General features: G+C 32.9%; 2 protein-coding genes across 2 annotated transcripts in view; one reads left to right on the forward strand and one right to left on the reverse strand.

Annotated features, from left to right (window-relative positions):
• Positions 1 to 21,188: 21,188 nt before the first annotated feature.
• Positions 21,189 to 52,393, forward strand: LOC123705274 (inhibitory POU protein). Its single transcript, XM_045653990.1, has 4 exons — positions 21,189 to 21,443; positions 42,604 to 42,660; positions 46,425 to 46,607; positions 51,615 to 52,393. The coding sequence occupies exons 1-4, from the start codon at positions 21,321 to 21,323 to the stop codon at positions 52,320 to 52,322; spliced, it is 1,071 nt and encodes a 356-aa protein (XP_045509946.1). The 5' UTR covers positions 21,189 to 21,320; the 3' UTR covers positions 52,323 to 52,393.
• Positions 52,394 to 65,330: 12,937 nt separating this feature from the next.
• Positions 65,331 to 72,089, reverse strand: part of LOC123705158 (laminin subunit gamma-1) — a 14,745-nt gene continuing 7,986 nt past the window's right edge. Inside the window, exons 15-29 of the mRNA XM_045653819.1 lie at positions 71,472 to 71,641; positions 70,067 to 70,191; positions 69,651 to 69,806; positions 69,391 to 69,511; positions 69,116 to 69,300; positions 68,914 to 69,031; positions 68,584 to 68,825; positions 68,300 to 68,504; positions 67,897 to 68,134; positions 67,560 to 67,762; positions 67,394 to 67,475; positions 67,207 to 67,295; positions 66,967 to 67,096; positions 66,652 to 66,745; positions 65,331 to 66,502 (exon numbers count right to left, since the gene is read on the reverse strand). Coding sequence (XP_045509775.1) covers positions 66,352 to 66,502; positions 66,652 to 66,745; positions 66,967 to 67,096; positions 67,207 to 67,295; positions 67,394 to 67,475; positions 67,560 to 67,762; positions 67,897 to 68,134; positions 68,300 to 68,504; positions 68,584 to 68,825; positions 68,914 to 69,031; positions 69,116 to 69,300; positions 69,391 to 69,511; positions 69,651 to 69,806; positions 70,067 to 70,191; positions 71,472 to 71,641 — 2,309 coding nt within the window. The 3' untranslated portion in view covers positions 65,331 to 66,351. The remainder of the gene's footprint in view (positions 66,503 to 66,651; positions 66,746 to 66,966; positions 67,097 to 67,206; positions 67,296 to 67,393; positions 67,476 to 67,559; positions 67,763 to 67,896; positions 68,135 to 68,299; positions 68,505 to 68,583; positions 68,826 to 68,913; positions 69,032 to 69,115; positions 69,301 to 69,390; positions 69,512 to 69,650; positions 69,807 to 70,066; positions 70,192 to 71,471; positions 71,642 to 72,089) is intronic.

Consider the following 72,089-nt stretch of genomic DNA (forward strand, 5'->3'; position numbering starts at 1 on the left):
CAATATCTAAAGTGAAATATTAAAATATGAATACCAATTAACTCTTTTACTTTTCAAATTTGTCTTTTTTTTTTTTGGTAAAAATGGGTAACTAATTGCTGATATCTTACTGATATCTATTTCTTCACTTCTTTCACCACTATGGGATTCCACCACATCACCATATACATAGAAACATAGACCGCCTTGGTACAGTGGTTGACGCGTGAGCGCAGAACCGAGGGGTCCTGGGAACAGTCCTGGGTTCCATTCCCGATGAAGACGAAGAAAAAAAATGTTTGTCTGGCAGGACATAGAAAGCTGATCACCTACTTGTGCCTAAAGAAAATTGATCAGTGAAACAGATGTATGCATACAGCATAACATAATGTATCTGCCCTTATTATTTACTCAAGGTTTAGAAATCTTATTTTGTACCACGTACTGATATTGTTTCAAAATCGCAGCGCACGCGAAATACCTACCTAATCACTTTTATTGACAAAAAAATTTTAACTCTTGGGATACATTGCTTTAATTATTATAATATTTTTTCTGAAATTAAAATATAGCATGTGTTATTATAATAATTATTACCTTATTATTACATACTCTTTGATAATATTAGTTTAGATTATAATATCTAATCTTTTATATTTTAATTATTTGAATATCACAACAGCTATCTTATGAAAATTCATTGTTTTATACGTTATATTATAATAATTAATATAATAAGAAAATTACAAATATGTAAACCGTGACTGTTAATCCTTTTTTTCTCCAGCAGCGTTTGAAACCCGGCACATTTACGACAACGTCAACCAATGCACAAACAAGTACCTAGTTATTAATAAAAATTTTAATATATTTAATTAATTATTAATAAAATATAATCGGGCATAATTTTATTATAATAATTAGGTGGTTTATTTTATATTATTTTGAGCATGGCTATAATGATAATTAAGGTGTAGGTATTAATGTATTATAATTTCTAAGTTTTCCTGAAGTTGCTGAATTACATATTAATTAAATGTAAAGTAGAATATCCAAAAAAATGCCTAAATAAAAACGTTTTATTGTTCTTCGCAATACGTGGAGAGAACTTTCCTATTTAAATATTATTATATGAAAACTATAACCACCTATCATATTACCTATAGTCTATACTCTATAGGTACCATTCGTAGTTCCTACTTTCTATTCAATAAAATTGGGCAAAGTTTCCTTTCATACCTGGAGTGAAATTAAAAATTGGCCCTGGCAACATTGTATATTCAGTACGTAGTTTTTTATATACCTACATATATACTTAAAGCAATTTCCCTTTTGCGGCAACAAAACCTTCTTGGAAGCATGTTTACAGGTTTCACTTTTTACTGTTTATATACAAGCTAGAGCAAACATTGTGACACGACACAAAGGAAGTGGTCACACAGGAGTACGGCGATGCTATTCAAACTCGAGGTCGGTCGTGCATGGAAATATGACAATGCTTCAGTAAACGCCGATGTGAACACACCTTTATATACTACTAAAGAGTCCTAAAATGTTCGTTAAGGAATTTGCAATAACTCTATCTGATAAAAAGTGGATACAAGCTGGAATGATCCTTATGTACCTACTATGGATATAAGTTATAACCACAGACTAATAATAATATACTACGATATAATGTGAGAATAGGATGTGTGAGTGGTAAATTTTACTATTGTTTAATATAATTTTATTTTTATTCTCTCATATTTTAAAAATATTGAAAAACAAAAACAGTGCCTACGGCGAACTAATCATGCTTGTCTACATTTTTTATTTGTTTCCCCACGTACCTATAACACGCTTTTCTCTCAATTAACTTCGCATCTGACCCTCCACTTATCCCTAAGAATCAAATCGGTTCAGTGGTTTACGATTGAATACCTACCTTCATAGTTACTGTGTGAATATCCCAAATATTACACCGACTTTATATTATTATAAACAAGTGATAACTGCGTTAAAAACAACCGACTTCAAACTTGCACTTGCAACATTTACATGGGACCAATTCGACACCATCCCGCATCGAAAAAAAAAAGAATCACGTAAATCGGTTCAGAAACCTCGGAGTAGGTAATCGGTGTACATACATAAAATAAACATACCGGCCGAATTGATAACCTCCTCCTTTTTTTGAAGTCGGTTAATTAATTTATATTATATTTATTTATTTGTCAGGAATTATGTTTATTATCTTAATTTAATTTTTATAAGTAACTTAGCGTATTTATTATATTTTTTACAATTTAATGGTTATAATATTTTTTAAATGCAGTTAAATCTAACTTAAGTATAATAAACATCATGCTTTACGAGTTTTTTTATCACTTCACGTCACACGTCTTGTAAGTTTGTTGTATATAAAGTGTTTAAAAAGCTTCGATTGATATTTAACTAGATAACTGGTAAATTAAAGCGAGTCAACAAAAACGTATTAAAAAGTATGACCTACATTATCCAGTTAAACTGGGAATGGTCAAATATTTGGTGAATTGTAACATTTTAGCGCCGCTGCGGACCGTTATTGTTCCCAGCGGGGCGGGCGCGCGAATTTCAGCGCAAAGACTACCCACCTACACCTCCAAAGTTTATTGCGCACAAATTGTATGCATTATTTATTTAATTTAAAAGCGAAGAAGCCCGAACGCGATCATACGGCTCTACGTAGAAATGAGAACGCAAAACAGTGCAGAGTATAAATAAGTCTGATACGCTTCTTATTTTTTTACTTGAAATGCGTAGGTAACTCCCTTGATATGTGAGAAACTTGGAACAAATAACATAACTTATTGTCTTCTATAAAACAACTTTATTGTTCACACAATATTTTATTTTTTTCACCTTGACTATTTTAAGAGTTGGAACAGAGCTATTTTTGCAGATACAAGTATTTCTTATTCAATATAACGAACGTGTTTAATAAAATTTAGAATATATTTTTCGTTGCGTGCGTTGCCAATCCATACTTATTTAATATTATAAATGCGAAATGCAAAAATGCGAAAGCAACTCTGTCTGTCTGTATGTTACTCAATGACGCCTTAACTACTGAACCAATTTGCATGAAATTTGGTATAGAGATATTTTGATACCCGAGAAAGGACATAAGATAGGTTTTGTCCCGGAAATCCCACGGGAACGGGAACTACTTATGCGGGTTTTTCTTTGACATCGCGGGCGATGCTGCGGGTGGAAAGCTAGTAGTTTATATTATTCAATATAACGTTACCTTTAAAAATGGTTTAGGCCATCATTGAGAAGACTCTAGTATAATATTATCATTAACATAATACTATTAAGTAATGCAATGATGAGACGATCATGAGTTTTATCTAATTCGTAAAAAATAATTAGATCAAAATATATGTAGAACAACATGAGATTTCTTTAAAGAATTGATAAAAATCGATCAAGGCGAATGTTTTTAATAGAAAAATTCCATCGCAAGACGGGAATCGAACCCACGTTTTTAGCCTTGCCGGGGCGAAATTCGATTGTTTAGGCGTGACTTGAGGCGGGATTTCTGATGGCCGAGAGGCTGAGCTGTGGCTGGTTAAAAGACGGATTCCAATCCAGCCTCGTGATCCAATTTATTTTATAAAAAAAATAATTATAAAGCATTTGAATGCTATAAAACTAAATATCAAAAAGTCCAACGACATGAACATTGTATCATACATTAATTCTGTGATTAATTCCAAAAATCATAGGCAATATTTTTATATAATAAGTACTAACTAATACAATATATATATCAAAGTATATGAATTATGCTGTGAAAGGTCACGGATCGTTGACAGATTAATATTGGTACAGGTTACAGGTCCCTCTATGTCTATGTCATTTCTTAAAGTTTATATAACTTTAAGAAATGACATAGAGTTAAGCTGAAGCTTCGTCAAATAATATATTATTTATAAGTTCCAAAGATACACGCTAACTTTATTTATCAGAACAATAAATCTTTTCTATCTCAGTATTTATTGGACAAATACATATTTTATTAACATCCTTTGTGTTTCTTTACATAATAATCTTCCAGATGGCGATACTGTCGTTCGCTTTTATCAGAAGATATTCGATAGATACTTTCATATAAATAGATTTTTATAATAATATGATTCTAAGTTTGACTATCGCCACTTATAAAAATTTGATATTGTAAAATTGTATTATTATTTAATTAATCTTTGTTAATGGGTATTGGGTATTTTTTAATAAAGGAAACCCTATGAAAGTATTATGCAAGTAGTCAGAAAAATTTCAGTTGTGTTAGGTATATCACTTTTAAAAAAAGTCGTGTCAGTTACATCACTTAAAATAATAACAAAAAGACTAAGCAAAAAGAGAGCTGAATGTATTGTAATGTTTTTTATTTTGCTGTATTTGTCACAAAATAAATTGTGTCTAAGAGCGGAGCCTGGGCAAGCAGTATTAAACATATTTTTCCAATACACTATAGTCTATTGACTAAACGCGAATAGTCCAAGAGTGTTTAAGTCAAGAGTTAACTTATTTGGAATTCTATAGAGTTACGCACTCCAACCACGTTCACGGGCGGGATAGCCGGATGACAAAATGTCGTATGAAATACAACAGTACAGGCTGTTTTGCATGTTTCATGCACTACGTGATGTATATGTTTAGTGACTGCTGTGGTATGCGAATAGCTGGAATATTAATGGGGAATTCTTGTATTTTATCGTATATTTTGAAGATTGGGAATCGTTACCATATAGTCAAAGTGTTTTCTATTTTATTACAAGATCCTACAAGTTTCAGATGTGTTGGTACCTATTTTTAATTTGAAACGATTTTGGGTGTTTTATTCTTCTTAAATTTTACTCACGGCGCACGCAAACAAATTAATCATATTATTGTGCAGTATGTTGTGATGTAATCCAATGGAAATGGTGGCAATCTAGTAAAGTTTGTAGAGTTTTAAAAAACAACATAAAAGCATTGAAAAACAGACAAAATTGAGCGTATCTTCACGTCAATTATGAAATTATTGTTATGTTAAATGATTTTGCATTAAGCGTGGATTCGTTTCTTGTACTTAGTATAGTTTTAAATATCACCAAATTAACATTAATACCTCCGCCATTTATGATTTCAACAAAATGGAAATTGAAAAAAAAATAGAATGAATAGCGAGGTAAAGGTCTACCATGAAATACATTTGGTTTCTCTACGGCGTAGAGCGTATGAAAGACTGCGTAGACTCTACTACGCCGTCCTTCATGAAATATGGTAAAAGGTCAAATATGTCGAAAGAAATATTTGCTAACATTAGATATTCATAACTACAAAACACCAAAACATGTATAATATTCTTATAGCTAAAGTTCTAAAATTGATATGAGTAATAAACAACATCATTAGGTACCTACTCAGCAAAAAGCTGTTAAACAGTGCCTACTTAAATATTTTTGAACCAATAAACAAAATTATTCAAACCCGCAAATTGCACAATGAAAATAATGTTAGGTCTATTAATTCCCTCGACATCCTATTAACAAGGGGTAGCAGTCGTATTAAAATGATAAATGATTCTAATCATTGTTTCTCCTTGGCCATTTGGCCTCGAGCTACCACTCCCGTCTCGTTACTAGCAGCGTTCGACGAGCATGGGGTCTCATGGTCGAGAACGGAAGATCTATTTAAACTGGTGTTATTTACCCCAAGTTGGTCGCTTCATGCGTTAACTTTAACAAATTACTGTAGCAATGAGAGTTGAGTTACGTAACTCAGTTTTGTCTAGTAAACGTAGAAAAGATGAATCGTTCTTTTGACCCTTTTTGTAAAAGTTATTATACTCATTTATACTTAGTTACTGCGAAAAATTTCCCGTAAGAGAAAATAAGCGGGACCAATTGTTGTGTGTTTATTAACTAAGGAACTGCTGCACTTTATACCTAAGTCTTTTTTAAGAGGTCGAATAATAAATAGCCTCCCGTCGCAGAAGTTTTAAACTGTCGGTGTTGTTTTATTTACAAATGGAAAATCCATACAATTTCAGCTGTCGAATTGGGATTTTAATTCCCCTAAAAGTTGTAATTGTTATATTAAATTCACTTGTTACATAGGTTATACTATGTTCATAGTGTTAGATACATGTTAATATTATCTATTAATTCGTATTCTTAATGCATGGATTATGAGAACTAATCTGATTAGCCCGACTGGTTGAGTGGAATAGACATACCTATATCGATACCTAAAGGTTCCCCTTCCAGCCTAGAATACAATACATATATATGTGGTATAGGTACTTAGGCAGGTTATAATGACAACACTAACATGTATAATAATTAATTATTACGTTATATTAATCCAAAACCTTCTTAGTAGGTTTGATTACAACTTTTGGTTAAAACAAAGACGGTTAATTATACGAGAATGTTTTCAACATCTTAACAAATATCAGCGTAGCCGCTAAACCTGAAATTCTAAAGTTGTTCTCCCGAAAGGGTTGCCATTATTAAAATTAAAATTAGATTACGTTTTTCGGTTAGAGCGTTGTTTAGCGAGGTAATTATCTTTGAGGGAGTGCGGTGGGTGATTAACAGCGTACGGTCTAATTCGATAGCTGTTGTAATATTAACAAGTATCTCGCTGAAGCAGTTTTTGGTACGTTTTTGATTGCAGTTTAGTCGTGATGATAATTACTTTTGGGAAAGGGTTGGAGCTGCCGCCTATACAGGTGGATTGTATAAAATTTTACTTGGTTACATCGATTCGTACATTATTTAATGAAAATACATTAAATAAATTACTTAGAAAAGAATGAAATGAACTGAAATAAATAGTATTTAAAATTGTTATAAATGCATTTGAAATGCAATCATGCGGTTATTATTTAGTACTGAAATCGCATTGATTAGGTACTTCGCAGTTGGGTTATAGTTCACGAAATATAATAATTTAAATAAATTTTTATTAGCATCTAGCGGTCCGCCCAGGCTTCGTCCGTGGTACATATTCACGTTTTCTCTACATTAACTCGAGAACGGCTGAACCGATTTCGATAACTCTTTTTTTATTATATTCCTTGAAGTACGAGGATGGCTCTTATGTAGGGAAAACGTAAATTATGTACCACGGGCGAAGCCGGGGCGGACCGCTAGTAGATTATAACCATCCTCGAACTTCAAGGAATATTATAAAAAAAGAATTAAGGAAATCGGTTAAGCCGTTCTCAAGTTATGCGCTTACCAACACATTTTGGGATTCATTTTTATATTGATTTTCGCTATGTACCTACATTATATTAAATCATTATTTTCATAAAAATGTCAAACTGTTGATAGGCAAATAAATGTGACTCAATATTCTAGTTATCGTACTATTTTCCATCATTAAAACAATCATAAATAAATAGTAGGTACCTTACCGTAGATTTTCTACGAAATTGGACATTAAAGATATAACAAACAAAATAGTAAATATTTAATAGTTACGGTCAATGACCTTTCATTATGTCATTCATACAAAAATGTAATTCACCTTCAATAATATAACACCCTGTAACAAAGGTACATAGTCGTTGTTATTGTGATTATATTCGGGGCTAACTTAACGGGGTACGATGTGACAGCGTTTTGTTCATACATTAATAATAGAATTACTTACAACTTGTATGCCCTCGGTGATAACTTGCGCTAACACACTTTAAGTTGCATAAGAATTTCGTTACACAGTGTTAAGGTTAAATCTCTTGCTTGATTAAGTGAAAATCGACTCATAGTTCATATATTATTAGCTTTAAAAATCCATACTAATATTATAAATGCGAAAGTATCTAACTCTGTCTGTCTGTTACTCAATCACGCTTTAACTACTGAACCAATTTTCATGAAATTTGGTATGGAGATATTTTGATACCCGAGAAAGGACATGGCTACTTTTTATCCCGGGAAAATGACGTAATCTCGGCAATCCCACGGGAACGGGAACTATGCGGGTTTTTTCTTTACTGCGCGGGCGAAGCCGCGGGTTGAAACCTAGTGTTAAATAATTTTATTTTCTGAAAATTTCAGTCGTGAAAACTTTTAATTCTTATTTGGAATGCTATTGGTGCTGTATTGTGCCTAATTGTTTAATACACTTGACAATTATTCGGATGACTTAGAGTCATGTGTAGGTATGCAATTTATAAATTGATGGATTAATAAAAGTTAGAAGACTGAGTCTTTGTACAATTTTCCGGTCAGCAACAGTATTTAATGGGATGAAAGATATGCAACTACATCAATTTCATGATAATTGCAAATATTTATTAATACACCCGCATAATATTTCAAGCAGACAAAATCGCCATGTCACTTTACTTTTTGCCTTAATAGTTATATTGCCAAAATCAAACAACAAAAAAAGAAGAATCGTAGAAATTCAATAGATTCCATTACATTAAAAAATAGGTTACACAAAGTGCACAACATAAACGTCAAGTTGTAAAATTAAATTACCTCTGAACGAGCGGAACGGTCGACCGAGAGCCCTAAGACTCCCCTTACTAGCACCATCTAATCGGCATCCTATGGTCTCTATAAAATCACATTAAGGCCACAGTATACGCCTCGGGGTCGCTACAGATGTATCGCGAACAGTTACTGGATATGGCTCTATTGTTCGCGTACGTGTTAATAATGCTTTTTAAGGATTTTTTGTAAAATAGATTGATATTGATTTGCTAAACTTATAAGTCAAGTAACTCCTTAAAAATACATACAGATTTACTAATATGTAATTAATAATCTAAAAGCACTGTGCCCAAAAAAATAGCACGAGTTAGGCACAATAATCAGCTACACTTAGGTATCTTAACACAAATCGACTTAAATTATTTATGTGTAAAATTAATTCGGTAGTCGATAATTATACATTTGTAATGGACACGAACTTAAATTAAATGTCTTTTATAGTTGTTTTTGTAAGTACAAAATATTTTTACCAAATAAATTTGAAACTCGCGTAGGACTTAAAATCAAACAATATTATAATGCGTAAACACGAAAGTTAAAGTTCTTCCAGACAATTCTACATCATGGTAATCCACTTTCTGCGCACGTTTGTGTAGATTAAAAATGTAATTAATTTTTTATTGCGTACTCTATTGGCTTGTGCAAATGTTGTTTTTATTTTTGCAGACAAACATGCCTGCAGGTTGTTCCCCGGATTATATAGTTTGTATTGTCTTGAGGCTCCCTATCGGTTACTTTGCTGGGGTAAGGTTAAGCCTAACTTTAATATAATACCAGTATTCAGAAATCATACAAGAAAGGAAAACGCAACGATAGGTAAATGTATATCTAAACACTTATTTCATTCTTTATAATCTTTGACAATGTTCATTCCGAATAGTGTATGTCTTGTAAACGATATATCGACAATACCTACTAAAACTTTATTTTTAATTTTCATGCAAAATAAAGATATGATACAAATTAAAAAACGATCGAAGATCATAAATATATGCATCAATTACTGTTAAAGGCGTTTTGATGTAGCAACAATGAAACGTCACCCGTTGCAACAAAAATAATCAGATCAAGGGTACAAGTGGAAATTGAATTAGGGAGGACTTGACCCATTACTAACTATCCCATAATCCCATATAACGAAAAAGCGCCTTTAAGTGCAAAGTATAGAGTACTTATTTCTGTATGTATAATGTTGAAAAAGGGACACATTAAAATAAGTAATATTTTGGGGTTCACAAAGTTCATATTTGAATGGACAGTTTAGCGTAAACTTTGTGAAGGGTGATCGTTGAGATCAATGCTTATTTGTATCTAATAGCAAAAAACCAACAGATGCAGACATTTTAAGGGTATAATAATGTACTTATCTGGACTTATACGGCTTTGCTTTGATCTCGGCACTGCACTCTCGTGCCACCAACATTTTATTGTCAGGTGACAGCTATAGGATAACTTTGAATCCGCGATGGATTGGCTTATGGTGTGGACTGCCCTTTACAGTAATAACTTGTGACGTAATGCTGTTTATGATGATTATTGTTATTGAAGGGTGTGAGCCAATTTGAATGACACTACATATTGTGATTTGAATTTATATGAAACGATTTTTCAATAGATTTGTGTATAGAACTGGCGAACTGATTTCATTCCGTAGTGATTAAAGCATGGATAATGTGTAAGCTAAAATTTTTGATCTCTGCATTGATGAGATCGATTTACAGTTTTTAGAGACAGTTTTTATTAACTGAGCGGATTAGATAGAATGGTTCACGATTAGTCAGTAACAAGGTATCAACCCTAGTAAGTAATTTAATATTAATTCCTACCTATTGTAAGTATCTATGTTTCAGGTAGTAAATACGACGTAAATGTTGCTAATTCTTATATTAATACTGTTTTTGTGCTTAGGATACATTTCATATCATACATATACTAAGTAATTTTTAATGAATGAACCAAGAATGGATGCTTTGTCAAAATCTATTAAATTAACTAGAATCTTAGTTCTTTCCTACCTCAAATACACCTCGTAATTTAATATTACGTAATTTATTATTAATATTAATTCGTAAAGTTATCATCTATTTAATATTATCTTTGCGTTCGTAGTTTATTATTATTCTTAAAGTTATCATCTATTTAATATTATCTTTGCGTTCATTCGGTTTGTGAGTAAGATACATTCTATAAAAAAAATTGCCTCGAGTACAACGTGGACTTTTTGCGCATTCATCTTTTTTTTCTATTTCTCTCTTCCCTCTCCCTTTTCCCTTTAAAGGATTTTCATTTTCCATTAATTCGTACGTAATATAAAGGTACAATTTTAGTGATTTTGTTATCCGAATAATACCCACATAGTGCATGCAAATTAAAATTTTATTTCACAACCAAAACTAGCACAGCAGAAATTAATTATCAGCACTAAAAAATTTACTATTAGTATTTTATATTCCATCATTGTTTGTATTAATGTTAAGAATAAATTAACTCAAAGCTTCCAGACAATAGCAACATATTTCTAACAAACAATTGACATGATCCCTTCAAATTTTCAGTTATGACTATGATCCCATGTGTAACGAGATATTATACAACATAATCGATTATACACCCCAAAATTATTCGCTTCTACTCTTTGATTAGCAGCTTCGTTCGATACAAATTCGCGTGTGCCTAATTGTATCGTGCACTAAGATTCATAATTCTGTGAACTGTAACAAGTTAATAACGTTTTGTGTTGGCCGTTACGTTGTTCCATGAATTTAGAGTTCGACGGTGCGCGTTAGGCGTGTGCGGTGTGTGCAAGCGATTTTAGTGTCTGTGCTTATAGTTCAAGTGTCAAAGTTGAAGTTAACATTTTGGATACATGTTTGAGTATGTGTAATATGGTTTGCAGGCCCATTTGCCGGGTTTGATCCTGGACCCTATCTGAGTGTTTGGGCGGAATGTTGTCGGTGTTCGAATCTAATTTTATTGTTATTTCAATTCCATTTGCTCTACCCCAAGTATCGCGGGGCATTTTTTGCTAATCATTATTTGTATTGTTGACGTTTATTGTTACTTGATTATAATCGATTGTCGCTTACAATTGAATCTGCGAATATAATATGATAAACACCTGCTTAGTTTATTCAATATAAAAGATTCATTATAATATTAGGGGCTAAAAAATAAAACATAGGTATAAGGATTTGTTTAAGCTTTAAAGTTTTATTTTTGTTTTTTGCTAAATACCTACTTATATCTGAATATATTGGCACGTAAAATTTAAAATGATGTAAATCAAATATCGATGTCCATTTTCTTATTTTCGACTGATATTGTTATTATTTTCCTCAATTCCTTATTTTCCTATTTCTTCGTTTTAGTCTTGCAAACATAAAACCTAAACAAGTATACCTACTCGTTCAATTTTGGCGGGAGCCGACCACGTCTCAGGAACATTTGTCAGGAGTCTAAATGGATACTACCATAAATACAACCTAAGAGAGAGAAACTTCTTTAATTTTAAAAAGAGCCGTTTAAAAAATTTACACATGGTACCTACTTTAAGTTAAATCAATAAATTCTAAAATATGCTTGTAAACAATTTTGAAAATAAATATAATTTTATTTTCACACTTTGTGTTTAATCTAAATTAAGAATAATACGTTCATAAACACCAGTTGATAGGTTAACGACGGTGGTCCCATTTGTATTCCACACAAAAATATTTATAGCCAAACTTCCCGGGCCCTCTTTGTAAAAAATAATTTAGCAAGTTACCGAAAAGCGTGGACTGTCAACAATTTTATGTGCTGGTCGAAGTTACCATGCGAAATAGTATCATAAAGTGGCGTAATGGACAAAAGACGCTCTAACGATGCGCCGCTGCGAAACCGGCTTAATCTCGTAAATAAAATATTAAGAAGAAATCACTGGAACAGAGAGGGGAAATGGCTTAAGTTTACGGCATGGAGATCCTACGATATATTAGCTATTTGTTTTCCAATTGTACGGAAAGCGTTTCCCCAGACGCCGCTAGTCCTTGCGATGTTTGCTTTGTTATGCAGAGTATAACATTTAGCAATATTATTGACGTTTTAGCGAGTCTATTTAAATGATATATATCCGTTATTGAGAGATAGAATATTATACATATATCCGTTATTGAGAGGTTCACTAGAAATATTTTTTTAAGGAGGCAACAAACAATTTAAGTATAGGAACTATAACCTATAGTGCCAATAGATTATGAATAAGGAATAAGGTATTGAAGACTGGATATTTGAAATAGAAATGAATTGCAATTGAATTATTAATAAGACTTCTCACAGCGAATATTCATGACAATGAGGCATCATAAAGTCAAACTTTTGTGACTTCGAATGTATATGGTTATTCTCGAAGTTTTTCAGTTCCAAATCTATGCAATTCTTCCAAGGCCTCCCTTAGGTTTTTTCTCATGAATTATTAGCGTACTTTTTCTTTTACAAAGACATAATTAAACCCCACGGATAACAATTCGGTTAAACGGGCTTCTTATCCTATATTCCCTTTGGATTCCGCTCGGCTTGAATTTTAATGCGCAAGAGTGGTTGGTAAGTATTGTGCTATATATTACTTTGATTGCTCGGCGAAGCATTTCTGCCATGTTAATTTGTGCTTATGGCTATCACTTAAGAATTTTTACCTTGTAATTTGATACTTAATAAGTGCAGTTTCTGTAATATGTAATTTAATCAACGATGAGACTATCCTGTAAATTTCCAGGCCCTAGGCCATTACTAGGACTTATTAAGTTATTAGATGAAAATCGGAAACTTAATGAAAAGTCTAATTCTGTATAATCACATCAGTTCAGCTCTATTGACGAATTTTTAAAAGCCACAACGCGGTAAAAAATTATTTGTAATTATGTCAGGAACCTAATCATGTAGGTATTTTTAAATTTAATTTATATGTAATTTGTTTGAATTTAAAGCTACACTTTTAGGTAGGTATATTGGAAAATGCTAAAATAAAGAAACAGTTAACTGTGATCAATTCTGTACACTATATCAACCCACATCCACTAAAGAGTTACTTTTTGTAAAGGGACACTGTACAAGTGTACAGTTATCCCCGAAAATTGCCGCGTGACATACACGTGCCACGAATTTGGGCCTGTCATGGCGGCTAAACTTTGCACGACATTTTGTAAAGTTACTATGTCACTAATTGTGGACAACCCTGAAGAATTTAATATTCGACAAGTTTTCGGTTTCACTTGAAGTTTTGTTACCAAAGGTCGTTTCAAGTTGAAATTGTTTTATAGATACCTAAAAATATCTACGCGTTACCTGCTTTTTATGACAACAAAACTAAATAATCACGCTGCTTGGAATATGCTTAACTGGTATTGAATTAAATACATTACAGAACTAACATAATATAAGATGGTGAATTATCGATAAATGAAATTACCTTTACTTGAGAGACTGACTTTATTTCAGTATACTTAATAGTAGCTAATCTATAGTTCAAAATCCTACAGATATAATATGAACATTCAATGGGTTAAAATATCTTTAGAAATTGAGTACAGAGGATGCATAAACTAATCTATTTGCTATAAGTCTGACACGTGCGACGTGCACGCGCTGTCCCTAGAGACGGGCTGACATTCATTTTACGTTTTATTTGATGTCCTAGACGACCCAACGACCTTAGTTAAACTTGATAAATATAAATTGTAATTTTGTAATCGTAGTTTTTGCTCACTTGGGTAGAATCTACATGTCAATAATCAATCGCACGACTGCTTAGGCACATAGAAATATTCTAAATAATATCTAATTTCATACCGTTTACGTAATTTCATATTTCTTATTATAAATCAATATTTTGCTCAATATTTTTAAATCTTCTCAAATTATTCACTACTTCCTGCATATTTTCTGTTAAAAATGAATTATTTAGTATAGGTAGGTTTTTTTTGCTTCCGTAAAAAAAACTTAATCTAGCTTAAATGGTGTTTCATTAGGCGAGCTATCATAACAATCGATAGTTTTACGCAATTCACAATATGTACCTACATTTATAACGGCAGCTCAGAATACAATTGTAAATGAAACTTATAAGTACGTTAAGAATGTCCCAATCGAGTAGTAAAATAATTTGTTCCCCCGCCACGTGGCCAGCAATCATACAAATTGGGATACGCTCGTTTGAACCTGCTACGTTCTCGTAGGAAATAAACACAATTTGCCGGTTTTAATTCGGTAAGTTATTGGTATTTGTGGCATTTTCATAATTCTTAATGTTGTAATGTTTTGTGATAGTTGAGGAAAATATCTCTGCTTGTTTGGGTCTTAAGTAACTCAGAGTTAAAGTTATAATTTAAAAGTTACACTATCAGTGTGTTTTTTTATTGAATCCTTCGTTACTAATATTATATACTAATACCTTCCTCTTGTATCACTCTAGCCTCTAGAAATCTATCGAGAACACCCCATCAAAGTCTGTAACGTAATTTTAAAGATTGAAGCATATAGGCACACAGACTACGAACAGTGTTGTTGTTACACTAACAAATATATCACCTATTCTAATAAAATGCAAAGAATTGTATAAGTAAAAAATCGTTACACTAACTGTTTGTGTAAGTTTACCGGTAGTTACATAATTGTCACAGTTTTATAAAGGCATTGGATTTCGGAATTGCGGTCGAATATTTTGTCTGTTGGACAGCGGCACGTGCTGGCTACCGTTTAAGATTGTAATCGTGGTTTAAAAAAATATTGTGGCCGTTCCGCTAAACGAATTAATATAATGTGTGACGAGTGAAGTGGACGTATTTTTAATGCATTTTTATTATAAAATATAACCTAAATCTTATTATTAAAGTGAAACTTTTTTATCGGGGTTCGAAAAAAATTTAGTGTAACATTTTTTCGTTATGCGTGATATTTTTCCGTTACGCGCCATCTTTTTCTTATCCCTACCACGCGTTATTCGACGTATTTCTGTAAAGTTGCATGTAGTCGTTGTCATATAGAAGTTTCACTTCTTACGTGTGTATATACACGCACACATTTTTTGAAGTGAAACTTCTTTATCGGGGTTGGACAAAAATTTAGTGTAACATTTTTGCGTTCGCTGTAGGCGTGACATTTTTGCGTTACCGCGCGCCAACTTTTTCTTATCCCTAAGTTTCACTTCTTACGTGTGTACTCTAGTACCTACACGCACACATTTTTATTTTATCTTTTAGCATAGCGTTGTTAAGTATGATAACAATTACAAATTTATAGTATTACAAATTGAGTGAAAAAGTTCAAGTAAGGTGAGGGCACCCAATTCTTAAGTTTTCCTGAAATCACACCTAATCCCGATGTAGGTATGTAGAAAACGGCGTTTTATAAGCAATTTAAACGTTCTTACTATGGGCAAGATAAATTATTCAATGTATTTATGATTTATCTGCTCATGTTTATATGTGCAAAGGAAAGCTTTATTAAAAATAAATTTTAAAATAAGCGTTCGGTTCTACGCAAACGGTTGACTCGAACGCGCGCTTCTACATATTCGTTATTCCGATTTTCACATACAATTCGACCTTATAATTACCTACTACATGACTTGTTGTTTTATCCGAGCTAATTTGATAGGTTTAAATTTAATTAAAACTAAAAACGTATCTGCAAAAAGCTCTGGTCGCGGAAGAATTCTAACAAATACCCGCGGCCCCATCATTGTAACCCACGGCTCCTTCCCCGGGGGCCGTGGGTATCTTTGGAAGATTTCCCCACTATAAAAAAAGGACGTTCCCACCATCTAGATGTACCTAAAAAAATAATAAAAATTAGGTATATCCGTGATGATGTGCTATTGAATATTATAATCAGAATCGCTTGTAAAATGATTTCGAATAGAACACACTATTTCCTAAGTAGGACACATATTAAATTATATTTTAATAAAGCATTTTTAGAGTATCATGACTAATTCTTCTTGTGTTTGATCATTTCAAAATAATACACTATTGAATATGCTTTTAGTCTTAGTTATTTTAAAATATTACCGATGTGATACATTATGTATTGTAATATAAAAACTTACAACAGAACAAAACATACAAAGAGAGTTATAATTGGGATTAGCGCTCGCTTTTAATACAACGTTAATTATGGTTTTAATTGAGGGTTCGCGAATAACATATTTTCCCATTTTCATGAACTGCACTCAACATGTAGCATCAACACAACAGTTCGTTTTACTGTGGCCATTTTAAAACGTATAAATTATAGTAATATATTATGTGAATAATAATGGAATATTGATAAGGCTATGTACGAAAAACAATTGGGAGAGCCGTTACGTTTAAAGTTATAAGCACAAAATTGAACACACTTTAAGATTTTACTATTAATATTCAAAAACAAAGTGAATAACATATTAAAGGTAGGTGCCTAAAATAACAAGGAAGAGGTAAAAATGCTGGGGCAGAGCCCCATAGTGCTCCGCCAAGTGTTCCTATCGAGAGCGTTTCTTTTAATTTCCCTCATGTTTTCTGTCTGTTTAGGACGCTATTCGTAAAGCTTAAAAAAATACAAGAGTGAATTTGATCAAAAATAGAGGTTATTTATTACTAGCTGTGCCGCGCGGTTTCACCTGCTTTGCTCCGCTCCTGTTGGTCTAAGGGTGATGATATATAGCTTTTAAACTTCCTCGATAAATTGGCTATCGAACACCAAAATAATTTGTCAAATCGAACATTACCTAGTTTCTGAGATTAGCGCGTTCAAACAAACAAATTCTTCAGTTTTATAATATTAATATAGATTTAGTTTCCTAGTTAAACACCAGTATCACACTTAAACCTATGTATTAATGTATTTTCTTTTATTATAAGTTATAACTGACATAATATCATTCATTGTATCTTAATTGTACCTATAGTATAGCTTATTTATGTTTGGTATATTATGTACAATAAAGAATAAATAAATAAATATGTGAGAAAATGAAATCTTTTTTTCCAACTGTACTCGTATGCGTACAAAGGCTCGGGCGCTTCCTGTGTGAGGTAGAGGCCGCATCCGCCGGAAGTTCGTCCCCCTCTGTATGTAGAGCCTACTATTGTCTTGTTGCCCTGTATGTGATATAGCCGAATAAATATTTTTTTCAAGTTTACCTTTATAAAAAGGTACAGTTTTTGGAATGATGGTGAAAAGTAAATTTTAGTTTTGTCGTAAGTATACAATCTAAGTATACAGTACCTACTGTATAATGTCTAGTGAATTTTAAAAATGTGTATTATATTGTGTTGTAATTAAATTATTATTTAAAACAGTTTGCTTACGTGTAAGTGGTAACCTCTATTTCAATAAGTTTATGAAAACTTTGAGTATATGAAGCATGCAAGAGATAACTTGCATAATATTTCATTTTAGTTTACGTGTGTTGTTTGTTAGTATGGTTTATTTAAAATTAAGATAGATTTTAACTTTACAATTCCAATGCATATTTCTTAACACCTTTTAGTTATTTAGTTGTTAGTTGGCTGGTACATGATATTAATATAAGTTCCTAATTAAAAAAAAATAACATAACATTACGCGAAGGAAACCTTCGTGCGCAATTCCGACTCACACTTGACGGATAATTTATATTTATAAATTCGAAAAAAGTTTATATGTAAGGTACGAATAAAAAGAGTTATGTAATTTTTTTAAAGATGAACACACTATAAAAAACCTTTTTTATTTATTGTCAGTCATATATATAACTATTACAATATCTGTTAATTCATTAATTTTTGTAGAAAAATCCACAGAATTGCCAGTTAAGCCAGGTGAACATCTTCTTATTGGTTTTATTTGTTTGTTATATGAGAATAATAGAATAATTCTGTATTGGTCAAACAAAAGTTATATTTGTAAAAAAAAAAAAAAAAAATTAGCAACTTCAAATATAACATTACAATATTGCTCTGCCTTCTGAACTAGGTAATTGGGTTGCATCGCTGACAAGATTTTACATATAAAAGTTTTATATAAATAATTAATTAATAGGTTTATCTATTTTTTACTATCTCCAAATAACTGTCAATTTACACAAACTCAAATCAATAAAAAAACCAATAGGTAAACTAAGAAAAAGTTATTAAATTATAAATTTATAAATCCAAAAATACTCAATGTATTTAATTATAGATACATGTGAAAATCAATTACAATACAATTCGACATTGTAAGTATTGTAAGTAGTAGAAGTGAAGCAAGTATTAAGCCGGTAGCGTATCGCTCGCTCGCGTAACTTGATCCGGAGCTGGCGAACTCCCGAAGGAACCACGGCAAGCGATAAAAGCGTCATGCATAATGTACGGCCGTCCGAAATCGAAAAATTAAAGTCCCGCCATCTGCCGGCCGAGGCCGGGTAATTACGTGAAGGGTTGTTCTTGTTTTGACGTATCCGTCGGTTTGCACATTGCCGGGATATGATCTTCGCTAATTGCGCTCATGCTCGACATATATCATCACTGCCCTCTCCGTGGACCTGCGGAAACCCTTTTAAAATCCCGTTTTTGTGCTTCCATTGTTAATTGAGTATATGAATAATAATATTTATATTAATGGACTACTAAAATGGTCTTCAGTTACGTTCTCGTTCGGTGGAAGAGATAATGGAACGGAGTTAATTTGCCGATAACGATTATTCACGTTATTTTAAACGATATCATGCGAGTTTTCCAGTGAACAATGATGCAGAATTATTGCTGTTATGTTTGAGTTGTTGATTTTGAAGCGAAACTTCTTTAGGCGCGTTGAGAGTTAAATTCCAATGTCGCGTCATGGCGATACCGTCACGTCATGTAGTAAGGAGACGATTTTGGTTAATCTTTGAATATTGCCAAAGATTGTTCACTTGTAACACATCTTTAATCTTTTTTTGTATTTAAAAATTTTCAAGCTTTAACTCAATGACAGCTTTACAAGCTAAAACTTTTACTTATAAGTTTCTAGCGCAGTCAAAGAAAAACCCGCATAGTTCCCGTTCCCGTAGGATTTCCGGGATAAAACCTATCCTATGTCCCGGGGTAAAAAGTAGCCTATGTGCTTTCTCGGGTATCAAAATATCTCTATACCAAATTTCATGCAAATTGGTTCTGTAGTTAAGGCGTGATTGAGTAACATATCCTACAGACAGACAAAGTTACTTTCGCATTTATAATATTAAAGTATGGATGTCGTATCTGTTTGTAAACATTAGACAGGAACATTAAACGAAAATATTTTAAATATTTTACCTATATGACAGTGTGTTCAAATTATTTATTCTGTGACCTATATTTGTATTATAAACTATTTTTAACTAATTTAACTGAGTGTTAACAAGATGAAATAACTATTCGAGAGAGGAAATACAATTTAGTTGTTGTTAGAAATAGACTTAAATGGTTTAATCTATACTAATATTATAAAGCTGAAGAGTTTGTTTGAACGCACTAATCTCGGGAACTACTGGTCCGATTTAAAAAATTCTTTCGGTGTTAGATAGCTCATTTATCGAGGAAGGTTATAGGCTATATATCATCACGGTACGACCAACAGGAGTGGAGCCACGGGGGTGAAACCGCGCGGAGCAGCTAGTTAATTATAATAGACGTGTGCTCTTGTACTAATTTAACTAAACTTAAAATCAATTAGCTAGACAGTAGACACCTAGGGGCTAAAATGTAAGAAATTTAATATCCGTTGTTCGTACCTTTAGGTTTTTTTTCGAAAGCAGAATTATCTGGCGCACAGCTCTCATAGCAGAAATAGGGAAACGGTTGACTTTGATATATATGTCTACCATTTCAGTGCAATCTAACTATGGGTATATTTGTCCTGTAGGTAGCTTGGTAACTCTATATAAAATACTGTTTTTAAGTCTAGGGGAAAAGCTTGTTGATGATATGTAGTATGCATTCGGACTTAATGTTACCAATATTGATATGTGTTGACTAATCGACTTATGTTTTCATGAAATGTTCGATACAGTTAATTAGTCAGTTCATGGAGCTTATGTTGAATATTACGAGAACTTACAGTTACATCGAATGCAATTAATATTTTTAGTAACTCAGTTAAATTTATGAAAATAATTAATGTAGTAGGTAGGTATATGGACTTAAAGATATTTTTAACATAATGTTGAATTGTAAAGTTAAGATGCTGTTATTTAATTTTGTAATATTAGGTTAGTGGACCAAAAAAATAATTTAACTATTGTCTTAAAAACTTAAAATATAATATTCTTTATTTTTATATAAATGGAAATATAGGCGATATACCTATAAAGTTTAATAGTCATACTTCTATTTGTCTCTGTAAACCTGAGATGCCTCTGCCAAATGATCACCGGCACGACAATATCCTGTCGACCGCATATGACGGCCGGCGTCCGTCTGATATCTAATAAGCATAATGAAGGGCTGTGCCAATCGCTTCACGGGCGATCCGTCAATCTTTCCGAGTTAGAAGCGTGAAAAGGTAACAGACACGAGAAGTGAATGGACCAATTAAATAATTCAGTTAATCGTGAAGCCGCCGGCGGCGACGTAAACATGCGTGAGAGGGACGACGTGTTGCCGGAGGAGGGCTCGTGGAGGGGCGAGGGCGTGGCCCGTGACGTCATGCGGCACCCGACTCAGTCGGTTATCACCCGGCGAATAGAGCGGTCGTGGCGACGCGTCGCCGTTTTCAACCCCAAAGTACGAGAAAGTCGCCAAAATTTTCGACCGGCAGTATCACTCACCTTCCAAGGTGCTGAAGTTGGAGGACGACCCGTGGGGGTCATGTGCCATGTACTCGCCGGAGAAGATGAAGTCCGGCGGGGGTCTCATGGCGCCCCCGGGCTGCTTCCCGGGTCGGTACAGTCCCACGTACCGCAGCACCGACCCGCGCCGCTGCGTACCCAACCCCTCGGTGAGTCCATTCTGATTCTCTTCCATGACCTTCCCGCGTCGATAGATCGTCCAAGTACATTGACACTTAGGCTCAGCTCCGACAGGAGTCGACATAAACAACTTTTAAACACATTACAAATAAACAAACTAATTCCTTCCTTTTCAGGTTATTCGCTGTGCGTTTATGTCTAATGTATGCTTTTTGCTTATGCGACTTTTGGAGCTCCATTTACCTCGTGCCTTGTGATGCGAATTATTAATTTCTGATTGCATAATTTTCAAAGTTTAATAGCTTAAAGAAAATTAAAAATTATAGTATATACTAACTACTTTAAAAAATGTTGATACTAAATATTAAACTGAAATAGCATTAAAATAAATTTCAAATTTAAATTAGGTACATCAATATTTTTAATAATACATATTAAAATGAATAAAAAATATATTTGTCTAGAACAACTATAAAGTAACGTGCTGGAAAAAAAATGTTTGAAATTATTATTACAGGTTAATTAATTGAATGTTTAATTCATGTGTTTACATAAATAACAGTTCTAAATATTACCATTTACTAACCAGGCTTATCGTTTTGTAAATTTTAAAATTTAAATTGTAAAACTTGGCCGGCCGACGGCGGCGGAAATCCCGTCGGCCGTCGCGCTTATTGGAGTTAAATTACTTTCTTCACCTGTGAAGGAAATAAAATTTTATTTCAGTGATTCCAGACTGTACACGCAGGTGTATAAAATTTTTTGCAGCATTATACAGACTGGATATTGTTGTTGTTGTATACATAAATGTGCATTAAATTATTTTAAATGTAAGTAAATATTGAAACTGGAAATATACTGTAGTTTTAAAAGTGTATTAATAATATACGGGTTTAAATAAATTGTCCCAATAATTTTTTGCAGATTAAATATGTATTCAATTTAAACAAAATATATTGTATTTGAATAAATAGTTTAAACTTAACAACTATATTATATATTAACTAATTTGAGTTATTGTGAATAGATTGCATGTCTACGCTCGTAGACGCGTCTACAAGCGTAGCCATTGGAAGTCTACACATCCGATGCGTAATGCGCGTAGCGGGTCTACAGAATTAATTTAGTTACGGGCAAATATAATTTAATAAAATGTTGTTATTATCGATATAAATATTCGGAAATTAATAATATTTTGTCATTTAAAGAAAAAACACAAATATAAACACAAAACTCACGGATAATTTAAAATAAGAAAATAAATATTCAATACAGTTTTCCAATGCACAAATAGCATTGAAATTTATGCAGTCAGATATTTGTATGGATTTTAATAAATTTCTTTTTTAGGTGATGTTGGAAAACTCGTGATTATGACCCTGGTTCTGCAAGACAACAAATTTATTATTATGTTTATTTAAAGTTATGTATTTCAGATTTTTATTACTAATAACCGTGTCCTTATTTCTACATTTCACCACAATTACACACACACACACACACACACACACACATTATGATAAAATTAAATAATTTCAGCCGTAATTCAAGTGAGAGTACTATAGATTTAAAATAAATGATGTAATTAATTCAAAAATATAATAAAAAAACCTAAACCTAAAAACGCTAAACCGTATTAAATATTTCCTTTATAATTATTATATATATCTTCTAACATTATCTCTTTAAGCTTGCTTTAAGCACGATTTTTCACAACGGTGACAAAGTATATAAAGCAGATGCATTAAATATTAAGTTGAACATGCTTCCTGTTTTGATTGCTACTTAAAATGTTAAAGGACACTAAACATATCTGTATAAAGTCTCATTGTTATATAAAATATTATATTTGTACTTAAATTTTAACGAACTCTTAAATTTTAGTTGAGGAATAAAACTTTAGGTATGAACTTGTTATTCTACGCAACGGATTTTGATGCGGTTTTTTTTAATAGATAGAGTTATTCAAGTGGAAGGTTTTAGTATATAATTTATTAGGGTTTTAGAAAAGCGCACGAAACCGCGGGTGGAAACGTAGTACGGTAATAATTTCGAGAAATATTTATGGGGGTACCTATATAGGTACTTTTTATATTACTGGCCGTCCGTCGAAGCTGATGAGAAAATTGCATCAATCAGGTTTTCTTTCGCAAACTTTCATTATTTCAAAAGTTGTACTTAGAAGTTATAAAAGAAAATAAACGCCAGCATAACTCTCGTTCTAAAAGAATGCGGTTACATTATAAAAAATTACAAATACCTAATTTCAAATTCAAAATATCATTCATTTATTATTTATTTTCCTAATTATGTGGGGTAATACTTAAAACAAGCATGGATGGACTTTTGTAGGTTTTTTTTTATATTAAAGTTGACATAGAATTAATACTAACAATTTGGTTCACAATGGTAGAAGAAAAGGACCATCAACCATCACTAATGAGAAAAAATCTAAATAAAATTGATACAATATTTCTTCTAGATATATTTAGATTGGTTGCTTGATTTTTCGTCTGATTGAAAATAAAATTTTCATCTTTCCATAGCTGTAAAAATGATTTTTTATACCAATATTTAGAACAATAAAGGAGAAATGCGGATTATTTTAATTTGTTATATTTATCAAATTATTTATATATTATATACTTATCGAATTCGTTTTACAAATAATGATTATTATAGTTAGGCACCTACATGAGATAATTCTTAATAAAACTAATAGTTATTCAACTATTCAATTATCTATTTCTTATTTTATAAAACTAGGCAAGTTTTTTCATATTATCGTTTTTTCATACTAATATTTTATTATTCATTGAATTGAATGTTATTCATAAATTTAATACGCAATACATTAAATGTTTAATCTTTGCAAAGGCTCTTGAGATATCACGGGAAATTTATTTTATTGTTTCTTTTACATAGATTATGAAGTTTTTAAATTATCACTGAGACACAAATATTATTGGAATACAAATAAGGGGATTAATCCTATTTGTCATTATCCGAAGTAAACAGTATGCTTTTATATTTGGTATTTAATAAGGATTATCCTTCATTCTTGTTTCTAATCCACTTCATAATCAATTAAATAGTGTTTAAGATAACTTACTCTAAAAAAAGTAATATCCAGTTTGCATTTTAATATTTTCCGTAAGTCAAAGATTATGAGAGTAATTTTTAATCGTAGTATAAATTATATTGGTATATACGAACAAATACAATTGATCGCCTATAACATAAATAAATATTACAATAAAAATAATTTAAATTGTTACGCTAACTTTGCTTTCAATTGTTGTGATTGTTTAAATTATGACTTTGTAAGTTGAAACCAGATTTAAATTATGATGTGTATTTTTGAATGCAGGTTTAGAGGATATGAAACAATTGAATAAACCGTTAAAATAAATAGTGAAAACGAAACGACGATGAATATAAAATTATTTTATGGAATCAATTTTATAAAGTAGGTAAAATATGAATGATAATTGTGAATAAATAGGCGTAATGTAACATTTTTGGATATTTCTCGTTTTATTTTTACAAATTTGTTATGGCCATTTTACTCATTAGGTTAAGTACTTTCGATATCAGTTTAAATTTTTTTGATATCTGCAATAGTTACTGAATAATCGCTTGTGCACACTTAACGATTACACCCTGTATAACAATAAAATTACATAATATGGATAATAATGTTTCAATATACCGCTCTATCTGCGTTTTTCCTCCTTATAGGAAGTTGTTTGACGAAATGTGCTTAAAAAACTGAAAGTGATTACTGGCAATTCTGTTCTCGTTGCAATTTGCATTGAACTGTGTCATCATTTAGTATATCATTACACTATGAATATGTAAATTATTGATTGTTCTTGTTTTAACATAAGATACATACATGTAATTAATAGAACATATTTCTTCAATTCTCGTTTTTCACTTATTTTCAAATACATGAATAATTTATAGATAGTAATAACTAATATTACTTATATTTATTATAATAATTAATCACAAGCATCGAATATTTTACTTGTCTGTCTAAAAAGAGTTTTTTTTAAGATGTTACAAGAACATAGAACATTGGAAGCCCAAAAATAATGATATAATGTCATTGAGATAATATTACTACGTATGTAGGAGACACCACGAACAAAATCTGTGCGCCATTTTTTTGCTCTAAGTTTTAAAAATTATTATTTAGAATTTATATTTTTTTGGTTTTATGGCATTCAAATGCTTTATAAATATAAATTTATAAAGAATAGAAAAAATTCGATCACGAGGCGGGACTCTGAGTTGGTAACGCATCCGCCCCGGAATGGCGCGAAGGATGCGAGTTCGAGTCCCGCCTCGTGATCGAATTTTTTCTATTCTTTATAAATTTATAATTATTATCTAGTTAGGTAGGTACTTACCGATGAAAGTTATTCCTTTGCACTTTTCTGTATTATTTGTGCAATATCGTAAAACACACGAAGGCATATTTGATGAGTTTCACTTTAAAGCAAATAAAAAATGAGCGTCCAGTTAAGCCATATGGCTAATGGTGAGCGGAACATATCACTTATATGTTCCGCTAGTAGGCGGTGTCGTCTCCATATGTATATCTCAATGTATAATGTATATAAAGTTCCTTTACCGTTCTTAATATTTGAAAAAAATGTATCTTTTTCTACATATTTCAGTATCTGAAAATTTTCTGAGCCACAAAGGTTGACTGATTTAGGTAGGCAATGTAATTGTTATATTGGCCTACTAAGTAATTTTGTTTCTTAGTTATTTCATTCGAAAATAAATTAATTACTAATATTTAATACTTTACATTCTAAAATAATTAAAATGTAGAGTTTTTCAAATTTGTTTTTCAATCGTTGTTTATTATTAATACGCCTGTTCAAGAAAAATTCATCTGACAAAGCAGTATATATTAGAAGTAAAAATAAAGAAGTAATTTAGAACTAAACTAAAGTAAATTTGGATATCGAAATTTAGTTTTACATGCATATCACAGATTTGTATTTTTAATCATGTTAAATAACCATTGAAAACGCTCATCAGAAATCAATAGTTTTCTAGACATGCGACGAAAACAAACCACTCTTGTAAAGAAAAACCCCAATTAGACACACGCCTTAAACCTCACGAAATACCAGAAATAGTTTACGTAAAATGACTTGAACACAGAAAATATACTCGAATGTAATTTCATTCCACATAAGTACATATAGAGCGAAGAAAGGAGCTATTATAGGGTATTATGTCGTATAGGTATTGTATGTAGTCTAGAATACGTCGATTAACGTCGCGATCCGCAATTATTACCGAGTCTAATTTCCATTGTCTCTAATACCTATGTAAATGTTCAAGGGTTTGCTTATAAAGACAATTACTGTCACTTTTAGATGGTAAATACGTACATAAAAAATGAAGTTCTGCCTATAATGAAGTATTTTATGTGGAACTAAATCGACTGTTTTGCGAATGAGTAGACATTATACTTTTTATTTGTGTTAGTACAATTTTCTTGAAATGTTTTGACATGACTTTTTAACTCTTGACATTTATCAATACCTATTTTTATGACACCGCGGGCATCCGAGATGGTGGGATGGGATGGTGGGATGGTGGAAATGTATCCGCAAAGTGAAAATTGGCTGCCAATATTTTGGATACCTAATTGGGAAAAATAAAGGAATGATGGTGGGAATAAAAGATTAGGCTGGGATTATTGAGAAAAAGTAGGTATACGTGACCTCCTCCAATCATATTAGTAGAAGAACAAAAATATAGGTAGTAATAGGTATTCGCGTGCAACTATTTAATACCAATCTTCTGTGAGGGTGTTGTACCTTCCCCGGTGCAAGCTGGCCCAATTCGTGCCGAAGCAAGCTTGACTCCCGCATGAAAATCTAAATTCTAGTGCTCCAACAAAAAAGTAAATAATGTGATATTGTAGACTTCAATTTATTTCTCTTTTTCTTATCTCTATATATATTCGTTAAATTGGTTTCTGGCTTCGTTAAGTCATAAATGCATTATTCTTTAATATATAGGTATCATAATAAAACGACAAAGCAATGTAAGCCTGCACGCCTTGTAATCTTCTTCACGCAGTATATATTCTTATTGTAAAACGAATACATTTAATTAAAGTCACAGCTGACTTCTTACAAAACAAGCGAATAATGTTGAAAATGTTCCTTCTTCCACACATTAAAGAATTACGAGTGTATCGTCTCCACGGCTGTTTAATCGTGCTATTTATTATGTCCGTTTAGTTTACAATAAAAGACGCCTTGCAGGCGGCAAGCGCAGGTACAAAAGGCCATTAACCAACAACTGTAAGCGATGTTTAACCGCCTATTGGCGTGACAGAACCGTTTTAATGAACTATGAACGCGAAATTGATTCCCCATTAGTGATCGGACAGCAATATAAATAAAAACAATATTTCTCCAAACCGCCTCTGTTTATATCCCTTCCATTTTAACAAACATAAAATAATGTATAAAAAACAAATACTAATATAAATACACGCCACCGCAGATTTTTTACCACGGAAGGCAAATCAAATAAGTAACGTCATTATCCAAAATTAAGCGGAAATTAACACGTACGCGAACCGTCTGTTTAACAAATAAAACAAAACATGGTTTCGTAGTATAGCTCGAAAGCTATACTCTACATAGCGGCAAATCTCACGTATAGGCGCAAGGTTTTATTGCATTTCTGCTTCGGATCTACACCTATCTCGTTTTAGCACGTAGTGTATTTTGCAATAGGGAGTGAGACAGGTAGAGAGAGCCGGTGCTATCTTATTTTATTCATGGAGGCGAGAAGCACACCGTACAGTGAGACAGACGTATGGAGAATTGTTCGCGAGGAGCAAGGACGGACGATGCCTCTCATGACCGACTGCAAACAAAACATAGACGAGGGTGAGAGGCCACCGACGATTGTTATTCGACTTATATAGCAACGTCTACGTTCATAAAGGAGGAATGATAATAATAATAAAAAAGAAAATGCATCTATTGAATCGTTTGATCATAATATGCAAATCAATCGCGTTAATAAATAATAAAAAATATTCCGCTTTTGAAATGGATATTTATTTCGAATTTTCTCTGAAATAAGTATAAATATAAAAGAATAATAAAAGTCGCTACATAAAGTCATCCTTATACATCGCTTTAATTCGATTTTAAAAACTTTTATATTTTATTTTATTCTTGCGTCAGAAGAAGAGCGGTTTTTGAGCGGTTATCTCAATTTCTATAGCAGCAGCTGTAGTTTATCAACAGTATTATAATGAGGGATTTTGATAAATTAATATTTCTTATTAAAAACTTACACAGTGTTGTTAGTACAAAAAAATCTCTATCTCTTGCATTGCACGTTTTATACGCGGAAAAAATAAATTTACACATATCTACTTATATGGCCTTACAAATAAACGTAGGTAGTATATTGAATATAACTTAAATAATAGCGAAAAACATGACAAATATACGTTCCTATAGCTTATACTAATCCTTAGTAATGTTAAATATTGGCTCTACCAACCTTACTGCAAGTTTAAACTCAGCATAGCATCAATAATATTATGATTTCTTAATTTTAATGTAATGCAATGCAAAAAGAATAATAAATAAAAACTCACAGTTACATAGTAAAAAAATAACAAAGAATATCGAGTAAACGAAAGATTTTCAGGATTTGTGTTAAATCGATAAATCAAATCAAACGTTGACTTGATATGACGGACAGCGGACGTAAATTTATTCTTAGCATGCCCAATCTATTCTATATTGAGAAAAGTTATTCTAATTTTATGTCTACTACGTTCTTTTCTAATGTTTTTGTATGTTGTGTTTATCTGTAAGTTTGCAAATTCTTTATAGAAAATTTAATGAAATGCTCCTATTGCCAGACCCACTACGAATTAAATTGGAATGTAACTATTGTAAGAATAGTCATGTATTCATTATATTATTTATTGAGTAATAAATACTATCAACTGGGCATACCCACTATACAGATAGCTTTCATTAAGTTCATCAAAAATGGTTTGCTCTACCATAGTGCAAAATAAATTTTGTGAAATATTCCTTCCTACTTATAACTGGTATTCCTTATAACTGTAGGGTATTATTTTAATGCCATAAAAATATACTTATACTTACGAAAAACTAGGTGCACTAAAAAGCAGGACATACATTATTAATGCTATTTTAAGAAATTGCACCAAAGTTTAGAATTCAGAAAGGGGCTGACATTCTGTTTGTATACAAGTTGCATACAATCGCTCTTCCCGTGTACGGATTGTCGTGTAAGGAGGACGTTTAGCCCGCATTCTGTATTATGCATACGACTGACCATTGGATGACAGGAACATTCAGACGTCGCAGTGCAAGATCTGTACTTGCATATCTTATTTAGCATCCAATTCTAAAATAACACACAACAAACGTTACGACTTACGATATATGGCCACAAGAAAACATCATACATTATAGAAAAATGCATTTGCGTCACATTTCTTAAAATAAACACACAAAGTACACGTTTCAGTCGGCTCACGATATATTGCGATTAATGGGTCTCATGCTAACTGAGTAATAAGTGTTTCTTATTAAAAAGAAAACAAGGTGACGTGTGAGCGGCTCGCAAACTAACAATTCGGTTAACGTTACACACTCAATTATGAGTTAACTGCACCACGAGTTAACTCGGAATGTGTCGCTAACTACAGGTTAAATATTCAGCGACTAGCCGTATTGTACGGTACCTACTAGACGATAGTATGGAAATACGCTCAGTGTTTGGTTTGCCTTACATATTATTGTGTGGCGCTTATCATTACACTTTCTAGGTTAATGCTTCTATATTATCTTTTTTTTATATTATTAGCTTTATAAAACTAATATTAACTTAATAAAATTCTGTTTTACTTTGGAAGAATGCCATTGTAAAGCGGTAAACACGTCAGATTTTAATAATTTTAGCCATCATTATGAAATGAACGAAGTTATTAATTTTAATAAACACAGTTTATTTCCAGACTATGTCTCTTTAGCAATGTTTTATATCTTACCTGGTAATACCTACTTTAATTATGCCGAGGTTTTGCGCTTCATTTTGAGTAAAAAAAATAATAATAATAAAAAGCTTAAATAAAAATCAGAGGTATATCTAAACGTTTCTATAAACAAAACAAACAAACGAAAATACTTTCATCAAATTCCTAAGTGCAATATATCTATACGTTATGTAGTTGAGTTCTGTCTTCACTCTTACTAAATGTAGGTACAACCCTCTAATAAACCTATAAAATAGTAAACAAAGATTGAACGTTGACTTTCACCCTTTTCTTTTTAATCAACATCAAAGTTAGATCAAATTTGATGTATGAATTGATTATTTAAATAACAATAAGTTGTTAAAGTTTCCGAAACATTCTCATACGTTCAGCGGTGTTCCGTTGTCCAATAGATGGTTCATTAGGCAGTCTCAGTGAAGCAAGCTTGTCGGAGTGGCGGCCGACTGTAGTAACTGGCGGTTTCAGTAAATTATTAATATTACTGGATTTATTCCGTGATTTAAATCCGCGTCTCTATATATATTTTGGTTTATGATTGCATATCCGATTGTGCGATCAAGTTGTTAATTTACCTTTTATTTTAACGAAATACTAATTATTATTTGGATTAAATAATATATCTTTTTTAATATGTCACCTCTGTGAAAAGAATGTACTATTTAAAAGGGGATTAAGGGGATATGTATGACATGAGCTTATTACTTATGATGATATTGTAACGAATCAATTAGTTTTTCTTTATTTTTCTTGTCTACCGAAATTCCGTTGACTTACAACCTTAACTTTACCTTAAAAACTAAACTTAATTATTTTAAAAATTGAAATATTTTTACATTTAAAATATTTAGCTATACTAAAATAAAGCCATTTAACCATACCTCCTACGACCAAATAAATATGTTTTAAAGTGGATAATAAATGTACGTACAAACATAATAGAAACGTTAAAGTGAATGCCAAAAGCTTAAAAGTAAATTTAATGTATCATCAAGATCATGTTATGGTGACTCGTCATTTGAGATGCGCCGAGTGTTGGCGAGCAAACGCTTAAACTTTTCCTCTATAGAGTAGTTCCCAAAACCTGTTAAGCTTCAAGACTCTGGTATTTTAATAACTGAGAGCGCGACGGCGCTGCTTCGTAAACTTGAAATTAACTTGGTGCCCACGGGAGAAATATGCACTATGCTATGAATACGGGTTCTGCTTCTATTGTTACGCGCTATAACAAGGTTCCATGTACCTACCTGCGATAGATACTCGCCTACTCTCTTGGGCTTTACACTGCGCTACGCGGTATATATTATCCCACCAAAAACATTTTCATGTAAAATGTTGCCAAGACGAGCCCATATGACTCGCACTGTCAAAAAGTTATCAGATCTCATGTAGAGCCAAGCTTCTAACACTACACGCCCTAACTCTACAAGGCCTAACTTCACAAACTCTACACCTTAGTCAAAATATGTGGCTTGGCCGTTCGTTACTACAAGAACTATTGTATAACACAAAAGTAATGAACAGTGAATTAATTTTTCACCTTACGCCGATGTGAATGTAACGAACGGCCAAGCCACGTATTTTGACTAAGGTGTAGAGTTTGTGAAGTTAGGCCTTGTAGAGTTAGGGCGTGTAGTGTTAGAAGCTTGGCTCTACATGAGATCTGATAACTTTTTGACAGTGCGAGTCATATGGGCTCGTCTTGGCAACATTTTACATGAAAATGTTTTTGGTGGGATTTCATTTCTTTTTGTAAGTTGTATGTAACAAAATTTTATATGTCGATTAAACTTTTAATTTTTTTTTAATAAACATATATATATCTAGGGGAACCAAGTTTTAGATTATTAGATTAGACCTCTAGCGTCATCAAAATTTAATTTAAAATTACAGGTCTCATACAATCTCCCATCCCCTAGTTTAAGGGGATGGGGGATGAAAGTTACAAGTTTTATAATTTTTTTGTTGTTTGTGTGCTAATACTAGCTTACATACAAAATTTCAGCTTTCTAGGACATTAGGAAATACCATAAGAATTTTGATGATCATCAGTGAGTCAGTGACGAAATTAGCGTTTTTTAGATATAAATAAAATCTGAAGTATAAAAGCTAATGTCATTAAAACTTAATATGTTCAATAAGTCCGCTATTGACAATATATCCCGAAAATTTTGTTGATCTAGCATAATCCAAACCCAAGTTATGAGGGTTCAAAAAAACGTCGAAGCGCTTCGAGAAAAGGTAGGTAGTGCCCGTCGCTTGTTCGCTTGGCTCGTCTTGGCGGGGGCACTACCGTGCCCCCAGATTTGCTGTATACTGTATAGGCTAGAAAATAGTTATAAAATTTAAAATCGTAAATGTTGAATCAATTTAGATAGAGGGCAACATCTTTTTTTTAATAAAAATCTTTTACACTTCACTCTCCGCCGACGAAATCAAATATGATAATAAATATGAAACCGTAGAGAATATTTCAGAACGCGGGAATCACGCCGCTGTGGTTCGGTTGCATATTATCATATCTACATTTTACGGTTAAATTTACGCGTGCTATCATTTTTACGAGTAGCCCGTGGGAGCTCATAATCTGTCAGCCGGCTCGCTTTCAAGAAACGATCGATTCGATTACAGGCCGTTTCATTCTGTTCGATAACTCGTAGGCAGGGAATGTTTGTAAATTATAGCATGGACTTCAGCTCAACCGATAATGATAGGAACACTTTATAGATAAGAAGACGATTTCAAAGTTTTAGTTTTGTAATATTTCCTTCTGATTGAATAGTGAATTATTTAATTTAATTATGTAATTTTACATTTTTATTTTATCGTGACCATTTGAAGCTACAAAGGAGAATGTATTTAAAACAAGTCCAATTAAGATCCGTGTTTTAAGGAATAATTAAAAAAAAATAGGTAGCTTATAAAACACATGAATTGTTATTCATTGTAGGTATTTATATTTTGACAAATCAACAAATGTATTTGAAAATATATTTGTGCAATAAAAAGCAACCCTTTTGAGTTTACTAGGAGTATCGATTCATGCCGTGGTTGTAGTAAATTGGCGGTGTCATTTTGGGTTATTATTGTCGTTGTTTTACTTGTCCCGGTGCCACATGCTGGTTCTCACGGGCGGTCACGTAGTCGTAGCTAGAAAAACGTTTACTAGATACATGTGCATTACTAATTATAATTAATTACTCCTGTTACGAACACGCCGTCATGTGATATCACAACTGTGTTTGCTAGTGTGTGCTTTATTCGTTACAGTTTTATTTGTTTGAACCAATTTCACTGTGATATTTAATAAGTTGTGATATCAATAAATGGAACATAAAAGGCCTTGTTAGCTTTAATTCGAAATATTTTTTCAAATAACATTCAATAATACGCTATGAGCGTGAACGAGGAACGTAGTGAATAATATAATACATAAAAATGTACCTAATTATTGTTTATAGTATTTTTAATTTTGTTTGTATTTATGTTAAAGCTTTATGGAAACGTTCTGGTATAGGAGGTAGCAACGTTGACAAGGGAGAATTTTAGTATAGCGTTGGTTCTTTGATATACTGTTCCTTTTTCTATTTCGGTTAGAGTCCGGGCTGTCTGGCTGGCCGCAGTGGTTGCGTTTATTAGTGCGCATCTTATCTGTACAGGAAAATATCCTTAATTTAAAGTATTTTTACTGCAAGACGTTTTTTTCCTTTTTAAATAGGTGCCATACGCAATTTTTTATTTCAAAATAATTAAAATGTCATTGAAAAAAGTGAAATTCCATCAAGATGAGTCCCCGTAAAGGATAAGTTATCACTGTGTTACATAAACTATATAATATAATATTCATTTTACCATTTACAATTTTTTTGCAACAATCTACCATGGTGCCTTCTTTTCCCAACTAACCTCAAATAGGACGTTAAAGTAAACTTTATAAAAACCAAATAATATCATCAAATTCATATTTATACCCAAAAGTGTAATAAATATGAAGCCATCTATTGAAAATATTAGTTTACTAATTATTCAATATAAGTATTAAAAAAGGATAATATAATATAAGTAATAAAGTTTTTACTTACCTTTTAAGCGGACTCATGTTTTCACTTATTTTGATGGCTTTTTTTTAAAAAAAAAAAAAAAAAAACAAAAAAGTCCACGTATTTTAGAAAGGTAATAAACTCACGCTTCACTGTACTACTTGGTTGAAGATAACTTCTTGGAAGATTACTAATACTACACTACTACCTACATGTATTTCTCGTACCTACTTTCAACTTATAATATATTTAGAGTACAAATATATTATCTGCGACAAGATAGAAAATGTTTAAAATAGACACAAAGTTTTAAGCTGCATCGATTATAGCAGCGCTGAGTAAAATAGAACCTTTATATCTCCACCCTCTGGCTATGTACTTTCAGGGGTTACAGGCTTTTCCTTATGTCGATCGTCAACCCTTCAATACAGAGATCATACAAAAAGAAACCTTATGAACAACGTCTTAAGACTTCCTTTGTAAATATAACAGCATTTATGTAATGTTTGTTTTCTAAAATCCGAAGATTATATCGTCGATTACTTAAAATTAGAACAATCATAAATGTTAAAACAAACTTGTTAAAATGAAGCTAGTATAATAGGTTATTTGTAATAAAATCAGAAACCTGAAAATTATCAAAGTGAATTTCAATATTAGTCCTTCGATTTGCTGGTATTAAGCGGCCTGTAATCTAGTATACTTAATTACTGTGTAATTGAAACGCTGCTCGTATAATAACAGTAATGACATGATACGTAGAGCTATCATTGCATTCAGTTTGTATGCATTCGTTCAAATCACGGCGCGTCGGTTAGTGAACCGTGCTATTTAATTATTCTTAAAGATTGAACCCTCATTGAACCTATATGGGACTTTTACTCGTAGGTATAAGTCGATACCATGTCGATACAAACTTCGACGTGTATTCACTGATATTGTTATAAACATAAGAGGTACATTATCATTTTAAAGGCAGTTGGTCTCCTATCACCGATTATATTTTTAGATTAGGCACAAATTTACGACAAGTTTAATAAAATAGGTACACATTAAAATCATTTCGCAAAGCACAGATTATGTTTGTGATAAAACATTGAATCATTTTAATGCACTTATCCAGCCCTCGGCACTTGTGGATGCGAAGGTGCGATTAAAACTCATTGAGTGGTTGTAATTAGACGCACGTGCTTCTGTGGGCAGTCGCTCGGTGTTTGGGGACACTACTTCCGGTGTAAGGCACGCGATTTCACCAGTCTCTGACAGTTGTCACCAACATTTGTGCACACTTTTCGCAATCGAAAATCATCAATAAAATTTGGGTCGATTTTTTTTGTAGCTTAGAAAATCATAAATCTGAGTGGTTTATGATTTTAGAATTGAATAAATAAAAATCTAAATATATACAGAACCGAAGTATTTATGAAGTTGATTCACAATAAATAAATTGCGTAATAAGTTAACTGATAATATCTTATTCATCCTAAATTCGAACCGCGAACTCTCAATCGTCGGAGAGTAAACTTCAAACGACAGTATGTCAATAAAGCCAATAAACTCGTCGGAACTTTCTTAAGTAGGAACCGAACACAATTTATCGATTTGAGAAGGCCTCTGCTACCCTATACGTCACTTTACAACAGATATTGATAGTCGGTGACAGCAACCTACTGACGTCCCCTACATCAGCTTATCCTGCTAAATTTGTAGGCGTTAAATTTTGGGGACGCGTCAATTTCAACCTTAACTCGATACAATTAGAAGCAGCTTTTATTTTCACAACCGAATACCAAGTTTGTACAGTCAAGAAAAACTTACACGACATCTGGTAAAGTATTTTCTTTGATAAAACGTGCTGAGGTTTTCCCGATCGTAAGCTTAGGTGCATTTATTTTTTCTCTGGCTCAAATATCTTCTTTTCATAAATGTCGGGGCTCGGTTCGGTCATGAGATTTGGCTTAAACCCACTTTTATTATTCTGCAGATGCGGATTGTTCGATTGAGAGTGAAAGTTTATCTGGGTTGCGAATTGGTTTATGTGGGTCAATTATTGACAAGCGCGGACACAGCGCACCTAAAACTGAGTTAAATGTTGGTAGGTACAATTGGTATTTAATTTCAATGAATTGAATGATAATATTATAATGCGATAGAACGAAATGTTCAATTAAGCAATTTCAAATTAATTTATGGAAGTTGTATTGCATTATTAATTAATGTATATAAATTTTCCAAAGGTTGGTCATCGCTGAATAAAATTACGTACACCGGAACGGAAGTTTATAGTTAAGCAAGATGGCGGCCGGTGGGTCACGTGACCGCGGGATTCACCCCGGCTTCCGGCGCTCATTCACAAACATGTCAAGTGTATTGCGGGTAGTTAGATAATTATCGGCGTCATTACTTCAACCCCTAATGTTTTTATGAGTATTGTATTATAGCGGTGCATCTGTTATGATTTTACTGTTACGTGTAATCTGTGTAGGTACTGTGTCGTGCAAGCGGAAATTATTTTCACTTGAACAATTTGTGAAAGCGTTTTTTGTTGTTATAACTTATGGACTGTTTGAAGTTTAGGTACTTTAATTGCGTAGATATACCGTGTTATGAAAAAGCTTTCAACGATTTATAAAAAACTTTATCGAAAAAGAAAATAGAGCAGCGAAACATAAACCCAAAATACCATACCAAACCCTAAATAAAATATATTAAAAACGTAGTTATACCAAAACCAAAATGAATAATTCCTTTCCATCCGTTGCAAATATAAAATCAAATTGGCGTATCGAAAGACAATAATTGTATAAAATGAATCACCATTACATTTGACCAGTGCAGTGGCCCCTGTCCCTCAAAGGGCACAATAAAAAGCCGCCAAAACGTTGTGCGTCTGGCTGTCAGTCCGTCTGTGTCAATCAATTAGACTGGCGTAGAGCGCACTCTGGTACGCAGCGTCAAATCTGAGACCCCGCCCTATATTGATCAGGCCCGCCCCGTTGCGCTGAAATTCGTGGAGCGCTTTGCCGGTTGCCCCTAATCACTCTTTCGTGAGCTCTCTTGCTATGTTCTTCGGAGGCACACACTGGAACTATTTTACACAAGACAATGTGATGGTTTTAAACTTGAAGTACCTATCATTCAAGTAACTTAACGGATGATTATTTTTTATAAGCAACAACGTAAATAATTAATATAGTGTAAAGTTTATTTTTGTTGAATGTTACTTTTTGATAAATTTAAAATAAATAATTTAATAATTTTTTTATGATGGAAACCGATTACAATTTTGTCAATTTCATTCAGTAGAGTCTTTGTACCGAATTTTTGTAGAGTCGCTTTCTTTACCCACTGTATGAAATCCTATTTTATTGAAACAAAGTTCTTATAAAAATACACGCTTGTTACACATTTCTAAATATAATTTATTGTTTACAAAATAATGATAATGCAGACGATTTTTATAAGCTAAGGCTAAGGTAGTTTACTACCTGCTTGTAAATAGTAGGTAGCACTTATGATATGATAAGTAGTAAGTATATCAGCTTATTTAAAAAGTTAGTTGCATAAAAAAATATTAAAATTATTTAATAACATTTTTAGTAAATATTTTATATTATTAAATACGTAATATACCATTCCGGTCGTGGGAGGAAGTAAGTGCCTTAAGATCACTTTAAGGAAAATCGTCTAGCTTATCTTGCTCCGAGTGTATCCTATTCCCCCCTCCCTTTGTTTATGATCACACTCTTAATGGACTTTTATTATTGTTAGTGGTTGTTCCGGAGAATCTACTTAAGGGATATCCGCTAATTTCTGGTCTCGCTTAAGTGAATAAGGAAGCGGTTACATCTGCACCTTAAAATCTTGCCTTCCCTAGAACCCATTGACAATAACAATTAACGTTTTACGGTTATTGTTACAGCCGCGAGCTAATGCGGCGTATTATTCGGTTTAATACCTTCCATTAAGGGATATTTAGAGTAACGTGTATATTTTTTGATCGTATCAATTACCGCGCGGAGGCGGCGGCTCAATTTGCCTATCGGAGGACTTCGCTCATTACTGTTGTTAGAGAGTTGATCAAATCATGATTACAAACAGTAATTTTGTATGTTTGCGTTACATGGGGTTTGTTTGAAGTGTCCGTTGGGCGGTGATGCTAATTCAACTGATTAAAACAGCCAATCGGAATATCAAATCAGTGAGAAAAATATTAGATACTAGGTTTCCACCCGCGGCTTCGCCCGCACAGTCAAAGAAAAACCCTCATAGTTCCATTTCCTGAGGGATTTCCGGGATTGCGTCATTTTCCCGGGATAAAAAGTAGCCTATGTCCTTTCTCGGGTATCAAAATATCTCCATACCAAATTTCATGAAAATTGGTTTAGTAGTTTAGGTGTGATTGAGTAACAGACAGACAGACAGAGTTACTTTCGCATTTATAATATTAGTATGGATAATGTTTAAAAAGGGGTATTATAATATTATATAATAGATAAGTAATTAATCATATGTAAATTCTACTTATCATTGCGTATTTACGGTAGAGTTTAATGTACCTATACAATACATGGTAATTATAATTCATAATTAAAAAATAGGTATATATATAAATAGGTACTAACCAGTAGGTATTTACTATCATTATTTTTATTAATAGGAATATAATAATAATTAATAACATAAACAGATATAATATTTTTTTTGATTCAGTACCTAAATTAAGGAATGATGGTTTACTTTAAGATATTTCATAAAAAAAAACTTTTTGTTATTATTTGTTTTGTTTTTACATACTTCGATCATTTGGTAGTGTTTGGCAGCTTCTAGTATTTAATTATTTTATTCGTTTAATTATAAAAAAAGTACTTCATTTACTTGGACTTATAGTATTTTACTTATATATTTAATTCCGTTCTATGTTATTGTTACCGTCCACAGTGGCTTTAAAATTGGTAGTTAAAACATTGTATTTTTTCATAATAATAAATTAAGTAGGTAAATATAAAGTAACAGGCGGTTAGAGAACCGATAATATGATGGCTTTTATGATACAAGAAACTAAATTATTTTGTTGATTTTTGCGTGTTTGTCCGATTGTTCTTGCCCTATTGCGACAATTAAAGATAAGCGAGAAATATAAAATAAAAATAATTACAGTTCCTCGTTAAATACGTTAATATAAAAGCAGTTCTGAAATAACAAGTGTGCCCATAAGTGTTTTAAATGTACTAAAAGGCTTTACTGAGGGCTGTCGATAGAGTGCACCCCAATTATCAATTCACAAAATCCAGCTCGCATTCGAGTCTTTTACAGGGCCCCTCCGATCCCCCTAAGCCCCGATGACGCCCCCAAACGACTCCTCTTCGAAACATTAAATACAATATCTTTAAATTGCTTCTAAGTACCGCCACCCTCATTGGGTATTTTTATCGTCATTACCATAATCTTTGCCTAGTCGTCTCATTCGTACTTTAATCATCGTCTATTCCCCTCTCGCTCTCATAAAGCCTTAAAACTCTCCGACAAATTTAAGGCTCATTCTCTCATGATTTAAGCAAGATTGTTCGGAGTTCGTCGGCACTTGAGATGCGATTATGTACGTGTAATTGTGGGAATTGAGCGCGAGTACTTACCGCTTTAAGCGAACATTTTTGTGCCGATGTCGTGTGAAGGGGTTCAGGTGGTCGCGATAATTTCCGGACGTAAAATATACACATGTGTGATATGAAAATTGGTCGTTACTATTGTATCGCACTAATTGGTGAAGATAATAACACATAACTGTTTTAATTGCAAAAGTAGACGAGCTGTATAATAAAATATTCCTTATTATATGAAAAATATAAATGTCTAGAAGATAATCATGCTATATTCAGTATTCAAATTGTTTCGTTTAACTCCTTTCGTCTGACAGTTAAATTTAGTTCTAAAAGAATTGTGTATAAGTTTTGCCTTGCAATTTGCGATTACTGGGTATAAAATAGTAACGTGAATAACCTGAGAGGCGGTTTTGTTCCAGATACCGTAATCAGTACTTAGGTATAGTACTTACCCTTTGTATCGTGAAATAGTTGAAAATTATTACGTTAAATCGTTTTATTATTGATGAACGAACTGCGCCTGTTCCGATTGTGTTCTATTATTATCATTTTTTAATGTACAATCGGCGGTATATTTTCTTTTCAAAATGAATTATACGAATAGCGTCCTATAGCTCTAAGCCATCTCTATTATATATTACGTATTTCATCCACTGATACACTTAGATAAAGAGTTACAATTAAAGTGCTCCACGTTTAAGTTTTAAACAATTTTTTATTGGGATATTAACAACAAGAAATCTTGTAATGAATTTGTCTACTTAACTTTGAAATAATATTTAACCCAACCTGAATTTTGCATTTAGTTAAACTAAGCCCTAATCTCATCTTCTTAAAATCGTTAAGACAGTGCACAAATTACCATGTACATACCTACTGTACATACATAACATATTTATATGAATACAACACTTCCATTACTGTCATTTCCCATTTCGCCATTAGCACTGTAGGTGCTAACTTCGTTGAACGCTGAAATATACTTAACGGAAGACAGCATTGTCGCAGCACTCAAAATTATCCGAAAACAAACGTTCAGTATTAAAAGTTTTGAGCGATCTCGCAGGGTAGTGGGTGGAAAGGGCCGACCCACCCTTATTTAGTCACGCCATTTAACAGGCGCGGCAAAGGGCTAAGAATTAATTATTAATACGACTAGGAGTGGAGTCGTGCGGAAGATGTCAGAGCCATCTCAGGTCGCCTATATTTTCAACGTTTTTGAAATTGTGTAATTATGTACGGTGTTTACCTTTATAATTATTATAATGTACACTTGAAACAAACGTACTTAGATATGTTTATGTAATGCTATAAAAATATTTATATAACTAATGAGTAGTTAAGCGGGAGTCGTTATTTCTGGTAAATTTTAAAGCACACAAAGCGAGACTTTATTTTGGAAAACAATTTTTTAAATATGTATTGAGACAAATAAAAAAAAAATTGTTAATCACATTTTCATTTACCTAATATTTTTCTAACGGAACAAGACGGGTAAATGTCGCATTGAGGTTTGGAATTTTCATGAAACATGAAACAAATCGGATTATACTGCAATACAAAAATAATCATAAAATGTATTTATCAATAAATCAAACCTAATGACTGAGCATAATTTGCAGTTAAAGTAGTTGCGTTTATAGAAGTGAATTAGTTCCCAGTAAATGTTACATGTACCACGCGAGCAGTCGGCATTTACTATCAATATTGAATTTAAACGGTGAATATCCGTCTATGAAAACACAATGAGTACTATTCCATCGTCTACTTCACTTGAAGAAAATTATAGTGCTTATCGAAGATGAAACGATACAAGACATTTAAATTTTATACCCACCACCACTTTGCGTTTATTTACGAACCTAAATGTCAGTCTATATGACTAAACTTTCTTTATGATGATAGGTTTAAAATGTTAGGCACCGCGGGGTCGCTCTACTTCTGACGAGCCCTGTTTGCATACATATAATTGTTACACTCTTTGTTTACGACATAAAGAAAGTGCTAACAACCGTCGCTGTACATCATTATTTTTCCCTCTTTGAATATTTTCGGTAGAAACTATGACTTTTTTCAAATCGTGGAAGGATTTGTAATTAGGGTTACATTTTTGTAAGTGGGTTACGAGGGCAAAAAGTTAACAAGGTTTTCAAAACAAAATAAGTTTTTTGTCAAAAACTATACATTATTTCATACATTATAGGCTTTATAAATTATAGGTATAATTACTCAGACTCTAGTCTAAAGTCTCAAACTTTAGACACTTTTTTTAACACAAAACACCATTGAATTTTACATGTACCTACACACGTTTTTACACGTATTCATACGTATAAGTATATCATTTGAAAAAAAATCATCAGAGACTACAACACTAAGTGTTGACGTTGTACAATCCATGAAAAAACAATTCATCATAGTATAATAAAAATTTTCTTTACAGAGTCGCATACTCGAAGATGCGTCGTTGATGTGCAATTCTTGGTCACCACGACACAACGTAAGTAGCTACATAATGATAACAACTATATAATGTTTGACAATGATTTATGAATTAACCTAAAATAATTTATATGTACTGTTTCGGATGCCGCCTTGCGAATGTGCTTGCGTTCATCTTTGGCCAAAGATGTTGTTATGTTATTCATTTAATTTTATTTCATATTGTTTTTATTCTACATTTATTAACAACTTATTTTTTACAGTAATTGGAAATTGTATCACCTATTACACGTTTCACATCCTTCGTCTCCGTGAATACGATATTTTAGGTATACCATATTCGATATTACCTTCAACATATAAACCGATAGCAGAAAAAATCAAGTGTCAAGATTCTCTACAAAAATAATATCAATTTCATGAACGTTAATAATATTAAAACGAATAAAAAAGGAAAACCGTGAGCGAAATAAAAGAGGTGATAAGTTGATATCAAAAATTTTCATCCGATAAACTCTAATTAAAAGCATTTTCGCGTAACACGCTCGCAATGTGAATTTTTATTTATAAAATGGGAAAAACTGGGAAAAAGAACAAGTCGCGCGAAATAAAGCTCTTAGTAACAAACACGGAAAAGAGATAAAAATACGTCCAAGCGTGAATTTCTAAATTTACGTTCGGAGGTTCAGAATAGACTTAGGTCACATGTTGAAGTTTATTGACTTGTTTATTTGCAAAATATTTTTAACCGTTCCACTAAGAGAAAGTAAAAGCTTTGGATTTCTGTCAAAATAGAAACTATAAAAGCTATTTCAAAGCTTCGTATCATGTCTTCCGCCGATGCAACAAAGAAATGTAGTACATACGTAATTAAGGTTCACATTTTCTTTGACATTTCACTGACCGAGTTTCCTGCGGCCAGTGAAAAAAGTTAATTAAAAACAAAGTAGGCAATCGTATCTGTTATCGTGATATGTCAGCACAATGTAGGTACGGCGATCCAAAAATATTACACAAAAATAATTGTATTAAAGCAGTCACGAAGTTATTAAGAGGTAAGCGAGTACGGCACTGATTAAAACAAGTAATAATGGACAATGTACGAATAATCGAGTGCATTAAGCCTCGTATCGCTCGGAAAATTTTCCATTTTAACAATTGTATCAATCTTCGATTATTAAATAACTTTTATATTTTTTATCATACAAGAATATTTCTTCAAATGTATGCTTTCATCGTAGTATTTGGTATTAACCAACATAAGTAGGCACAGTAATAGTGTTACGATCAAAGAACATATAAAGAGGTTACGATTATGTTTCGTTGTGGCTTGATTAGGTAAGAGCGTTTTCTATTTACTAAATACCTACATTTATATAAAATAAACATACGTAAGTAGCGTTAAACGTAGTTAGTGATTATTTTTAGTTTTATGACATGTTCTCATTTCGTATTTCTGTTTAAACAAAACAAGAGACACCATATTCAAAGGCAACATAACAAGGGATACGAGTGCAAGGATTTTACGGAAACGTGACACATAGGCCGGCAGATAAATAATTAAGTATGTAATTAAATTAGCAGAGTACTGTAGCATGCAAGTGTATGCGAGCTATATCCGCCTAATCGTGCGCAAAGGCCCCACGCCGGCTTTTACATCTCTATGACACTTGATATCATGAGGCACAGATGTATCAGGGGATCAGGAGATGTCGCCAGTTAACCCTAAAATGAGAACGTTGATGAGTAATAATAGTAATGGATTATTTTAGTAGCGTCGTGTTGTGTCGGCGAGCGCTTTGTTGTGCGCTCGTGTCACGCACTATCGAATTAAACAGTTACTTTGCATCGCAGTTAAAGCTTGAGGATAAATAACTAATGAACCTCGTTCGTACAGCCCGAATACAAGCATTTTATGCAATGATAGTCAACAAGTGTGAGAGTTTAACACTCCGAGCGGAGTTAAATGACTCATTTAGCTACATCTAGACGTAGTGCTTCTAAAAGTATCCCTTATCAAAGATTCATAGACGCAGACTACAGCAGTGGGGTAATGTCAATCGCACCAATCACACCGTCTAGCGAGATGAACGTATTTCTGATATAAAATATATCAGACAGTTTAAACGTTAATGAATTTTAAAATCTTTATAATTAATGTTTTATTTATTAAATGATATTTTAATTATAGAATATTCCGTTAAGAGTGAGCGTCATAATAATTACAAATACGAGATAGCATAACGTTTTCTAGGTGTACATATTTAGGTAATCCGTAATTAAGATCCATTTAAATATTCAAAATCTGAATAGTGTGTTTATTAGCTAAGTATGTACGTAACATAATAATAATGACACAACTTCAATCATAAACGATAAACGATTAGCAACCACGATAATCTAAATCATGAATAAACAAAACACTTAACAAAGACACTTAATACATTGAAATTTCACGCACAATTCGGCGGCACGCGCTTCGCTCGCATCAGAACAAATAATTATGTAGCTCACAGTGAACCGGGGCCGATTTGTTTAGCAATTACAATTAGACGGCCGGCTCCCCGGGAACTCTGTAACGCGATGCTAATGATTCGTGAAGGGTAGATACAAACTTTTATTCTCACGCTCGATTGTCATGAAGAGGATTACGGATGACAGTAAATCACACTTCAAATTGAGTGGGATGATTTTGAGCAAGTGTGACGTAAAGTGCATATTGCATTGCGTAGGATTTTCGATGTTGATACAGGTGCATATTTTTTTGCAAAATCACAATTTTAATAATTAATTAAATAATCAAAAATTTATAGTGAGCTTTTGTCGTCATCTTTGATAGCTATGTAGCTGAATATAAATTTACCTTCTGTATTTATTTACAAACGTAAACGATGAACCTGTCACTAAATTTATTTTCACTTTTAATAAAAGAAATCCATTAATTTTCACTAAATTTTAATTTCATATTCTTAATGTTGCTCGATAATCGTAGATACCGTAGATACCTACATATAAATTCGGAAGGAAATTCGCAACATTAGATTAAAGTCTAGCTCTATCAGAATAAACATTTTTCTTCGTTCGACTTAAATGTACCAGGATACAAAATAGTAAAAACCCGTTTCGAATGGGGAAGGCAAACCCCAAAGTCTATTGCATCGTGCGAAGCGGCGGTAAATCGAGATGCGGGCCGATCACTTTAAAAGTGTTCCCGGCGTCAATAAACCTCCTGTTTAAAAGTCAGTTCGCGCAAGGAGCATCCGTCCAAAGCTGAGAAGAAGGCGTGCCAAATAACGAGATGCTCGGTAACACGAGGTCAGAGTCACTCATAAATAATTTAAAGTAATCCGCGAAAAACCCCTGTCCGCGGCGTCGGTTGATCCGCCATGACTATTTGATGTGGGCTACGTATTACGTCTCACGAATTAGTGTTGCCCCTTTGAAGTTTCCACTAAACTCCTTTCACGGTACCGACTGTGGGGCCGCCATTTTATATCGTTATTTGTTTAATCTTCAACTTGCCAGTTCTGTGTATAATTCAAATAATTTACATATACCAAAGGGTCTACGAACTTTTGAGATCAAGTAGATATAAAAATCTACGTAGGTAGTAAGTAGGTATTTATTCTGCGGTTTAACAAATATTATTATATTGTCTGAATTACAAATACGACATTTTGGTGTTTCTGTTCTAAATGCGATTAATTTCAAATATCTAAATGCTTGCCTTTTCGTTTTATTAAGTTCATTCTTTATACAGAAATATCTATTGGATGCTATAAGTGTAAACCCCCAATTAATAGTAACACATTCATTCATCAGGGCGATATATTCAGTGGTCTAAACGACGGTCTACTGAGTAGAGCTGAGGCGCTTGCCGCGGTTGACATCAGCAAGCACCAGTCGGGGCCTCAGTCGGGCCCCCCATTGCCCCAGCTCAAACATGACATGGTCTACCACCATGGCGTCGGAGGACCACCACCGCACAACACCCGGCCGCATCAGGTATACAAGTTTCTAACTCAATTATACATTATCGATTCTTATCCTAGCATTCAAACTTTATTAGATACTCTTGAAGTCTTCAACTGCTCTAATTGATAATATGTCTCTGTTGATTACAATATGAATTGGGTTCTAAATTTTGATTTCGCCTTCACGCCAGTATATGATAAACACGTTTACATTTTTGAATATAGCAATAAAAGCTCCCTTCGTGTAGACTCGCTAGAAATCCATACACATCATTTCAATCGAATTTCAAGAATATAAAACTAAGGTACACTCATAAAATTGTTGTTAAATTGGTACGCTCTGTGCCACTACTGAGACATAAATAATAATAATAAAGGTAAATGCATTTCTCTATGCCCCATACACCTTGGAAAATCTTTTAGTCTTCCTATATCGGTAACCGTCGAGGGTTAACTCCTTGGGGAGTCCGCTGCCTTAGGGTAGCCGGGAGGGCTCTAACATGTAAGAAATATATGCGTTCTGTTATAAAAATGAGGTAATTTTATGCACTATTCGATGTAATGTTGTCGATTGTATTGCCGCTTTTATATTCTCCATATTGTGCTTGTTTGTACTGGGGGATCGAGGAAATTGAACATGTAATACATATATGTTATTTGTTTCACTGTATTAAACGGAAGACGTTTTCATTTTGATAATTATTTAATACTTACTTGAGTATAATCCAACTTGACACAACAAAGTCGGTAGGTACTTAAAATACAGTCTCATATTAAACAAACTCAAATATGTTTTATTCAACTAGTCTTATTTTAGAAGCTTTTGAATCGTTGTATCTAATACCTGGACTCCTGGAGTAATTTTACTAATATTAAAACAATTATAAAACACGTCCTAACACAATGTATGTTGTATCTTGTTGTTTACGAACTTTAAAAAAGGGCACATTTGCCAAAATTCGATACCATCAGTTTAGTTTTCGTTATCCCCTCAGCAGTAAGGGTAGTTCGCAACCCACGTAATGTGTACTTTATAGCACTGGAAACCCAAACACCACACCCATTGGGGTCTCAATCGTCCTTAATCTTTTCAAGAACATCTGTAGAACTTGTTTTGAATTTATTTTAATAAATTGTGTGGGATAAGGGAGACTGCCTTTCTTTGATAGGTACTTTTTTAGTTTCATATTATATTGGCCTATAGCAGTTAGCAGCATAGGTAAGTTTTTTCTGAATTTTTATTTTCATAGATGATAAATTTGCCATTTATCAAAGTGGAAAGTTTCCGTAAGCTATTATGTTGCTTTAGCTTGTTACTTAGACATGAGAATATATTTAAATATCCCTAAAACATAGATAAATTACATTCACTGCAAAAAACTTTGATTTTTATGTAATTCCGAAATGGTGTAAGTAACACCATTTCGGAATTACATAAAAATAAACATGTAAGCAGATATTAAATATAAAATACAAAGGGGCCAAAGAAAGAAATTATTTACCCATGGGAGTACAGGGCATATGAGCATTTTTACTCACTAGCAATTGTCACTGAACTCACTTGGGATATCTTTAGAAGGGTCGATGTTAACAGTGTTGAATTTTTTTTAACTAGCGTGACATAGTTTTCCCTACGTTCGTAGGTACATTGTTTAACAACTGGGCCCTACATTAGAGCCATTAGCATTAGATAACAGTAGATATTTTATTTGCTTTTGCTTTAATCACCAATAAAATAGTATGCAGGTATGAGTCCATAGCTACATGCAAAAATAGAATTTTTTTAACGACGATTGTCGATTATGTTTATTTATTGAAGAAAAGACAACAGATATCAAATGTTATGAAAATTACCTTTTAATTGGGTCAAAATGCTGAAACGAAAATAAGAAAATAGTTGTAGATTAAAATTGAAATCTTTATTTTAATGGCAGGTACAAATATAAATTAAGAAGATATCATATTGTTCGAGACTACTTACATTAATCAGATAGCACATGGTTAACAACATTTTACAAAACTCGACCCCAAAATATGTGTCACAATTATACTGACTACACTTTACATATTCCAAAAAAAATTTCTATACCTACAGACGAATAAAACTGCCCCAGTTCGTAGAACTAGTAAATCAAAAGACATAGACCCCGTTTTCCTTATGTTACGTGCAGCACGCATCTTAGTGTCTGGATAATTGTAATCTACTGTTCCCTCAGGATGCGCTGGTACCCACTGCATCACAGCGTCCCCTGTAACGTCAGAATTGCGTCCATGACTTACTGCCTGGACAGGCTAATAAACGGCCAAGTTAAATTATAGCACAATTTGTCGTGTTACTTTCGCATTGATCAAAATTTACGAATGTGTCGCGTTTTCATTGAACAGTTGAGTTTATAGTTTATTAAAATTTGAAACGGTTTATAATTGACAAGATGTAAATAAAATTATATGAATTATTAAGAATAATCAGTATTTCAATAATAAGCAAGAAGCGTTATTAAGTTTAGTTCATTTTATGAGAGATAAAATAGAATAAAACACAATCGAATGTTTTGTATCAATATTGATGTTATTAGAATTATGTACTTGTGTAATGTTATTAGAATTATGTACTTTAACTGTAATAGATATGGAGTTAATACTTTCAATAAATAAAGCTAAGCGACAACGACTAAAAATAAACGGCAAGGATAAAATGCAGCTTAAGATTAATATAAACTTCATAGAAAAAAATACAAACAATGTGTTGTTGCAGTAGCTTTTATTTTTAAATTAAAGTCATAGATTAACCAAGCATGAAGTGGTCGTACAATCGCCATAATCTTTGATCATAATACCAATAAGCCATTCCGCTTTGATTCGTATTATTTTATACTAGCCTTCCACCCGCGGCTTCGCTCGCTTTGTCTAAAACCTAATAAATTATAGACTAAAACATTAATTGAGAATCACTCTATCTATTAAAAAATTAACTGCGTTAAAAACAACCGACTTCAAAAACGGAAAAGTAAAAAATAAAAAAGATTTGATATTATTAATTACTACATATTATTTAGATGTGCTATTTATTAAATAGGTTTGATGTCGGTGCACGGGCTTAGTGTTTGGCACCGACTTTAACCGTTAATTTTATTTAATACTTTTTAGTGTAATTTTCAACAGGAATCAAACGAGCCCAAACTCGATAAAGTTGAGTCAATATATTACTGAGTTCCTATGGCCACCTTCCGATTCCATCATCAAATCAGCTCTATGTCATGATAATGTTTCATCGCTATCCAATTTACACACTTATACAAAATTTCAGCTCAATCGGTTACCGGGAAGTGAATCAAAGTTACTTGCTACATTCCAATTAAGTCATCGAGTACAGACAAAAATGCTCATAAAATAAAAACTACTGGGCCTAGCCGAATAAAATTTTTATGGGACCAATTCGACACCATCCTGCATCGAACAAAAAAAGAATCACGTAAATCGGTTCAGAAACCTCGGAGTAATCGGTGTACATACATAAAAAAAAAAAAAAAATATACCGGCCGAATTGATAACCTCCTCCTTTTTTTTGAAGTCGGTTAAAAAAACCGCATCAAAATGCGTTTCGTAGTTTTAAAGATTTAAGCATACATTGGGACAGAGACAGTTACTTTGTTTTATACTAGGTAGGTATGTACCTAGTCATTAACAACGGCAAATATAATTGATTGTCTAACTATTTATCTACCATTATTTGCATCAACGTAAAGTATGAATTATTATGTTGTTTATAATTTGTAATTTGCAATTCGATACATCCCAATTCCCATGATTAGGATTAATAACCTTTACACAAAATATACCTCATGTCACTACAAAGTTTCACAAGAAAATTATCTCAAATAATACCTTACGATTTTGGCTGATTCTCAGATCTACTCAACAAGCAAACAAAATTTCATAAGAATCGGTCCAGGCGTAGGTATCAAGGAAGTACGATAATTAACATTGTGACATTAATAATATTCACTACACAAGAGAAGAGATTAAAAACACTTATATTGTATCGACTAATAAATCAAAACACTAGTTTAACAAGAAAAGCATCGAATTGGAACATGAGAATGTGTTACTATTTCAAACTACAATGTTTCATTGTGAGTTATCGGAACGAGTTATTTGTGTCCATTTACAGGTATAAATAGATTAGTTGAGATTGGTATTCGATTAAAATCTAAATTAAAGACGACATTAACAAAGTTTGGAATTAGATTATTATTAACTGGAAAATTTTGGTTTTAATAACGTAATTGTTTACGTTTACGTATATTAGCGCCGGATAGCAAATTGGGGAACCTATAATTTGTTATAAGATGTTTTAAACAATAATTAAAAACTTTCTAAAATATTAAAATACAAACAAATACAACAAACAAAACGTCCGAATTATTCGTATAGAAATAGGGTTGCTCTACAATGTTATTTAGTTTAATTGTAAAATACCTATGCTATAGGTACACTGAAACAAAATGAGATTTATCTATCTATATCTCTTACAATATATCAGTATAGTTAACTACCTACGTACACAAACTTATCATCAATGTTCGTCAAAAATAGAAAAATAAAAATATTATGCTGCAACCAATTACATCTGATCTACATATGCTTGTTCGTAAATGGGTTCTAGATACTGCAAACATTCATTTTAGCGACAAAGCCGGTCAACAGCGTAAGCATATTGGTAAAACACTCACATCCAATCAACGTCACAACAGACTCACCCTCCATGCAAAAAAACAAGTGTTTGCACTCATAAAGAATGAGTGCAAATCTGTGCACAAAGATGATTGTTTGTTTCTATATCGCCCGCAAGAGGAGCCATTGTTAACGTCCCTGCTTTTATATTCAAAACAGAACCATCAATTATTATGAATGCTAAAGATTAACAACAATATTGTTTCTCTTATTTCTATTGTAATTTTAACGATTATGTGTAACCTTTCATCGTTGAGAATTAGGCAGTACCATAAACCAATTACAAAAGGCTTTCTTCTCGCAGATGGGTCATCATGGAATGGAAGGTTTGGACATGCTGGAGCCGGGCTCTGCGACCTCCATGACGACTCTAGCGCCTATGGGAGAGGGGGCTCCACCGCACCATCAATTGCATGGGTACGGCGCCATGAATCATGTCATGAATCATCACCACCACGCCGGAGGCTTGGCCCACGCACCACCAGCTCACTTGGTACATCCCGCTGCTGCCTTGCATCCAGACACCGACACTGATCCACGAGAGCTCGAAGCTTTCGCTGAGAGATTCAAGCAGCGACGAATCAAACTCGGGGTCACACAAGCGGACGTCGGTAAAGCCCTAGCGAATCTGAAACTACCAGGAGTCGGAGCCCTGTCACAAAGTACAATATGTCGATTCGAAAGCTTAACCCTAAGTCATAATAACATGATAGCACTCAAACCTATTCTACAGGCGTGGTTAGAAGAGGCAGAAGCGCAAGCAAAAAACAAAAGACGAGATCCAGACGCCCCGAGCGTGCTACCGGCTGGTGAAAAGAAAAGAAAAAGAACGTCGATAGCGGCACCCGAGAAGAGAAGTCTCGAGGCATATTTTGCGGTTCAACCGAGACCGTCCGGCGAAAAGATTGCTGCGATTGCTGAAAAGTTAGACCTTAAAAAGAACGTAGTTCGAGTTTGGTTCTGCAATCAGAGGCAGAAACAGAAACGAATGAAGTTCGCGGCGCAACACTGACCGTCGGGAGGCGGCGCCGCTCTGCTGTACCCAGGAGCTGGGTACGGGTACTGAGCCGTCTGCCGCTTGCTCACTGGCCCGGGCCATGGCTAAAACGGCCGCTGTAGGAACTCTAGCCCACGTACGCTTGGAGTGTTCTATTGTAAGCAATAATATGATCTCATTTCCATCTCGTTCTTTTAATTCCTTTTGAAATTGTTCGCGATTACTTAATGTAGATAATATTGTTAAAAATAGTGTTTTATTTCTAACGACTTCTTTTATATTTTCAAAACACAGGGTACATAATTAATTATTATTATTGTAAACATATCATTGTCATGATAGAAGTCGCTTCACATACTTTTTAATTTATTAAAATCAGCAATACTTTTGTGATTTTAATCTTGAGATTTTACATGGAAATTTGGAAATCAGGATTTTTAAGAGAATGTGCCTTGCAAATATTCAATATTCTGTGTTTAATATTAGTAATTTCATTGCTGCGTGTCGCAGACTCGAAATGGATACTTTAGAAATTGTAGGTGTCCAATAATAAGTACATCGAAGTAATTAAAGACAAAATGTATTTTAGACTGTGACTAGATAAAGTAGTATATCGATCTTATATTATTAGTTATGTTCTGTTATACACATTTGTTTTTTACTTATATCTATATGTTCTGAATATTTGTTCTGTACAAGAATATTTATAAGTTTCTAGTCATAGTCAACGATAAAGTTTTATATTATAAGCATTTTGTTTTTACATATATATTACTTGTACAATATTATTATAATTTTGTAAGGAGTACAACAATATGCTGTATACTTTTATAATTTTTTAAGTTATTTTAAAACATGTTAATGAAATAATATTAAAGATAACAAATCACAAAATGGCACAACTTTTAGAGTAAGGAATTAGTAGAGAACTTTAGCCAAAATAGTAATTAAATCATTGTAAATATGTCACATTTCAAACACTAGTATACTAGTCATAAACGATATTGTAGTTCAAAAAGAATCACGACGTGGCTGGGTTTTATAATTACATACACTAGATAATAGATTACGTGGCAGAAGATAGTCTCGATAGGCACAAAGGTACAATTACACCCATCTCAGTTATAAGATTGCATTGTGATTTAAATAATTAACATATTTCATGATACACTTTCTCTATGTATTAAATGAAGGAAAACGCGAATTATAAATAATATTTTAATACTAATAGATATGTAAATATAGTATAGGAAAAATAAAATGTGCAATGTAACTGCTAGGAATATGATAAAGTTTTACGTACGAAAGTTATAGATATATTATTATTATATGTTTATCTCATAGTTACTTTTATTTTGTTGAAAGTCTTGAGAACTTGCTATCTGGAGGGCTTTAATTCTAATGAATCGCATCGCAAATTTGCTGCTGAATCTTATTTTCAAACTAAATAGTACATAATTAACTATTGTGTGTTTTTGACCATACATTTGTTATTGTAATAATTTTAAGACATTTTAACACTTCATGAATATAGAAATTAACACACAAATGTTTGTTTCTGAAGCTTTGTATATTATGTAATTTATAACTTTTGGCACGACATAAAGGGGCCAATATATATATCTCATATGCCACCTTACGCAAATAAATCGGTCTGACAAAACCTGGACGCGGTGGTAAATCGAATTTATATGAAAGAGATACACAAACACGACATATATATTATATTGATACCTTAATAGCCAAACGTTGCTTTTACCATGTGTGTTTTTGTATATATTAAATTTAAAATAGTAAATAGGCCGGTATTACCACAGCATTTACATAATATCTAACTATTAGTTCCAAAACTAAGTCAGTACTAAGTTTAAGTAGTTATTAGTAGTTTCTCTTGCAATTTAATTATTATTAATTGTATTATTATTAAGAAATGGAGAAAGATCTTGTTTCGAAAACCATAAACAATAAAAATAGAATTATTAGTAATCCATTGTTTTATTTTTCATAGCCTTTATTTTTCCTACGAGATACCGAAAAATAGATTTACACATATTTGCCACCAAAGATTATACGGAAGTAATCATTTTATTACCCGACTACGGCAAAGCAAAAGGAGGGTTATGATTTTGACAGGCTATGTATGTATGTATGTATGTATGTATGTTCATCTGTTCCCTCGTAACGTCTAAACTACTTATCAGAATTTGACAAATGACATATCATTAGAAGCGTCTTAATTGTCCGCTGGTTATAGGCTATATGGGGTTTCACAAAATCTAATGTGGCGTCCTCTATCGGACAAAACATACAAAGTAAAAAAATAAAGTTAAGATAAATATCCCGTGTTTGGTATCATTTGAAAGCGCTTTCCTTGTACATTTTGAATATATATATATTACTAGCATTTGCTCGTGACTTTACCTGTATTCATGGGCTGATTGCATATAATTCACATCTTTTCGTCCATAGCTTCTTTATTAGTTCATCAGTTTAATTTTTGTTAATATTATGCCCCCAAATACACTTTAACACCAAAATAGTACAAATAATATAAAGTGAAAAAACTATGTAAAGATAAATTTTCATGTTTGGAAAGGCGTAGTCACACGTTGTTGAAGTGCTACGGTAGATAGGTATATTATGTAACGTGTGACTACGCCTTTCCAAACATGAAAATTTATCTTTACATAGTGGAATATTGCATACTTCAGAATAGTATTGTATGACATTATTGTCAATTTACAACGAAGGCATCTTGGTAGAGTCTACTGTGTCCATTTACTTGAAACTACATTAGCAACTTTGTTCAGTTCAGTATTCTGAAATCTTGTTTTATACTTTTTCAGCGCCGGTTATTGTCGTAGTTGGGTTTTAGTTTTTTCACTTTATATTATTTAACGTATCTATACTAATATTATAAAGCTGAAGAGTTTGTTTGTTTGAACGCGCTAATCTCGGGAACTACTGGTCCGATTTGAAAAAATTTTTCGGTGTTAGATAGCCCATTTATCGAGGAAGGATATAGGCTATATATCATCACGCTACGACCAACAGGGGTTCAGCCACGGGGGTGAAACCGCGTGGAGCAGCTAGTTTGGGAATATTCTGTGACTGGCCTCTATCGAGTTTTGTGGTCTTTTTCATATTTAATACAATGCGATATGTTAAATGTCATGACTTTCGTACAAGCTGTACTAACATCAGTGCTCGTACAAAGTTGTAAAATTTTTGTACGCACATAACTTCCAAACGACTACACCAAATAGTGTTGCCCAAATGCAAGAACAAGACGAGACTTAGCCAGTCTTGGTCTTGGTCTTGCGCCAATACACCTGGTCTTGGTCTTGGTCTTGGTCTTGCGCCAATACACCTACCTCTACCTGGTCTTGGTCTTGGTCTTGGTCTTGCGCTCCCAGTCTTGGTCTTGGTCTTGGTCTTTCAGCAAGAGTCTTGCAAGTCTTGCAATTACCTAAGTATTAGTCTATTACTATTTATTAGTTTACTTTAAATCTTAGAAAAACGTATTAGAATTGGAACATTGTGAGCTTGAATTAACATAGCCATAGTAAAGATACTTGCGTGATCAGTATAATGTATTAATTTTCATTCTAAGCACTCTGAAACTTATTTATTCTTTGGAACACCTGTATTCTGTGTGTCTGTTGTGAACACTCTTAAAAAAATTCGAAATTATTTTGCATGAGTATACCTACGCCCTATGGCGGCAATCAAATAGTGGCAAATGTTATGATTTCGGCGTGGCGGCAACGATTGTTTTTCTTTGAGAAGTAAGTACAAAACCTTTGATGCCGCATTATTAAAGTACCGATGGTTAAAACATAACTATGCAATATGCATGCACTCAGTTTGATTTTAATAGATATTTTTTTAATCGCAATGTATTAGTCGTAATGCGCATAGGTCCAGTTTTTCATATTCTTTGATACAGTTTTTGCGTCTCATAGAATTCCTAAACGTACCTACCTATACTCAGTGAAATAGCGCTAAGTCCTAGCTGCAAGACGCAAGAGTCTTGCAGGCTATGTCTTGTTCTTGCTCAAGTCTTGCAGGGTCAGTCTTGGTCTTGGTCTTGCTAAAAATACGCGGTCTTGTTCTTGGTCTTGGTCTTGCAAAAACGCAAGAACAAGACCAAGACTGCAAGACCAAGACTGAATTTGGGCAACACTAACACCAAATAAGATACATGTTTCTTATAGGTAAGTGTTCGTTATTATGTCTCTCTCCATAATACACGGGTACCACCAGAAGGAAGGTACCTATGATATATAAAAAAGCAATAGGTCATAGGAAGGCTTACGTGGGGAAACAGGTCCAACACGCAGAGGCCCTTTAGAGAATTTAATGTGTTGTGGGATACCAGCCGCAGCCTGCCCATGACTGCACTGACCCAGTGTTCGTTATTATTAGGAGGAAGATTGTAAAAATAATACTTTAAAATAGTAACGGACAATTTCAACCCCATACAATACATACAAAGTGGTCTTATAAAATCAATATCATCCTTGCAATTAACAACCTACCCTATTTATTTAACGACACCGTTTAACTAACCGTCTGATTGCCATAGGATACAATTATATGCAAATGGCATACACTGGATGTAACTCGAATTACTGGTTTGGACAAGATTGTATAAATCCAAATAATTTGTCTAGCTGCTTGATTTATTAGCTCTTTTAGGCTGAAGGTCCGTTTAATAAGTAGATTAGGCTTAATTGAACGCCTGATTAAGCTGCAACAAATTAATTTACTTTTTTTAATGATATATATTAAGAGCAGACGCTTCACCTAATGGTAAGTGATCAGCGCTGCCCATATGCACAAACAATGCCGGGCATTGTGAATGTGCTGCCGGCCTTTAACCCATTGAGCCCCAAGTGGCCCGATCGGTCCCAGATACAATAGATTTTCTATTGTGTCTGTGGTTCCGGGGACTGAGTTATTAAGGAAAGAGTACGCTGTTTTCTTGAAAAAGTGAAGTCCCAGGTGCCCTAGTGGGGTAAGGGGCAGATGCATTATGCATACATCACTGATCGATTTTCTTTACGGACAATTAGGTGATCAGCCTTCTGTGTCGAACCCAGGTACCCAGGGTTTACGCTCAAGCATAAACCTCTAATCACTTTACCACGGAGGCTTTTTTTTCTTGAAGGTCCCTGCAATTGTTTGGAAAAAACACCACATGAAAAATCTGTACAGTAACGCCACCTAGTTTTAGACGACGCAATATGTTATATGGGACAGTATGATATGTATGATTTCTTTCAGTATGTGAATAATTAACATGAATACTTCCGAAAATTAAAGCATTAGGGTTTTTTTTAAATTATATGTACTGTTAAGTGGGTACCTAACTAGTACGTATTATTATATTACCTAGAGAAAAACATTTTCCGTAACTAATTATTTATGTTTCCTCACTGTTTGAACCTTCCCTGCAGCTTTCTCGACTTTTATCGAGACACACGAACAGTAAATAATTTTGTTATCTTGTTTATGTTATGATTTTGTATGTCTTCAAAGGATTTAGTGGAGAATTTTAATTATCTACATATAAGTACTTACTTTATGTTTCTCTCATAGATAAAAAAAAACTAATTGAATGAAAGAAATTCTACATAGCTAAATTCGTGTCGTCTGTTTTGCTATTTGACCTCGACGCGTTGTGGCCATGGAAAAAAGTTAAACTTCATTGGGAATATGTATTGGATTACCAACACATGATGTAGGTACATAATATGTACATTATAATTTATAATTTACATTCGTATAATATTATAGTAAGCATCATTAGAAAGGTCCTTAAAATTCAACTACATTTTTCTTTCTACATAGTAGTTAACGCGAGCGAAGTCGTGGGCGGAAAATCATAAGATTTTTAAGTATCTTTTTAAGTAACATGCAGACATAACATTAATTAAAAAATATTTTCCTTACATTTCTCGATAAGTTGTTATTAAATTCCTCACGACCATCAAACGAAAAGCATTTAAATTGAAATTAGTAGGAAAAAATAATCAATTACACTGTTTGAACTAAAATGCTGTTGAAGCGGTCGGCGCCTCAAGCGTTTAACTTGTTTCGTGCTGTAGTGTTTACTCGCTCTTAATTCACCCAAAATGTTTAAATAGAACCTAGTTTGCACGCCAAGTAAATCAATAAATTTAATTAAATACTACCCGCTGTACATGTGGCCAATTTGAGCTTTATATCTTTACTTTGTTAACACTTAATATACCTATGTGCTAGTGTAGTGTGTTTGTATGATAAATCAGAAGAAGAGCTTAGTGTTTTTAGAGCGTAATATTGTGTATACGTATGAGTTGGTAGAAATAGGAATTATCATTACTATATTAATACATTGGAGGTAATAACTCAGTAAATGGAGATTTGCAGTAGATAGTGAGATAGAAGATAGAATATGCATATTCTCATTGAAATCTTGACGGAATATTCACTTCCATCTACGCTTCAATCCAACAATAAATTATACTGCTTAGAATAGAAAGAGAAATGACTATTATTTAGTGATCAATAGGCTAAACACTGAAAATGTAGAATGTTACCTCATTTAGTTTTTAAGGAGCTACGTTATCACGTAGCACCGAAAAGCTTCCATTTTTAGAGAATATAAACAACATACGCTATACGCTATAGTTTCTTATTGGTTTTAAGAATACTTCATAATTACCTATTTATTTAATATAACCACAAAGAATTTCAAATACAATATTATTCTGCGACTTAACTTTCGCAAAATATTTTAACCTCATATTATAATAAAAATAATAATCACGAAAAATATTTATTGTCTGTTTTATTTATTTATCACTATATCACAATGGAAACACACGCAAATTGATTAATATCATTATATTTATAGACCAGAGACTTAAAAAAAATCATTATTGTACAATTCATATCTAACTATTCAGTCTATTATACCTACATATTTACATGAGTAAGTAGCTATACGTACCTACTGACTATTTAGTCAAATCAGAGCACATGTATGCGCATAGACTATTGACTATTCATACTATGCAAATACATTGATCCTTTCGCTCAATACGAAGGTATTTATGTATTCATGGATAATTTGCTTTACCTGAAAAGCTCTACATACTCAGTATATAGAACTATAGAAGTCAGCAAATTTTGGTTTCAGAGAATTATTGTAGTAGGCCATGTTGGTCCACCATCCGACCTGAAGCTCAATTTTTTAACAATTTTTTCAATTTTTGAATGATAACAAGTAATTGAGTATCGTACACACTTTGCACGGAGGTATCTATCACAGCTATGTTGATTATTGGGAAAAACCACAGGGAAAAACAAACCAATGTCAAATTATAAACTTAAAGGAGCTTAAAGGTTTCTCTGTGAATGCATTTTGTAGTACCAGCCTGACATACAATCAAGACATACATAGACATAATCAATAATGACATACCATTCAATCAAATTTTTCTTCAATGTACAAACAATTGCTCAATTAGACTTCTTCTAGCCATAGGTGACTCTACTATATTTAGTGCGTTATAGAGAGATTTTAAAATGTTGGCTATTGGCTATTATAATTTATAAGTACCTATAACTACAACGATAACCTTCGAGTTTTAAAATGCGCACGGAAATTAGATCCTCTATAAACAATCTACATAAAATAGTGCTTAATTGACCATATAGCGAATCACAAAGTTTCAATACATATGTCCGATAAGAAAGCAACACTTCTAGGTATCGGGTGAATATAAAGAGCTCGTGTTGTTGGCTGGTCCGTATTTACACAGATAAGGTCTGCAGTAGAGATGGAGGCAGAACCGTGTTTAAACAAGCCGCCACCGGAGGCAGATTCTCCCCTATGTTCCATGATTGTTGCTGCCTAATATTAGATGTATAGAGATTGGTCTTGTATTGTGTAACACAAACAATATTTGGCTAATCAAACTGTTGGTTTAACGTTCTAATTGGATGAATGTTTGCTTTACTCGGACTGATTTGCCTGGCTAAAGGAGTTTATGGATACTTGAGCGCGTGTAATAGAGCTAACAATCGATTGGTTCCACTTGTTCGGAAAAAATGATTTTTAAACATTGTTTTTTTGTTTAATAAAAAGTCTTTTCACAGATGTAATTGAATTTAAAACTAAATGATTGTATTATATTATTATAATGTGAATTTATACGTACCGATACCTGTGTACCTATACTTAGTTTATGAATTATTATCTTTTTTATATATATTGAATATTAATAAACACTAATAATAACGAATACATGAATAATATGATTTCGAATATTCAACTGAATTTCTTTTTCATAAAAGTTTGTTTTCCAACTTTACCTTATCTTTGCAGAAAGATTTTATGGCCTCCTAAATTAATATATTTTCGATCTTAAAAAGAAAATCCAAATACACTGACCGGCTAAACGGTATACCTGATACAATATCGAAACACACGGCGGGCTATAAATAAATCAATTCAAACCGCGTGGGGTGTCCATGTAGCCTGGGGAACCCTAAATTTCGCTAGGGTGTCACTAAATCACCGTTATTGTTAAATGTAGTGTCCGAAGAAATACTGTTACCCGCACCTACATATATTATCAAATAAACGTTGTTAATAATTTTTGATTTAAGTACCCTTTTATTGAAACACCTTACGTTGCGGATTTCTCTTCGTATTGTGTCGAAATTAAATTAAAGTAATAATTTGCTCTTTAACGTTCAATGGGAATACCTTATTAATAAACGTGCATTCGTTTTTATTGTCCATTCATAACATTCATTATCTCTTGCAAGCAATGAGGTATGTAAACGTTGACTGAATTGTAAACTAATTTAGTATAATAATGGGAAACCGAGCTAATACAGTTGGCGGAAGTGGAAACAATCTTACAAAGCTAACTCGAAGACAAAGGAGGTAGCGGACGGAGGAACAATAGCCCGCTCCGAAAGGAACTACTTACTCCGAAGAGGCTGCCTACGGAGATATTTTCCTTATAAACCGACCTATACTGCGAAATCTCTGCCTAGCAGCTTTAACGAGATCTGAGCTTTCCTATTAGGTACTATAATTTGTTAGTTATATGTTTTAGGGAACTAAATAGATAGGAATATTTAAAAGTTATAGTAAATTCAAATTACGTAATTTTCACACGAATTGAAATCGTTAGTGTTTGTAATGATGTGCAAAATACAGTAAAGTACATTGGTCATTACAATTGCACATCGCTACGTTCACTATACATGCATACCTATCTATAGATCGAATCATATAAGAGAATTTTAAAATGAAAGTAGAACGGTATTTAGTAAGTACCTATGGTAAGTACCTATTTAATATATTGTATAATTTAATAAAATAGAGTTAATTATAATTATTTATTAAGATACGATAGACTCCACGAGCAAAAGCAAGTATTTCTACAGCTGATATGTAACTGTATGTTATGTATGTACGTAAGTTATATCACATAAGTAAATAAAATATGGTGTAGAGACAAAGATTCATACAACGTGGCTATATCTCAAACACATTATCAATAAATTCTTAATAAAATATGTATTATCTATAATACAATTATAGATAAAGATAAGTTTAAAAATATAGTTAGATAAGTATATTACTTATTGCAGAAAAGTTACCTAACATTCTGCTTATATTTTACGCAGAACGTGGGATGTAGATAACAAGGCACGTGATGGTCACTGATGGACGGGTCTACATATAAAATAGAGAAACATAGGAAACGTAACAATCGACATACGAAATTATATTTACATAATAGGTTTTAACGTCTATGATTTTACCTATTGTTTCTATATTTACATGTACAATGTACATCTCAGGCCAATTCAGGTTAAAAAGTAATTAACTATTCCCCTTCAATTTAAACTCGTAAAAACTTCGATAAAGCAGCAAAAGTATTCCCACACGGAGACGAATTTTATTGCGTGAGAAGTAAAAAAATTAAAAATTACCATCTTTTTACGACACTTGAAGGCAACTTAGAGAGTTTTCCCCCGTCTTCGGTTTCATTAGAGCGTCCCCGGCTAATTAATTTTTTTAAGTCCAAATTAAACAAGACTCGAATAATGTCCATTCGTGCGAAAATTGAGAAATTTATTCGCTATTTTATTAGCTGAAAAGGTTTTAAAAATTTCGTGTAATTTTGGAAGGGTGAAATTGCTTAATTTAAACTTATTTCCCTTCTTAAAGATTGGTAATGGCTCCGTTATTTTTTTGTTGCATTTATGAACTGAATAAACTTATTGCAAAATGACTGCTGTCTGCGTCTTTGTCTATTATAAATCAATAATTTAATTTTTACCAGACTGCAAAAGAAGGAGGGTTTTATTATTCAAATGTATGTATGTGAGCATGTGAATGTTCTTTTACATTTATGTAATGTTATTTGGCACGTCTTACAGCCCAAACCGTTAGAGGGATTTTCACTTATGACGTGTCGTTATAATCATCAGAATTGTTGCCTATGTCTCTACACTATATATACGTATAAATATGTATGTAGAGTCATTAAATTCGTATTTATTTTTTAACTTTTACGAAATCCATACTTTAATGGATACCGTTAGGTGCGCGATATATATTAAAATGGGAATTTTCTGGAGGTCTTTTTTTCAACTATATAACTAGAGTTAAGATATCAGCTAACTTTATCAATATTGGTTGTCAAAGTCTGAAAAATATTTGTTAATTCAAATAAATCCATAACACCTAATGAACTGCTCTCACTCTACTTCGAGAACCTAGTGTTAAACCGAATAATTACCATTATTAATAATATTACCGAATATTACATATCGTTGCAACCGGGTCTACTAAGGGTCGTCTACTACCTATGGGTTTGTTGATGCTGCACGGGGAAATCTAGTTGTAGGTAAGTATTTTCAAAAGGTTTGATATCACTGTATCTAAAACACTACGATTTTGTAATGAATGCTGCTAAGAGCTATAAATTTTTTTTTAATGCATCAATAAAATATTAGATGAGTAGATCAACAAATTTTAGTTAGCTAACCAGTGCAACAGAAAATTCATTCAAATTTATTTCAGTATAGGCTTAATTCGTTCTGGGATGTAGTTTGGTACGAAACTAATTAAGGAAACTTTTCGGATTATCCCAGTTTTTCCAGTGGAAACGACCAACGCGTGATGATATCACTCTCCCCTTTTTATATTCATGGAGCGGGTGGTGAAGAGGGCGCTCAGAACCGCCGCTGTGGGTCTCAGTACGATGGTCATTCGGACGACTTTTTCGGTCATTTATTTAGTTTTAGTTGATCGCCGTATTTCGAAAACCCAAGCCCTCCGACAGTGAGATATTCACTAATTTCCTCGCTGTAAATTCGTTTTGTTAACAACTACTTAAGGTTTTGCAAGAAGAATTGCTTTTGCGAGTTACGTGGAATTGCTCGCGTCCTGCTAATTTTGTTATAAGTAATTGCTTCACTGCTTTCTAATACGTACTATTATTAGATATTTTTATTAATATAAAACAGTTGTAGGTAACTTATTGCTTTTTAAGGATTTTTTTTTTAATTTATTAAGTTTGGAGGTGAAATTAAAATACATATATTGACGATTAAAATAATTTGAAACAAGATAATCACATTAGGTACTTAGTTAATATTACATTAATGATGTAGCTGTACGGTTGAAAAATCCAAAATAAAATCTATAATAACAAAGGTAATGCAAATTCAAACAACTTACATTGTTGCTCCTAAAGAGGATAGCGTAGGTTTTCGCAAAAATATTTCATATTATGTAAATATCAGTAATATGGCAAGAGAGATACATGTAAAGCGCGTTACTTTTCAAAAAAACAAAACAAAATTCAGTAGAATGTTTGCCATAAATTGTGCGGCTCACGGGAGCTGTACCGTTTGCATATCACCCGAGTAGTGTGTCCATATTTTAAACTTATTCCCATTTTGTCGCAGCTCAATTTTGAACACTCAATTTTTAGGTAATTTCGGAACTATGCCGGTATTTATAAATACTGCTGCATATTTATAGGGGAAAGTCTTCTTTGTATAGTATAGAAAATAGAAAGTATGCTTATTATATAGCTTTTTAGGGATATTTTTATTGATTTATACACAATTATATAAATAATAATCCATGTGATCCTGGAACAATAATGCTGTTTTGTGAGAAGAAGAAAGAAGAGAGATGCATGGAAATTAGTATAAACAACTTAGACCTTTTTCATAAATTATACTTTGTCTACTTATATCTTGTTGGAACTGAATTTTATATAGAAACACATTCACTAGTTCTAACTCCTACTGTAACTTTATAAACTATCTTTTTCCCTAAAAATGTATAAAGGTTCCCTAAAAAGGTACTAACCCAGCAAGCTGTGGTCACACTTTCCTAAAGAATTCTCACCCTTGTATGAACGCACACACACGCACTGCTCAGCCCAGAGCTCAACTACTTGCACATTGAAAGCACATTGTTATTACTACCGCTATTCGCTACCAGCATGATTTCCCGCGTGGTAACGCCTTATATCTGCGAACCATTAAGGTTTGCCTGTAGCCTTCTATGTAAAACGTAATCGACATTTAACGTCTTTTCGTTTTACACGTGCAAATACCTAAGTTTAATTAAAAAAAATGAAGAATTTTAAAATAGCGTTTAGTGATATAAAATCAATATTAGAGCAAGATTTTGCTTGTAATGTAAGGATGTTGATTGATGAGTTGTTAGGTACTTACTATTATTTTATTTAACGAATTATTTAAAGATAAGCCTTTTTGCAGCTAAGCTCCACGTGCGTCCACCATACCACAAGCTCATTTCACGCCCGATCGTTTAACTGATATTGTCATACCTATATAAACATCATTTGAAACTATTTATCTTTATTATATACAAAATAAAACCTGAAGTCGTAATATATAAACTATTCCTTGTAATTAAGCACTTAGGTATAACAAAAATGATTAAAATAAAACACGAAATAAATGGCATATTAATTGTATTACAAATAAATAATCTCTAATAGGCACAAACCTCTGTGAAATGCATGATGTCACAAAAATTGCGCTGTTCAATACTCTAACATTCATCCATTTATTTCTTTGGCGAAACTTGTGTAGGAATAATTTTGATCCAAATAATAAAAAGGTTCTTATATTATAAAAGACCTTAATCTATTTAAAAACACATCATTTTTACTAATTGTAGATATTTATAAGTATTTACACAATGTACCACTTAAGTAAATATGACACACAAGGCATATTGTCATTCCGTCTAGATAAGTACATACAATTGCAAAAATCTTATTGCTTCCGTTTCCTTGAACGATACTAAGGTAAACTGTACAAAAATGTTGAAACTACGAAAGCGCGAAATTAAAGTCTATACTGACCTAAATAACTGTAACAGATACGGGCACATAATAATGGTTAGCTATTTTGTTGTAATACTTGTGTGTCATATTATATCATATATATTTATAAACCTAACAACTGATTCTTTTTTGCTATTATTAAAAAAATGCCTAATATATAAGTAAATGCTTTCTCCTTAATCAATGTACTTACATCTAAATACGATAAGCGTTAAACAAGTCCATTCCATTACAATAGGTATATGCTTAAGTCACAAAAATTAAAATTGAAAAAAACATTTTTCAGACATATTATGACGTCATGTATAATAAGTGTAAAAATGCTTTATAAATATTATTATTAACAGATTAAAGCTGACCAGAATATCGATCGGTTCTAGCCTCTGAGGCTTCGTGTGTTGAAGTTAAGTCTTTAAGTACAAAGAGTGAGGTTTGAATCTTGACTAACAGTTTTGCTGGATTTTATGTCTAATTTAGGCAGATGTACATAAGTTCATCCCGGAAATCGTTAATTATTTCATTTATTTATTTACTATAACAACTTTTATAATAGTCCATTAAAAATAATCCAACAATCGAATGTTTCATGTCAACAATTTTAATTATACAAATGACATAATACGGTTTTATCTGTAATTAACTGGTCTACTCGGGCCCTCAGTGGGTTCAAGGACGATCCTCTTGAAGCAACCGTCGGGAAGTTGGTCCAATATATCTTTAATGTTGTTCACTTCCCCACGAAGTAGATCATGTTCATCTTGATACTGTTTAATCCACCTATTGGCAAAAATAATGAATTAAATCAAAATTTCTTACACTCGTAAGAAGACTACTAAATATTATTATTTTAGTAAGATAAGAGCAAAACAAAAAACGCCTAAGGTAAGGAAATATGTTTACTAATTTATATATTCAGTTATAATTACCTTTGATGGTTATTTTTAGCCTCAACCAATGACTTTATTTTTCCATCAAGATCTTGTTCTTTAAGGGCTCGTTCGGCGTTGTCAAGGCTTTGTTCTGTAAATACAAAAAAATATGATGTTGAACGGATCTAAGTCGTAAAAATTTCATGATTTATTCTAATAATGAAGTGCAATAACACTTTTATATCGATATAAAGTTGAATGTATGTGTTCGTGGTGCAAACTGCAATGTACATTTTGCATTATTACAAAATGTGAGAAAATGTGCAGTGGACAATATGTTATTTATTCTGTTACCGCAGCAAGTGTACTCACGTAATCTGTCAAGCGCCTCGTCATCCAGTGTTGGTAAATTTTGCAATTCATCCATTATTACTTTAAGATCTTCTAGTCCTTTAGTGACTTGCTTTTCAGCCTCTCTTGCATCCGTATCTGCTTGTCCGACCTAAATTAATAAATAAATGTTAGTACGTAATCGTAAAGTTGTTTTAATATTTGTTTTCTGTACAGCAGCAAAGTCCTACTCAAATAATCCTTCCATAAATAATTAATTACCTTCATCTTCGCGTCCTTAGTGAGTTGCATATTATCTTTGGCCTGCTTTTCTAAGTCTTCTATTTGTTGAGCTGTTCCTTTAACTCGAGCTTAAATAAAAAGACATTAATATATTTTTTTTTTATTTATGTAGACTTTAAATGTTTAAGAAAAAAAAATAAAATTTAAAAATTCTATTGATACTTACTGGATAGTTTCTCAGCTTCGTCCCTAAGTTTACCAGCTTCAGTGCGTGATGCCGATGCTTTCTTTCTTATTTCATGAGCTGCCTATAAAAAAGTAGTAGGTAATGTGTGAACCTTGCGTCTTATTGCAATAACATTAAGAGTCATTTTTATATTTATTATCTTTACCTCTGATGCTTTATCCGCATATTCTTTTTGAGCTTGTTGCGCCAAGTCTCTCGCTTCTTTAGCTTTGTCACTGGCGGTGTTCAACTCTTCAGTAATGCTTGAAATACTTTCCTCAGCCGCGGCTACCTTGGATTGAACTTCTGGAACATCTAATCCAGCTTGTTCGGCAAGTTGACGAGATTCTGTCACTTGGTCGCTGAATTCTGCAATGATTCGATTATTATAAACTTCCTTGATGTCTAAAGGTTAATTAAAAAGTCAAATACTAAAAAGTAAAGATAAATAAGAAAATGTAGATAAACAACGTCAATATCAACAATCTAAACACTCAGGTCACCTTTTAATGTTTGATATATTTCATTAGCGTCCTTCAACGTTGCATTTGTTAGTTCAACATCATTTTTCGCTTGAGCCTGCAATTCATCCAATCTTGCGAGAAGATCATTTAATTCGTCCTGTCGGTTTTGACCTTGATCTAAAAGACTCCTGCCCTGATTAACTGCGTTTACTATAGCCCGCAGAGTTTCTTCATTATTTGCTATCAATTGGTCTAATTCTGCGGACTTTTCGTCGATCTAAAATAAGTGTAAGAATGTAATGTTTAAAACTTCTTTCGATGTATTTGTTGTTAAAATATAGGTACATACTTATTTTGGGTATTGATATTTTAGTTAAATAATGAAAGTTAACATAATGAAAGTTATGTTTATTATGAAAGCCAAGAATAAATAAATACTTACAGTTTTATTCATTTCAAGCGAATCGTGGTGCAATTTGCTAAGTTTTATGTCTGGTAATAAAGTTGTATTGACTTCAGCGTAAAGACCTAAAGCTTCCTCGTATACGGTCTTTGCTCGCTTAAGAGCTTGGTCTGCAAGTTCCGAAAGACTACTTAATTTCCCAGATGCTGCGTTTAATTCATTCGCCAACATTTGTACTTCATTACTGAAATTAATACCTTTGTAAGTATACAATTATATTATAATTTTCCTTCTAATCAATGTTAAGTAAAAGATCTGCTAACCTTATATTAGCTTGTTTAGTAATACCATCTTTAGCGATTTGATTAGCTGCTATGGAAGTGTTGAACGCCTTCTCCGCTATATCTCTGATATTCTTTGCCTCGTTTTCTAATTTTTCTGCGAGGAGCCTGGATTCTTTAGCAAGTGCAGACATATCAACTGACTGCTTACCAAATTGATCAGATCTGTTTCGTGCCTTAGCTAATGCAGCTGCACCTTCGCCGTCAAGATATTCCAAAGCACTCTAAAGAATATAAACATAGTCTTTTAGTAACGAATCAAGCAGAAAAGAATAAAGTACAATGTACTCTATGAATATGAAAAACCCTCACGTTGATTTCTTTCTGTGCTGCTTCTATTGTATCTTCAGCTTTCGATACATTACCCTTACTTCTTTCAACTGATTCATTACCTTCGTAACTTTCGTCCTCAATTTTGTAAAGCATATTTCTGAAAAAGAAAATGTTATAATTTTCCAAAACATATAATCAGATATTTTTCAAATTATCTATGTACGGTGTTTATTTTAATTACCTAACATCTGAGAGTCGATCAGCTAGCTCCGCCAAATTATGAGTGAGGCTTGTGCCAGGCCCATTTCCAAGTTGATCTTGAGCTTCTTGCACCAACCTATCGATTTCTTGTCTCACTCGTTGTAATTCATTGTCAAAATCGGCATTCTCAACAACTGTTGGCGCTTTCGATATTTTCGCTAAGATCTACAATTAATTTGATGATTATTTTACAAATTCCATTAGTTTTATTATAACATAAATAAAAGAATCTATTCAAAAGAATATTCTACTCACATCATCTAATTCCTTAAGTTGCTGCCTATGTTGATTAACCGCGTCTTGAACAAGATTATAGCATGGCGGACAATCTTCACATCCCTGACCGTCTGCACGTCGCTTTTTGTTTTCCATACATCTTTAATTTTAATTTAAGTCCATATTATTTTACTCACTTAATATTTTAATTTACAGTCACTCATTTAAATACTACCCTTTTTGTAATATTAGAGTATAAAATATATTTTTATTGAGGTTTTTCATAAAAGTAATCTCACCTGTCACATCGGCGCCCTTCAACGTTCTCTTGGCAGGAGCATTGGCCAAACTTATCACACTGGTAGTCTGTTGATCCCCACTCGTCGCAGTCACAGTCGCGACAGCCTTCTGTCGAGAACCCGTAGTGATACGCACGGCAGCGGTCGCAATGAATCCTAATAAAACAAATTTAGTAGTCTCTGGTCTATACTATCTATACTAACATTATAAAGCTGAAGAGTTTGTTTGTTTGAACGCGGTAATATCAGGACCTACTAGTTACAGAAAAAATATTTCGGTGTTAGATAGCCCATTTATCAAGACAGGCTATATAATATCATCACACTAAGACCAACAGGAGCGGAGCTACGCGGGTAAAACCGCGAGGCACCGCTGTTTAGCAATAAATTAATATAATCAAGAGATTGATATTTACCCATCAATACCAGGTTTACAGTAACATTGTCCAGTTGCGGGGTGACATGAAGCATTGTAAGAACCTTCGAGATTGCAATCACAGGCCTTGCATCCTTCACCAGAATTAATGTTGTAATAGCCATCCTATAAAAAGTAAAAACAATATTTATCCTAGTCTACTTAATTAATTATTAACGTAATATGCTGTACTCTGAACGCCTATTTTTAATTATGCGCCATCTTTTGTGCAACGTCAGTACCTCTTGGTATCCTATGGTATATCCACAGTATGGTATGGCGCCAAAAAGCTTGCAAGTTGCATTAGTAGTGACACCTATGCCTCAATAGCTAAACTACTATAAAACCTCGAATGATTATAAACTTTATTTACGTAGAGCCTGCTCTATAATCTATTGTAAATATTATACAGGGTGTCTCAAAAGAAAGTTTATATTTTGTCGATGAATAAAAAAAAAAGTAAGTGGTGTATTGAAAAAATGTTTATTAATTATTAAAGTGCATAATATGGGAATTTATTTCTTAAAAATAATATCGTCCAAATGCAGTCCATTGCGTTCACGGCACTCATTTAATCGAACACTAAAATTATTTATGACAGCTCGGTAGGTAGACACAGTGATGGCTGCCATTTCGTGTCGTATATTTTCTTTTAAATGCACTAGAGAAGTTGGTTTTTTGGCATACACTTTAGATTTAAGATAAAGACACCAGAAAGAGTCCATGGGAGTTAAATCAGGGCTGCGTGGAGGCCAATTTATATCACCTCTCCTAGAGATCAATTTTCCCGGAATAATTTCATGAATTCGAGGTTAAGACATATTGGATGTGTGTGATATAGCTCCGTCTTGCTGCAACCATGTTCTCTGGTTATAGCCAGGAAAGTTTTGCAGTGAAGGCACTAAAAACTCGTCTACCATCGCTCTGAATTTACTGTAACTGCACGCCCCCTTTCGTCTTCGAAAAAGTAAGGGCCAATAATTCCTCGCTAATTTCTATTCTTGATAATTTCTTGTGGGGGTATCTTAAATCTAAAGTGTATGCCAACAAACCAACTTCTCTAGAGCATTTAAAAGAAAATATCCGGCACGAAATGGCAGCCATCACTGTGTCTACCTGCCGAGCTGTCATAAATAGGTACTGTAATTTTACTGTTCGATTAAATGAGTGCTGTGAACGCAATGGACTGCATATGGACGATATTATTTTTTAGAAATAAATTCCCATATTATGCACTTTAATAATTAATAAACATTTTTTCAATACACCGCTTACTTTTTTTTTTATTCATCCACAAAATATAAACTTTCTTTTGAGACACCCTGTATTATGTTTATTTGAATGAAGTACGTTAATTTTTTTTAAACGGTATAATTTTGAGATTAAATAATTTTTATTTTTATTACCTCACACTTGTCACAATTTCTGCCTATAACATGAGATCTACAAGAGCAGAATCCGGTTAGACCATCACATTGTGGGGGGCCTTCGGGACTCTCCATCGTTCCAGCTTCATGACATTCACACGGCCTACAATCCCCTTTTTTCTTCTGATCTAGCGCGTCTCCGTAATAACCTTAATGAAAATTAATAGCAACATAATAGTAATTTGTTTATTTGCTCGGGAAGTAAAACAGAATTGTTTTGATAAATATCTGGGGGCACGGTAGTGCCCCCGCCAAGACAAGCCAAGCGAAAGCGAAGCGCACGGGCACTACCTACCTTTTCTCGAAGCGCTTCGACGTTTTTTTGAACCCTCATAACTTGGGTTTGGATTATGCTAGATCAACAAAATTTTCGGGATATATTGTCAATAGCGGACTAATTGAACATATTAAGTTTTAATTACATTAGCTTTTATACTTCAGATTTTATTTATATCTAAAAAACGCTAATTTCGTCACTGACTCACTGATGATCATCAAAATTCTTAAGGTATTTCCTAATGTCCTAGAAAGCTGAAATTTTGTATATAAGCTAGTATTAGCACACAAACAACAGAAAAATTATAAAACTTGTAACTT

This window comes from Colias croceus, chromosome Z, assembly GCF_905220415.1.
Source record: "Colias croceus chromosome Z, ilColCroc2.1".
NCBI lineage: Eukaryota > Metazoa > Arthropoda > Insecta > Lepidoptera > Pieridae > Colias > Colias croceus.

What these genes read in the sequence shown, in the direction of transcription:
- LOC123705274 (XM_045653990.1), top strand. Translation starts at nt 21,321, where the DNA reads ATGTACTCGCCGGAGAAGATGAAGTCCGGCGGGGGTCTCATGGCGCCC. An exon ending in GCTGCGTACCCAACCCCTCG is followed by an intron (nt 21,444 to 42,603) that starts GTGAGTCCATTC and finishes TTTTCTTTACAG; the next exon opens with AGTCGCATACTCGAAGATGC. An exon ending in ACAACACCCGGCCGCATCAG is followed by an intron (nt 46,608 to 51,614) that starts GTATACAAGTTT and finishes TTCTTCTCGCAG; the next exon opens with ATGGGTCATCATGGAATGGA.